General features: G+C 45.5%; 1 protein-coding gene and 1 long non-coding RNA gene across 7 annotated transcripts; both read left to right on the top strand.

Annotated features, from left to right (window-relative positions):
- Positions 1 to 62,907: 62,907 nt before the first annotated feature.
- On the top strand, positions 62,908 to 67,678 carry LOC136508974 (uncharacterized). 6 transcript variants are annotated; one of them, XR_010772166.1, is made up of 7 exons: positions 62,908 to 63,272; positions 63,544 to 63,704; positions 63,798 to 63,919; positions 64,123 to 64,183; positions 64,283 to 64,369; positions 64,595 to 64,684; positions 66,558 to 67,000. It is a non-coding gene; the product is annotated as an uncharacterized lncRNA (long non-coding RNA). The 6 variants fall into 6 exon arrangements; XR_010772165.1 differs by adding an exon at positions 67,013 to 67,678 and having other exon boundaries at positions 63,544 to 64,183; positions 66,558 to 66,781; XR_010772164.1 differs by having other exon boundaries at positions 63,798 to 64,183.
- A 1,093-nt stretch (positions 67,679 to 68,771) lies between these two features.
- On the top strand, positions 68,772 to 69,917 carry LOC136506912 (3-ketoacyl-CoA synthase 19-like). The gene is made up of 2 exons (XM_066501798.1): positions 68,772 to 68,866; positions 68,945 to 69,917. The coding sequence occupies exons 1-2, from the start codon at positions 68,772 to 68,774 to the stop codon at positions 69,915 to 69,917; spliced, it is 1,068 nt and encodes a 355-aa protein (XP_066357895.1).
- The last annotated feature ends 2,172 nt before the right edge of the window (positions 69,918 to 72,089 follow it).

Below are 72,089 nucleotides of genomic sequence, written 5' to 3'. Positions count from 1 at the left end.
CGTCTGCCGCCTCCTTCTGGGAGACCTATCGGGCCCTGCCCTATGGTCCCTTAGGAAGGTGCGGCTAGGACTTGTACCTTTCAAGCCCTGTCTCATTCAAAACTAACTACCTCACCCGATCCCATGGCGCACATCGATGCCAGGATCAATGAGCTCTGTCTCGTCCAAAACTAACTGCCTCACCCGATCCCACGGCGCACATTGACTCTAGGATCAGTGAGCTCTATCTTATCCAAAACCCTTGATTGACTCCCTCGCTCGATCCCACGGCATGCACCGACGCCGGGATCCACAAGCTCCCTCTCACCCAATCTCTCAAAATAAACTAAAAAACCGCCTCGGCTACACAACGACGCCTCGAGTGACAAAATTCCATCTCAAACTAAAAACACGCACACACGCCCACTAGAACAACACCCCCTAAACGGTTCTACCCGAACCGCCCGGGGGCTCAGGGGCTACACCCATGGGTGCGCTCGCGCGCACCCGTCGGCAAGATAAAAATCGCCCAAATGATTTGACCTCAATCGCCCAGGGGCTTGGGGGCTTCTGTCGGGTTCATAAACCCGGGGTCCCTCAGGGATCGGCTTCCACACCAAGGCTCAGCCCAAGAGTCTAAATACAACAGGCCAGAAGGATGGCCTAGTCGCCGACCGGAAGGTCTGGACCAAAAGGAGCGGCGCTCGCTCATCGACCCCTTGGGCCCACCACTCTGATCGGAGCACTCACTTCGGCCTCCAGTTGCCTCCGGACGCCCTCTCTATTTGGAAGGCCTGGCCCAAAGCGCTACTTTCGACTCCGACCCCGCGTCCCTCCGACCTAGGCTCGTAGGAACCCTGCTCACCGCTCTTCTCCGACCGGCGCACTCAGAGCCGACTGGAGCCATCCGACTGGGGACGCCCGTTCGGTAGGAACCAGAAGATGTCCGGAGAAAGGCAAGGCAAGGCTCACAAGTCAAAACCACTATACCAGGGACCATACCCTGCACGAAATAGTACTATGCAGCCACCCTAACACAAATAGTATTGTAGGCGCCGACATCTCCCTCTACAGTATTGTAGGGGCCACTAAAACTCCCATATGGTAAGGCCCCCCGCGTGTCTCTGGACATCGAAGGCCATGACAAAGGTAAGGCCAAGTGCTAGGATCAAGACGAGGGCCCCTCCACGTAGAGGGGAAAAAGAACAGAAAGGATCGCCATCGACCGGCCAGCCTCGCGTTGGTCGCCACGACTGATCATGCGGGCACGCAGCCCTAGTAGGACCCTCCGGGCCACTTCCACGAGCTCATGGAGAGCCCGTGCACCAACCACGACTACGCCATAAAACACCTCTACAAGGACTGCCAGCTCCTCAAGCGCCTGCTAAGGTAAGCTGGCAAGCCAAAGGAAGAAAAAGGTGAGGAAGCAGCGACCAAAGAAGGGGGCGCAGCGGGCAAGGATCTAGACGACTGAAGGATGAAGTGATCCGACCGGACGCCTACCAACTAAAGGACAACAACGACGACGCTCTCTCCGAGCACCTTGGAACAGCTATGTCATTTTTTTCTTTTCCTAAGTTTTAGTCTTACCTTTATTTACTTAGTATATGCTCCTACAAAAGCGCCCTGACCCGAACACTTTTTGGCCTGGGGCGCTCGGGGGCTTCACTAGGGTACACTACTATCATTATGCTTAAAGACTACCTCTCGGTTTTGTTTACATATGATGGAATTCCTTCCTACCCAACCAATGGGATAGTTCGTTCCTTAGTTTTGCTTTACGTAGCTTTGCTTTAAAAACATTCCAACCGATCGCACCCCGCCTTTCCCTACGGTTACGAGCACCCGAGCCTCACGGGCCATGCCCCGGGCTCCCAAGGTCGTGGCCTACGGGACAAACGGGCAGGTACAAGAAAGAAAGAATAAAAAACAAAATTATGCTTAGGGAAAACTAAGGAACGAAAGGGAATAGGCTCCCCCGAACGGAGCAATTCCATCACAGAAAACAAAACCGACGGTAGTCATTAAGCATACAATATTATTTACACGGGGCTCCCCCACAAACTTAAACTTTTGACGTTTACTAACTACTTATATTTTGCAAGCTGTTGACCAGCCCGACGACATCTGCTGACGGCACGACCAACGAAGGTGCAGGCTGCTCACTCCCCGATAGCATAATGTTTGGCTCGATCGAGGCCGAGGCAATGCCCCCCCCCCCCCGAACTAGGCTTCGTGCAATCCATAGGCTCCGAAGTGTCCTCCCCATGCATGCTTCGGGCCATGTCTTCACGGTGAACGTCCATTACCCACTCGGTGGAGACTTGCTTCGACACCGACCGCGTGTGCGGCATCAAGCTCTCCCCGATCGACTGGATGTCCTCCATGCTCAGGCCTTCAGCATACCCACTGCAGATAGTGGCAAAGTCCAAATTCGGGTGGTGCGTCGCCACCAAGGTTAGCACCCCCGACGCCCCATAAAACAACCCGCTCCTGACAAGGTCCTTGACCGCGTCAGGGACCTCCACCAGCTGGACCGCGGGCACGCTGGTACTTGGCGCTGACCCAAAGACTTCCAAGTCGACGAGCTGGGCAACGCTGTGAATCTGGTCAAGGTCCCCCTCGAGAGCACTCCGCGCTTCACAGGCCTTGGCCAGCTCCTCCGCATTCTAGCTAACGGTCGCCTTGGTCGTCTCTAGGTCCTACTCCAGCGTCTTCACTGTTTCACCCAGCTCTGGAAGAAGGGCGACAAGCTCAGAAACAGGTTGAGGAAACCAACACAACGACAAACAAAAAAAAGAGGTACATACCAACATGGGAGTTCTCAAGGGCGGAGAATTCCTCCGCCTATCGAGCCACCCCCGCGCACAGCCAGGCGTTCGCCTCCTCTATCTCCATCACCCGGCCCTCGAGCGCGAGCACCTCCTGGTCCACCTCCGACTGGGCCCTCTGCTCTACCTCCAGGGCCTTCCTTGCCGACTCTAGGGTGACCCACTCCGACACCAAAGCACTCCGCTCTGGCTCAAGGGCTACCAAGGCCTCTTGAAGCGCCACCTCAGTGCTCGCTAGGGATGCCCGCAACCATGCCTCAGTCTCCGCCTAGCGGGCTCTCATCACCTCGAGCCCTTGCTCGGCGGTAGTCGCCCGCTCCGCTGCACGCTGCCCCTCCGCCCACGCCACGGCCGCCTCGGCCGCCCAGTCCTAGGACTCACGGCGAGCGGACTCTACCCGACGCTTGAGCTTAGCCATCCGGGCGTATTCCGCCCAGAGGAAGTAAGACTTGCGGGACGACATCTTCCTTATATCCTATGAAAAACAAGCATGCTAAAAACAACCGACGAAAGATTCAAAGGGCAAGGACAAGTACCAGAAACTCACCTCCATGGCGAGCTGCAGGTCATGCTCAACCAACTGCCGAGCGAACTAAGCCTGCTTTCGGGCGCTTTCAGGCTTCGCGGACAGCTTGGTGAGCTCGGACACCACGGCATGCCCTTGCCCCCCAAAAATGTCCCAGAGCTGACGCTCCCAGGAATCCCAAAGGATGAACCACGCCTTCGATGGGTCCTCAGGGTAGGGCCACTCTAGGTCACCCTCCGGCGAACCACCGGAGGGCCTAGCCTCCAACTGGACCACCGCTAGCTCCCGCGGTGACACCGACGGCTCCGTCGCGACATCCGCCTCGTTGTCAGACGAGATGTCCACCACCTCATTCACGTGGAATGCCGCCAGGCGTCCCAACTTTGTCCCGGCCGCACTTCCCTCTGGCGCCTTTGGCTCCAATGGCAAGGATAAGTCGTGCGGCCCTCCAACCGGAGAGATAGGGAGCTCGCCCTCCCTCATCTCTTCCACCGTGACCCGCAGAGGAGGGGCCACGAGTGTTACCTCTGACGCAACCCCCACCATTGGCACCGGGATCGCTGCCAACACCGATGCCGCCGCTGCCGCCTTGTCAACAGCCGACCCGGGGGGGCACCACCCCCGGGAGGGAAGGCTTTGCCACCGCCACCCTGCTGCGCTCTTCGCTCACCGTGACATGCTATAGGGTGGGCCTCCAAATCTCCTGCATGGGGGTCAGAGCGACACTCAACCCTGGCATCCCCCGACCGCTAACAGAAAGTGCGGGTAAGTCACCCTCCGAAAAAGCTCAAACAACAGAAAGAAAAACATACCAGAAGGTGAGCGGCATGACTCTAAAAGCAGAGCCCAATGTCGATGGGCCCGCAGCACGAGGACCGCTCCCAGGCAGCGACCCACGCCCCCTCACTTCAGACGAAGGCAGAGTCATCTCGACCGGCTCCTGCCTAGCCTGCAGGTCACTACGACCTCTAGCTCGGGACTCCCCGATCGGAGCAGCGGGTGGAGTGTCCTCCGACTACAAGTCACGCATCGTCTGGACGCTAGTCTGCTCCTCAAACTGCTCGGACTGCTCGACTACACCCACGATAGGCAGGGCCTCCTCCGGCTATGAGCTAGGCATTGGCATCGGTCCCATCGGCGCACAAATGCTAGTCCGCTCCTCGGACCGCCTGACTAGCTCAGCCGCGTCCACCATAGGCGACGATGGAACCGGCAACGCCACCGAGGGGTGCGGGGACCACATCTGCTTCGCCACCCGTTCACCGATGACATCCGCACTTGCTGCGTGCTTCCTCAACGTAGGAACGTCCACACGCCGTGCGGCCCCCTGCTCCTCACCAGCGAACGTCACCGCAGGGTCGCGACGCTCCACCGAGGTCACAGCGACACCTGACTCTCCTCCTCATCGAAGAAGACCATGTCATCCAAATCTGTAGGATCATCCGACATGAGTTCTGACTCGATGTCGCTCCTATGTTCCTCGGCCCTCACACGCCGGGTGACCTCCTCCTTCTTCTCTTCCTTCTGTTGAACCTCCCTGGTTCTCTTCTTCTTCTAGGCGTCTGCCGCCTCCTTCTGGGAGACCTGTCGGGCCCTGCCCTATGGTCCCTTAGGAAGGTGCGGCTGGGACTTGTACCTTTCAAGCCCTGTCTCATTCAAAACTAACTGCCTCACCCGATCCCATGGCGCACATCGATGCCAGGATCAATGAGCTCTGTCTCGTCCAAAACTAACTGCCTCACCCGATCCCACGGCGCACATTGACTCTAGGATCAGTGAGCTCTATCTTATCCAAAACCCTTGATTGACTCCCTCGCTCGATCCCACGGCATGCACCGACGCCGGGATCCACAAGCTCCCTCTCACCCAATCTCTCAAAATAAACTAAAAAACCGCCTCGGCTACACAACGACGCCTCGAGTGACAAAATTCCATCTCAAACTAAAAACACGCACACACGCCCACTAGAACAACACCCCCTAGACGGTTCTACCCGAACCGCCCGGGGGCTCAGGGGCTACACCCATGGGTGCGCTCGCGCGCACCCGTCGGCAAGATAAAAATCGCCCAAATGATTTGACCTCAATCGCCCAGGGGCTTGGGGGCTTCTGTCGGGTTCATAAACCCGGGGTCCCTCAGGGATCGGCTTCCACACCAAGGCTCAGCCCAAGAGTCTAAATACAACAGGCCAGAAGGACGGCCTAGTCGCCGACCGGAAGGTCTGGACCAAAAGGAGCGGCGCTCGCTCATCGACCCCTTGGGCCCACCACTCTGATCGGAGCACTCACTTCGGCCTCCAGTCGCCTCCGGACGCCCTCTCTATTTGGAAGGCCTGGCCCAAAGCGCTACTTTCGACTCCGACCCCGCGTCCCTCCGACCTAGGCTCGTAGGAACCCTGCTCACCGCTCTTCTCCGACCGGCGCACTCAGAGCCGACTGGAGCCATCCGACTGGGGACGCCCGTTCGGTAGGAACCAGAAGATGTCCGGAGAAAGGCAAGGCAAGGCTCACAAGTCAAAACCACTATACCAGGGACCATACCCTGCACGAAATAGTACTATGCAGCCACCCTAACACAAATAGTATTGTAGGCGCCGACATCTCCCTCTACAGTATTGTAGGGGCCACTAAAACTCCCATATGGTAAGGCCCCCCGCGTGTCTCTGGAACATCGATAGCGGTATGGGCACCCGGATTTACCGTACCAGGGTGAACATAGCAAGACTCCTCACATGACTCTAGGCATCAAACAATATTTGCAGGTACCGACATCCACCATCCCTAAAAAGGCAGCACGACCTCCTGTGTGCATCTAACATTCTATAGTGATAGCAACAGTGTTGTAGGTGCCTACCACTATCTTGTACCCACCGGTGTGGGCAACAAGGCTCGGTAGGCATGGGTAACAAGGCTCGGCAGCATACATACCCTCACCCTCTCACTTGTAAAGCCATCCCCCTCATCTATAAAAGGGGGTCGCTTCCTCCAACAAAAGGAGATCCGATTCTAGTAGGCCAGAGTTCCTTAGATCGATAGCTCACAACCACAGAACCACCAGGTTTGGACCTTAAGCACCCGCTCGAACACTTAGCTCATAGCGAAGTTCCTGTCACTCTCGGCCCTTTCGACCGGAGCCCGACCGGACCTCTTGTACACCTCCATCTTTCTCCTTCTTGTTTGTAACCCCACTGCAAACTTTGAGCACCTGAGCTCAAGAATAAAGTCACCGACTGACCCCGACTGGATGTAGGGCACATTGCCTGAACCAGTATAAATCATGTGTCATTGAGTGCTAGGCCACCTCCGATCACAATCTACAGCAAAACTACAAATATTCACTAGTTGGTCACTTTCTGCACCGACACCTTGAAATTCTACCAGAAGTCCTTCTGCTTGCTAAACTGTCCACCATCGAAATATGGCTCTTTATTTTGGAGGACAAAATTCTTGTACAATGTCCCATTGAAATTCTTGAAGCATGTCTCCATGATTTCTTTTGCTTTTTTCTTGACTAACTCCCTGTCATACTCGGCCAGGAAAGTGAAATACTCTAGGATCTTGACATCCCATATGTAATCCTTCTCGCTTTCGAGAACCCTCCATCGGTCATCATCTTTCCCAATCCACTTCCTGTACTTAATCGGGATGAAGTCCCTAACAAGTAACCCAAGGATAGTCTTGTATTTGGTCAAAGCTATAGGCGGTGAGAGTGGATCCCCGAATTCATCGAACTCAGTAATGTACCAGTGTGCATTCCTACTAATAGGAATCTTTGACATGCCTCGCTTGGATCTAGCCTTCCTGCTACCTGAACCCTCTGGCTCCTCGGCCGGCGGAGGCTCCTGCTAGAGACACCAAGTAAGCTATGACCCTCTCAATTGATTAACATGTGTGGCTATATAGTGACATGATACCAAAGTTACCCGACCATCTTGGTCATTTTGATCGAGATTGAGCAGGCCAGACGGGGTCCATGACTACTCGTTCTCACCGACCTGATTGACACCGTCACCATTTGTCGGATCATGCGGCTCTCCCATCCCAGCGATATTAGCCGCTTCTTGTTGCCGATCAGTTCTTTGGCGACGGGGTAACAGGTGACGATGAGTCATGGCTATGACACGATCATGATTAGTTTTGGCCGCGGACAACTACTAATAGCATATGTTCATATATATAATATGTTTAATGCAAAGTCTAATAATAAGTCCACATACAACAAAGTCAAATAATAGCATATGTTCACCTAGAACAAATTCATTGTTTGATTGACCACATACAACAAAGCCCACCTACTGTTCTATGAAACAAAGCCTACATCAACTTCCAAATAAGAAAAGCGATGACCATAACCATAAATAAAAGCATGACATCTTTCCAAGACCAAGGAGCAATTCTCCTAATCTTCACATCTCCGACGGGTGGCTTCTCTTCGATCTCCATAGTAGGTCGGTTGCCCATGGTTTGCAAGGTAGTCTAGATGACTATAGTTGGCCCTCAAAGCTTTAGCTTCTGTGTTGTATTTTTTGTGCAAATTACCAGGGTGGCGATTGACTTGAGCATAGCAATCTTCCCAGGTTTGATAAATCTTAGGCATGTGACCAACATGCACTACATACCATGCCATGGTTGCCTATACATTTAAGTAAATTAGGCATGTAGTAAGTGGTAATGGTAACTCACTAAACAAGAGTTATTATTCAAGTTATATGGCCAAACTAAATCTATTTAATGTTCTTTATCCTTGACATTCCAAACTAAATCTATTTAAGCAAGAGCAGAAATTCTTATCTAACTCTTACACAAACAGAACACTCCCTACCATCACAAATAAGACATCCACAGTCATTAACGTGTACCTTTGACTACTAGTTTCCATTGCTTGCAATAATTACAAAGTATAGAGATATCATAACATTATGCAACTACTATTCGAGACAGATATGCTCATATCATTATCACATATTCAATCTAACTATGTCAAGAGGTGTTGATGATCAATGTTTAAATATTTAGACTGCACACAGCGTTAAAGGTCACTTAGTTATGACTCGAGGGAATAACTTGTTGTGACAACATGCAAATAACACCAATGGTTCTTAAACAGTTTAGGGCCATGATTACTAGGTCCTCAACAAATCAGTAGGTAGCATAATCTCTTCAGGGAAAAACTAACTGGTTTATGTAACAACATGTACATATAAGGATAGATAAACCAAGGAGTAACAACATGTAACTCAATCGAATAGGAATCGGCTGCTATTAGGAAGACAACAACCATGGGGCATTTCATCTAACACTTAGCGAGCAGTGAGCCACGCACTCACCGTGGGGGTGGGAAAGCAGTTGTCCGCGTGCGCTCCTAAAGGCCTCGGCGGTGCTCTAGCGTCGGGCGGTGGACGGCGTGGGGAGTGCTCCGACATGGGGCAGTGCACGGGCGTCGGCATCGAAGAAGAGGAGCGCAGGGCTAGGAACGGCGGTGCGGGGGGCGGTGGACGGTTGCTCCGACGTGGGCGGTGCAAGGGCCTCGGTGTCGAAGAATAGGAGCGCGGGGCTAAGAACGGCAGCGCGGGGGCAGTGGACGGGTGCTCCGGCATGGGGCGGTGCACGGGCGTCGGCGTCGAAGAAGAGGAGCGCGGGGAACGGTTGGCGTGGGGTTAAAAATTTGGATAATTTCAACCCACGGCGGCCTTTTATACAAGACCTCATCACTGTCGGTTCTAATTAGAAACCGACAGTGATTGTGGTACATCACTGCCGGTTGTAAGTAGGAACCGACAGTGATGGTGGTACATCACTACCGGGCCATTCTTTAAACCGGCAGTGATTTTCGTGTAGCGATTACAGCATAAGTAACTTATCTTTTCCATTTCTTTCAAATACCTCCTACTTGGCTCAATGGTTAAGACCCCGCAACTTAGCCTCCGAAACCCGTGTTCGAATCCCGGGCGGTCCAATTTTTTTGGTTTAATTTTATAATTTGTTAAGCGGTCTAAAGGCTAAAAAGATAAAATAAATAAACCTTGGCACACATCCTATACTAGCGCAGCGGTTAAGTGTCCGAACTCTGCAGCCCGAGACCCGAGCTCAAACTCGAGGGCTAGCATAATTATTTTTTTATTTTTTTATATATCACTGCCGGTTTTCAAAATAAACCTAACAGTGATAACAAGCATCGCTATCGATTTTTTCTCATCACTGCCGGTTTCTTTGAAACCGACAGTGATGTTTATATATATTAAAAAAATTCTTTAATATACTGAATAAATCGAAGCATATGTATTCCTATGTCAAAATGGCTTGAAATTTTTTTGGCAAGCTTGTACACCCAAATTAAGATCCCACACAGGATCTTAGGTTTTTCTAATTATTTTTTCATTAATTATATTTTTCTATGTGCTGAATGAGATAAAAGAGGGCGAATTTCATCTTGGACCCAATAGATTTTTTCATCCACCTCCACAAAATTCTTATCCCTAGGGCACATTAGATCCTGTGTAAAAGTTTGGCACCATTCCGGATCTTTTCATCGGTAGACTCAGTTCAACCTATAATTAAATGGTCTCGTCGCGTGGAAATTCAATTAAACCTCAGAAAGTAACAAACCATCTCCGGAAAATCCAAAACTTCGTGTTTGCTTCACACGTGGCACGTGCAAGCCTAAGAAAAAGTTTGAGACCAATACAACACCAGAATGCATATGAACCACAGAAACCTTGATAACCTATGTATATAGTCATGGTTCGATGAAAGGGCACATGTACCTCTGTGAAGCATGTATACTCCGCCTATGTCGAAATGGCTTAAAATGTTTTTGGCAAGCTTGTACACCCAAATTAAGATCCCACATAGGATCTTAGGTTTTTCTAATCATTTTTTATTAATTATATTTTTCTGTGCTGAATGAGACAAAAGAGGGTGAATTTCATCTTGGACCCAATAGATTTTTTCATCCACCTCCACAAAATTTTTATCCCTAGGGAACATTAGATCCTGACCTTAAAAACCTAGCTAAATAAACATTAATTACTATCAGAATCACTGCCGGGATCGATTGGGCCACGCACGCTAACATGCCTGTGTAGCCATATATGGTAATTGAAGTCACCAATTATGTATCCGATTATATCGATGAAGTCTATTGCCCGTATGAGTGCACTCTCTCGTGCCCCACAATACCGAAAGAATGGTCGGCCATAGATGTAACCTACTGAACGACCACTGCCCCTGTTAGTAATCCTTATGCAGTACTGGCGTCCTTCTATAGTGAGATGGCCAAGGTTTCCATTGCAGAAGTCCCAATCATACCCGAGTTGCTCCGTAGCTTGGTCTAGAATGGCCCACAAGCCATATGCAGCATAGGTAAGGTCCTATAGCGCAATCTGCATGTGGAGAAAAAGAAAAAAAATTAGAGAATATTATTACAATAATAAACAACAAATAACCACGACTCAGGTATAAGTGACCATTTTACCACATCCGCATGGTTGTAGCTTGTAAACCATTCGCTTGCTTGCGGGACGGGGATATCATCCAGCATTCAAAGCAAGTGCCTTGAAGTGCGAGAAATCAGGCACATCATAGCAAATACGTTGAAGTGCCTCTAAACATATGCGCACGACACTTAATTGGGCACTTATCACGTCCGAGCTCTGTATTCCTGTCCCAGTGGATATGGTTTCGATGATTTCAACCCCTCACAGGGATGAAAAAACTGAGTTCACACGTCCATAGCTGACCACTTGCATTAGATGCCGTGTTCTCGATGATATCCGAGATAAAGATCCAGCTAAGTGTTGTTCGCAGTCAATCTATTGGGGATATAGTCTGCGACATATATGCATGCAACAATGATATTAAACTAATTACACTTATTTGTTAGCATCAAAAAAACAAAAGGTGTTGGAAAATATTTCATACAATAGCTGGAATAGGGAACCGTGGAATGGCCACATTAGGAGCGAATGGCTCATCGCCAGGGTGGAAACATGGTTCTTATGGTGGGGGAGGTCCGTTGTTCACACCACCTGATCGATAAAATGCAAAAAAATATGAACATAAAATATATGCATAAACAAAATCTTCCAAGTAAAATATGGCAACATAATTAAATATAGATCGAATGCAAGGAATAAGAATATATATAAATATAGAATGCAAAGAAACATGAATATAAATATAGATCAAATGAATATAGATAGAATATTAGAGAAGACAACATATCAATACCATTGAAAAATACAGAAGCCATGACCAAATCACGTAGAGAGAGAGTGGATGTCTTGAGAAATGAGAGTGAAACATGAGAAATAAGACTGAGAGAGTTCGTCGGTGGGTGGGATCGATGTATGTGGCCGACAGTTTGTTTTATATAGGGGGCATAGACATCACTGCCGGTTTTTAAATAGAACCGACAATGAAGGTGGCTATCACTGCCGGTTTCTAAATAGAACCGACAGTGAAGATGCATATATGTAAAGGATATATTTATTTAGATACTATAGTGGGAAAGTTTTAACAAGAACGATATATTTATTTAGATAGTAATGAAATACATCAAAAAAATATAAAAAATTAGAAATAAGTTACATATACGATAACAAAGACCTTACATGTGTGCACCATTTTTGTGGAATACGATGCATAACGATATATATGGTTTGTTGTGAGAGGAAAATATTATATCATGGCTGATAAGGCCTGGCTGAAACCAACATGCATGGAGAGGCTAGCTCCTGGCCGAGGGCCATTTTATAGGGGCTAGCAGTCGTGGTACATTTTTATTTCTGAACTAAAGTTGTCAGGGTAGGTGGAAGCAGTGTTCCAATTGTTGTGGTCATAGGAGCACTGTTGGCATGTGAGGAGCATCTACACGTCACTGTCGGTTTTAGTTTAAAAACCAACAGTGATAGAAGCTATCACTGCCGGTTTTAAAACCGACTATGATAGAAGCTATCACCGTCGGTTTTAAAACCAAAACCGGCAGTGAAGAGCCCTGCCGCTATCTTTTAGTAAAAAAATATAAAAAAAACACTGTCAGTTTGGAGCCTGCCATCGCAGCCTTTTTATAAAAAATATAAAAGTTTGGCCCGCCTAAGATTTGAGCGTGGGTCATGGGGTCGAGAGTGCGCGGCCTTAACCGCTGAGTTAGGATAGGGAGTTCGGTTAGAATGGTTTTATTTTTTTTTCTTTTATCTCATCGTAATGCACTACTAAATAATAAATACAAAATCAAAAAAGTTTAGTCCACCTGGGATTTGAGTGAGGGTCTCAGAGTACAGAGTGCGTGGCCTTAACTGCTGAGCTAGGATAGGGAGTTTGGTTAGTTTGCTTTTCTTTCTTTATTTATTAATAGAAATAATGCGGTTAGTTTGTATTCTCAAATAACACAAAAATTTGTGTCTTGATTATTTAATTCTATGATAATTAATTAATGGTCTATAATTATCAAATAATAGTGTTTGTGAACATCATCTTAATATTTGATTACATAGTCAATAATTAAATTATAGAGATGCGCACAAAATATAAATTAAATATTCAGTGCGAATTACTGATACAACGTCTGCATAATGATTACAGAGTTAACAATAATCTAACTATCTTTAGGTGCATCAACAATGAGGGCCTCATTGTGATCAATTCATACGTAAGCAGGTTCGTCACCATCTTGAAGGATAGGTAGGGGTACGTTCGCCCCGAATGGATGCATTTCCTGATAGCCCCTGTAGTCTTCTTCGTCCGTCACTCCATCGACACCGACAATCTTCCTTTTCCCTTCTAGGACTACTTTTAGCGTTCCTTTTGTCTTGTTGTCCCTTGCATAGAAGACTTGCATAACATCTCTTGCAAGGACGAAGGAGTCATCTCTGTATGCGGTCTTAGTGAGATCAACGGATAGTGAACCCTTCAGCTGTCAGTATTGATTTCCTCGAGCCAGGACCCACTGGCAGCGAAAAAGAGCTGCCTTCAATGGACCAGTAGGCTAGCTCCCATATCTCCTCTATGAAACCATAGTATGTCGCCTGCACGTTGTCATTCTCATCGTGAGCATCAAAACAAACACCACAATTTTGGTATGTGCTCTTTCATCTTGCTTTTTTGTGTAAAATGTGAATCCATTGATCTCATACCCTTGGTACTTAAGACATGCACTCGAAGGCCCCTTGGCTAAGGCATCCAGTTGATTACCCAACTTTATTCCAAGTAAGCGACATCGCAACCAGCTGACAAATTCCTCCTTATGTTTTTTATCCAGCCAAGCCTGTGACCTGCTCGGATACAGAGTTTGCAGCGATTTCCTGTGCTCGTTAATGTACAGCATCACACCCTCAGCTTACTGGAGAACAGCGAACTATGCCTGTCTGAAAGAAATAGGGCCGTCTACTGTAACAGATTTCTCCCTGATCGTTCCTTTGCCACGTAGTCTTCCCTCATGATGAGATTCTAGAACTCTGACCCTTTTGATGTCCAGATAATATGTGCAGAACTCAATGACCTCCTCTGTTGACCATCCTTCAACCATGTCCCCTTCTGGCCTAAATCTGTTCCTAACATACCTCCTAAAAACTTTCATCAATCTTTCAAAAGGAAACATCTGATGTAGGTACATTGGGCCAAGGGCTCTAATTTGGTCAACAAGATGAATGAGTAGATGCAATGAGATATCAAAGTAAGTCGGCGGGAAATGCATCTCAAGCCTAACGAGAGTTTTAGCTATGTTCCGCTGTAGCTGCTCTAGCGTGGACACATCAATGACCTTTTTTGAGATCAGCGTTGAAGAACGAGCAAAGCTTTATGATTGGGGCGCGAACCTTTGGGGGGAGGATACCACATAGGGCAACAGGGAGCAGCTGAGTCATAATGACATGACAGTCATGGGCCTTCATAGGGCCATAGTTGAACTTGAGTTCTCTCATGTTCACTAGCCTCTTTGGGTTCGCACAGTAGCCCGTTGGGACTTTGAGTTCATTGAAGAAAGAAATAAGCGCACGCTTTTCTTCCTTCTTCAATGTCCATGACACAACTGGAAGTTCAAACTGGCCATTCTCTAGCTCCACGGGATGCATCTCCTTCCTGATTCCCAAGTGTTGCATGTCCAGGTGTGTGACTAGTGAATCCTTCGATGTCCCCCTAGTGTCCATCAAGGTGTTAAGAGTGTTAGCGCACATGTTTTTAGTGATGTGCATGGGATCAAGACAGTGGCGTACACTCAGAAATGGCCAGTAAGGTAGTTTCTAGAAAACCAATTTTTTCTTCCAAATGCTCCCATTAGGAGCTACTACTGCACTGTCCCCCTTCCCAAGGACAACCTTCAGTTTGTTGAGTTCTCGAAGTATCATAGGCCCGTCTCGATATTTTGGAGCTAAGCGTTTCTCAATAGCACCGTTGAAATCTTTTTTGTTCCTGTGGTAAGGGTGATCTTTAGGTAGGAACCTATGGTGTCCCATATAAACTATCTTTGAGTTATTTGGTAGATTTACCGCATCGGTGTCGTCCAAGTAGTCGACACATCCAGTATAGCCTTTTGTCTTCTCTCCGGACAACGAACCTTCGACCTAGTAGGTCAGGTGATTGTAGTGATAAGTACTCCCTTGATCGTGACATGTTCCTTTTTGTACTTGTCCCAAACATCTAGCTCACCTTTTTCAAACATCTCCACTAGTTCATCGATCACTGGTTCTAGAAACACATCGATGTCATTTCTAGGCTGTCTTAGCCCTTGGATCAGTAGTGGCATCTAGATGTATGACCGCTTCATACAGACCCAAGGTGGAAGGTTGTATATACAGAGCATCACTGGCCAGGTGCTATGATTGCTTCTAACCTAGTCGAAAGGATTCATCCCATCTGTGCTCAAAGCAAACCAAAGGTGCCTTACCTCTCCACCGATGTCCTTATAGAACATAGTATTGATAGTCCTCCAGTCATGCCCATCGGCGGGGTGCCTCACATCATTGTATCTTTCTTACGCTCTTCGCCATGCCAGCGCAATAGCTTGGCTGACTTTGCACATGCAAACAACCTATGTAGCCTGGGGAGCTATAGGGAAATATCAAACGACCTTTACGCGACCTCCTCTGGTCTTCGTACCCTCATATAACGACCCTTCCTTGTACTATGGAGCTTCACACTTGGGGCACTTGTCCAAGTCTTTGTATTTTTCTCCACGGTACAATATGCAATCATTGGAACACGCAGTGGATTTTTTCAACCTCGAGGCCGATGGGGCAGATCATTTGCTTAGCCAAGTATGTCTTTTCTGGCAACTTGTTTTTTTTCTGGGAGCATTTTCCTTATTATACCTAACAACTGATTGAAGCCTTTATCGCTCAATCTATTTGTCGAATTGAACTCTAACAGCATGATGTTGGCTTCCAGTTTGCTCATTGGACTATTCCTATATAATGGTGTTTTGGCATCTTGTCTCATTTTCTTTAGCTTTCTCAGCTATCTTTCACTAAGACATCCGGTCTCTACATTACGTAGCAGCTAAGAAATGCCATCGTTATCCTCGGTGTCGTCAGCTAGCGTGTTCCTAAACACATTATTAACTGTGGCCATAGGTTCCGTGTTGACACCGGGTTCCTCATCAGCATCGTGGATGGCTACGTCAGGCATGTCCACATCATCATCGTTTTCCTGCAGAACATTCACACCAACCTCGCCATACATAGTCCATATCATATAGTTTGGCATGAACCCCCTGGTAATCAAGTGCGACCATATAGACTCAATTTGATAAAAGTTCCTATCATTCTTGCAACCTTTGCATGGGCAGAAGACAGGGTTTCCATTCCCAGCAAGGGCTTTGGCATCGGTGATAAACTGGATGACACCATGCATGTACCGCTTGTCCGTTTAGGACAGATGCATCCACTCTCGATCCATCTCTGCACAAAAAAATACTGAGACAGTAATTACAAAGAATTAATAAGAAATCGAGCTTCATGAACAACAATTGTAGCTCAAAAGTACCATTTTTGGAAAACATTATTGTACACTAATTATTGGAAAATTGAAATTAGTAGCCCCGGCCCTGTAAATTGAAAATCGTAGTAAAAAACAATTATTGCACAATATTGAAGAACAACTATTCTACTCTACTTCTAAGAACTAATTATAGCATCACATACTAACAATGATGATCTTGACGACCATGGAATAATTAGCTAGGAATTTAAATGTGTTCATAGACACCAACCTTTTGGATGATGGATTCACCACAATTTGAGCCTTGCACAAATGTCTAATTGGAAAAGTGCCTTCTAGAATGGAGAAAGAACTAGAATGAGAATCAAGCAATGTAACCATCAAAACAAAGCTAAGTAAGCAACAAAATCAAAGGAGTGGATGTTTGTTACTAACCTTAAAGCAAAAAGATCAAGCCATTCTTCAAAATCCAAGCACTAGCATCGTGGTGAAGAGCAGCCGCAGCAATGGAGGGAAGGGTCAAAACGTGCGCCACTGTTCTTGGGATGGAAGAGAGGAGGAAGGAGAGGACGGCTGTAGCCTTTTTGTGTTGTAGGCTTATCACCGTTGGTTCTTGGTTAGAATCGACAGTGATAGAGCACAATCACTGTCGGCTCTTGGCTTAAACCGACAGTGATGAGTGGCCGCCAAAACACTACCGGTTCAAGCCACAAACCGACAGTGATGTGGTCCTTCACTGCCGGTTTTAGCCTAGCCCCAATCATTTTTTCATTTTCAAGCTCATAACCGGTAGTGAAGGTACATCACTGTCGATTCTCACAAATTCGGCAGTGATGATGCCGGCAGTGATGTGCAAATCTGGCGTAGTGCATGCTAGTATGAAAACCGTAGTCTTCCTTTTGTTGGATCGAGTTTAAAAAACTCAACTTGGGAGGGAGAACTTTTTTCTTCCTAAACCATGGTTTTGCATCCTCTCAGATTAAGTATAAAACTACTGTGTTTTTTATGGGAGTTGTTATATTTTAGGCGCCTGGATTTTTAGATGATTTCAAGCAGCAATTTTATACAACCAACTAGTACAATTAGAAGGGCAACTATCGATGTTTCACCACCGATAGCCTACCACGGGGGTACCCGAGGCAGTTTGTTCGGGCTTCAACGTATGCAGAACTCGACGGTAAACACAAGAGACAGTCGATTTATCCTGGTTCAGGCCCTCGACCGTGATCGAATAATAGCCCTATGTCCAGTCGGCGTTAGCCTTTGCATTGGATTGATTGTAAAGTGTTGTGTTGCGTTATCTGTTGTTTTTCCTCCAGGAACTCCGCCCTCCTTTATATAGTCAGAAGGCCAGAGTCCTAGTCGGTTTACAATGAGAGTTCCTAGTAGGATTATAGAATAATACTACTACTAGTAAGATTACATAGGGAGAATCCTAGTTAGACTAGGTCTTCTCCCTTCCTTGTGAGGTATCCCGTGGGTCCCGTATCGACAAGCCCCCGAGCACTTCATGGTTGAGCTCTGGAAGCCTCATCTTGTTCCTTCAGGTCTTGCCGAGCAGGAACAAGCGTCGTTCGAGTGTTTTCTTGAGTGAAACCAGTGTAGCGCTTCTTGAGATCTTTGAGTGGTGTGTGCTTTTTAAAGAAAAAAGTAATCCCATCTGGGTGTAGCCCCCGAGCCTCTTGCTATTTGGAACAAGGAGCTGGAGGGTCTTGTCTTGAAATTGCTCTGATTCTTCGTCGAAAGGCTTCTGAGCATACACCCGGGTTCTTTATCAAAAAGAACTCAGATATAGCTCGGTCCGGGTTCTTTTTGTCATGAGTCCTCGAAGTGGTTTGTCTTGAAGAAGTCTTCTTGGTGACGTGCGCTTTTTTCGAAGAAAAAAGTGCACTCACTATGTGTAGCCCCCGAGCCTCTTGCTATTTGGAATAAAAAGTTGGAGGGTCTTGAATCTGAGTTGTTCAAAAAACTAAAAATCTTTCCTATTGCAGCCCCCGAGCATGTATCTGGGTTCTTTTGTTCTGAAAGAACTCGGATGCAGGGTCTTGGCATATTCTCCGTTAGTCTGCTGTTGTCAGATGTAGTTGTATGGTGGTGGTTGAGTGTAAATGTTGTTTGTTCATGAGTTGTACAGTGTTGGTATATCCTTTCGAATATGCTTGTCCTTGAGTACTGTTCCTTCATGCCTGAGTCTCTTTTACTGAATTCTGTCTTTTTACTTTGTCCTTTGTTAGATTTGTTCCGTTGGTGCTCCCGGTCCATGTGCACTGCTCCTTTGGTCTATAAATACCCTCCTGGTGTGCTGTTTTGATTCATCCGGCATTTTGCTGTGTGGTCTAAAATCTTCGTAGTCATGAATATGATAGTTTCTAAAGTAGAGCAGCCCCCAGGCGTATCTTGTAGTTCTTGTATATCTTGTCGTAGCTGGAGGGAGTCTTGTGATAGAGATTAGAGGTAGACTAATCTCGCAGCGGTATTGTACCAGGAGGTACGTGGCGGTAGTTGGAGGAAGTCTTGTGATGTGGGATACGTTCCTTCATCCAGCAGTTCTGGGTTGATCCCCCTTGCCTATTCTATAACTGTCCGGTGCAGATCAATGCCTGATCCATTATCACATCGGACTTGGGTATACAGATGCCTATTGGGCTTTCCTATTCCATGTTGTCCTACCATGCTGCTGACTTCCGCCTTGGATGTACTGTGTCTGTCCTTTGAAGAAAACAGTGTAGCCGAGTGCGGTTTGTTCTACCGAGTAGCAATTTGGAACACGTAGTCGTTCCAGAGCCTAGTTGTGTCAGGGTTCCTTTTTGCTACCTTGTTCGTCGTAGTACCAAGTTCGTTGGGTCTTGTAAGACGTGTAATCTTGTATTTTTTGAAGCCATTTATATTGGAAAGAATCTTGTCTTCTGGGTTGTCATTCCTTTTTCTGCTGATATCCTGGTTGTTTGCGAGATTTCCGAGTTCTTTCTATAAGAATCGAGTTCTTGTGTTCCTTGTGAGGCAACCCTTCGTTGCTTCATTGTTGATGAGTTCTTTTTGTAGTGATATGTTAACTCTGCCTTGGTGCTGGATGGATCAGTCTGAAATCTACCCGTTGAACTGTACCGTTGTGTAGAAGTGTGCCGCCCATCATTTCAGCTTTGTCAGTTGTGTTGGGAAATGAACCGTTGCGTTCTCATGCCGTATTAAAACGGGCCTAATGGGCCATAAAAATCTATTTAAAGGCCTCCTTTCTTCTTTTTCTTTACTGCCCTGCTTTTGCCTTGAAACCCTAGTTCTTACTCCACTGTCACCATTGTCGTCGTCATCTGAGCGCCGCCACCCGACCGTCATCGTTTCTTAGTGCCTTATTGCCTTTCTAGTATATGGGTAGGAAGAAGTCCACGAGCAAGTCCTAGGCATCCTTTGTAGATGAGGAGGCATCACTTTCTGTGATAAAAAATCAAGAATTCATGGCCATGAGGGCTGCTCAGAAGGTCTGGCCAGCTCCGACTACGACTGAGGATCAGTTGCGCGAGCTGGTCAGCGATTGCCTGATCTAAGACAAGGAGATTGCTGAGTGGAGAGCTCTAGGCCAGCATCAGGTTCCAACCCTAGGCTCTGGTGAGATTGTTCTTTTTGTCTCCTTTATCCATGCTGGTCTTTGCCTTCCTGCCTCCGCTTTTCTTCATCGCTTTCTCAATTATTTTGGGATTAGCCTGAACCATCTTACTCCCAATGTAGTCCTTCATCTCTCTATTTTTGTTCATCTTTGTGAAACTTTCTTGGAATTCCTCCTTCTCTTTCTCTTTTTCGTTACTTCTTCTGTCTAAAGCCCCAACCCCGCAGTGATGACACCCATGTTCTTGGTGGCTGCGGGATTCAGTTTTGTCAGGGTCATAAGGGTAGATTCTTTGATTATGATTTGGTTGATTCTGTGAGGGATTGGCGTGCCGACTGGTTTTATGCCGCCAATATGATCCCTCCTCTTGCTATCCATTCTTCTTCTGGTCCCATGGTTAACGATCGATGGGAGAAGAATCCCAGGACGACGGATGAGCTCTAGGCGATCAAGCCATTTTTGGAGAGGATATGTGCTCTAAAACAGCAAGGCTTGATCGGCTTTGGTATAGTCTCTAGTTTTCTTCGCCGCCATGTTCAGCCTCTGAAGGAGCAAGAAAACTATGGTTTTGAATACTCTGGAGCGAAGGACCCTTCTCGTATGGTCCCTACCCTTGAGTTGACCGGTGAGGAGGTGCTCGAGCACCTCCAGAAGATGTTGAAGGGAGTGAGCGTCGTCCCACATACTGTCCCCGAGTACTATGCTAACAACCCGCCTCCTGCTGTGAGTTGTTTTTTCTTATGCTGGTACTTTTCGTATTTCCTTTGTTGTCTCCACTTTTCGCTTAATAGTTCTCGTCTGGTTGTTTTACTCTTTTATAGGAATTGGGGCGTAACTTCGTTGACTAGATCCCCCTTGATAATTGCCCTGCCATTGTGGAGCTTGGGGAGAATATTGCTGGGGCATCTTTAACCAGTAAGTTTCAAACCACCGCAATGTTTCCTGGTGTTTCTTCCGCAGTTCTTGGCACCCATGTAGAGTATGTTCCTCGTCTAGTTCCTCGAGCTCCCCATAGTGGCGGAAAAAGGGAGCGAGCGGATTGTTCTTCTTCTAGTTTGCCTTCCACCAAGAAGCCTCGCCAATTGAGTACTCATCCAGGTACTCAAGTTATAGGTAGCGTGCTCCTAGGTGAGCATATTAATATGATTTGTCTTTTTGTTGTTTGCTTTTGCCTCTGACCGAGTACTTTTCTTCTTTTTCAGATGGCGCTGCAGTTGCCATGCTTGAGAGTAAGGAAGAGGAGGATGATGATGTGGCCCTTGTTACGCGTCGGTGAGTTGTTTTCCTGTTTTTTTTGCTGTTGAACACTTCTTTTTGTTCTGACTTTGACCTTGTTCTCTTGCAGTAGGCGGCCGTTGACCTTGAGTTCTTCTGGAGCTCTGGTACCGACCATGCCACTCCAGTTGCAAGGTGGTGGCAATATTTTTGCTGCCATAGTTCCTCCTCTAAGGTCTTCTGTTGGTCTTGGGGGTTTCATGAAGAAGAAGATAGCTAAGTGAGTGAATCTTGGTTATGTTTCTCTGCTTTTGTTTTTCCTCTTCTCTGATTCATATTCTTATCATCGATTTTCTTTATCATTTTGCAGGCCTTCGCCTTCCCTCAACCCTCAGTCGACTTCTTTTCAGTCTTCTAGTGCGCCCCTACATTCTGAGTCTCTAGACTCGGAATGTGCGGTCGGTGAGGTTGCTGTGAGGGCGACAGGGTTCTCTAGTGATCCTGATTTGCTTACTCTAGAGGTGACCATGGCTACGGTGGTGGAGCCATCTAGGGAGGTAGCCAGGGCTTCCCAGGGTACGGCTCTGGTCTTCTCTTCTTTGCCTCAGCCGGCTTCTCCCTCTGCTCCTCTTCCTAGTGGCGTTCAGCGTCTGGATGATGATGTGGTGCAACAATTCGATGCCACTCATCAGTTGTCAGAGCTGACCACTGCCTGGGGGACCTTCGCGGCTTCTTTTGGTGAAAAACTCTAGGTAAGTCTTTTTGGAAGTCCTTTCTTTGGATGTTCATCGTTCTTCTGTTCTTATGTCTTATTTTTCTCTTTCTGTTTTTTGCTTAGTCTTTTTCTCGGGACCATACCGGCTTCTTTTTCTCATCTGAAGCCGAGAAAAAGTTGTCTTCTGAGGTTAGTGCCCTAAAAATAGAGCTTGATCTCTGTCAGGTCAAGATGGAGACCGAGCGTCAAACGCACCAAACGAAGGAGAAAGCTCTCCGTGCCCAGGTGGTTGAGGCAGGAAGACAAAGGGATGCAGCTGTGGAGGCCATGAAGAATGAGTGCAATGGTATTGCGGGTTCTTTTTGTTTCCTCTTGTATTCAAATTTCCCTTTCTACTGACTTGTTTTTGGTGCCTAGTTTAGCTCTCTGAGTTGAGAAGCAGAAGCTCTCGGAGGGTATTGAAGAAATGAAGACACTTGCTCGCAATAGTCACAACAGGGCTGAAGAGATAATTACTCGTGCTGAAGAAGAACTTGCGCTTGCCAAGTTGATTAGGCGTGGAGTTGACAGAGATCTTGTGCAGGCCCAAAAAATAGTTGAAGCCTTGACTGGTAAGTTGGCGATGGCTACTGAGAATTGGAATGCTTTGTGGAAATCATTTCGATCAGTAGCCGATCTTCTCTGGACTCCATCGGATGATGGTCAATCTTGGGCTTAGTTTATTCCCCAGGTTCTGACCCGTTTCTAGGAGTTCGTGAAGAGATGTGCCCAACTATGTACCAGAAATGTTCTTGCTCAGGTCCGGGTTCTTGCTCCAGAGATGCCCTGTCCAAGATTGCGAAGGAAGCCGAGAGTCAAGAATATCTTGATGCTGTTGAAAAGATGGAGCCTGAGGTCAAAGATTCGGCTAGGAGGATTGTAGACAATCTTGATATTGATATTTCTTCTCCTGATGGCGATGCTTGATGTATTTTGACTTTAGTACTCCAGCCTCTGTAATAAGGATATTATACTTCTTTTTTGAATGAAAATCCTTTATTTTATGTTGATGTCTTCTTTGCCTGGATGTCTTTGATTTAATCAAGTGTTTGTCATGCTTTTGACCGCGTTGTGTAAACAACTCGGTATTTGTAGATCATTGTCTTGACAAACTTTCTTGATTTGTTGAGTGCTTGTCTGGCTTTCATATGCACCGTGTAAACAACTCGGTTTTAGTAGATCGTTGTCTTGACAAACTTTCTTGATTTGTCGAGTGCTTGTCTGGCTTTCATATGCGCCGTGTAAACAACTCAGTATTTGTAGATCATTGTCTTGACAAACTTTCTTGACTCATCGAGTGCTTGTCTGGCTTTGTTCTGGTTATAGAAACGTCTTAGGATTGGTTCGGGAGTTAGCTAATTAGCTACCCTCATCGACGGGCTCAAGCATCTTTTCAGCTCTTTTGCTCTCAGCCGGTATGCTTAGGCGTGATTTCAGCCATTTTGCTTTTTGGATCGGGTGTCAGCTTATTAGCTACCCTCATCGGCAGGCTCAAACATCTTTTCAGCTCTTTTGCTCTCAGTCGGTATGCTCAGGCGTGATTTTAGCCATTTTGCTTTTTGGATCGAGTGTCAGCTTATTAGCTACCCTCATCGACGGGCTCAAGCATCTTTTCAGCTCTTTTGCTCTCAGCCGGTATGCTCATGCGTGATTTCAACCGTTTTGCTTTTTGGATCAGGTGTTAGCTTTTTAGCTACCCTCATCGGCGGGCTCAAGCATCTTTTCAGCTCTTTTGCTCTCAGCCGGTATTCTTAGTGAAAACAACTCGGGAAGATTCGTAATAAGATATCTATTGTCGAGGAGAACCATCTTTATTGATCATGATCGTTTACATGGTTGTTGAAAACAACTGGGGGAAATCCATAGTAATACACGTATTGTCGCGGAACACCATCTTTATTGATCATGAACGTTGATCTCTTGTGGCTTGTATGTGTATTCTTTCTTGATTTGTTTTTCACGCGTAGAATCTTCTTATTTGGCTGATGTGCCATGTATTGTTGACTTCTTTTCCATCTTCATTTATCAACTTGTACGTGTCTGGTCCGGTGACTTTTGTGACAATGAAAGGACCTTCCCATGGACTGAGTAGTTTAAGGCGTCCGTTAGTTTTTTGTATTCTTCTTAGTACTAGATCTCCGATTTGGAATGATCGAGGCTGGGTATTCTTGTTGTAGTGGCGTCTTAAACCTTGGAGGTATCTTGCTGATTGAAGGGTAGCATTTACCCTGACTTCTTCTGTACTGTCGAGTTCTAATCTTTGGGTGTGTTTTGCTTCTCCTTCGTCATATTGTTCTATTCTTGGCGACATCCAGATCAGGTCGGCAGGTAGTACGGCTTCTGATCCATAAACTAGGAAAAAAGGTGAATATCCGGTGGCTCTGCTTATTTGAGTTCGTAGCCCCCATACTACTTTGGGTAATTCTTCGATCCACTTGGATCCATAGTCCACTAGTTCTTCATACAATCTTGGTTTTAATCCAGCTAGTATGAGTCCATTAGCCCTTTCTACCTGTCTGTTGGCTTCTGGATGTGCGACTGATGCATAATCTATGCCGAAGCCGCAATCCTGCGCACAACTTTGGAATTCTGTAGCTGTAAAGGGAGAACCCAAATCTATGATGATTCGATTGGGCATGCCGAAGCGGTGCATAATGTCTTGGATGAACTCGACTGCTTTGGCTGCGCTGTATTTTGCGAGTGGTTTGTATTCAATCCACTTGGTGAACTTGTCGATTGCTACAATGATGTACTCAAAACCGCCCTTTGCTTTCTTGAGAGGTCCTACTTGATCCAGCCCCCAGCAGGAGAAAGGCCAAGCGGGAGGGATGCAGATGAGATTGTGAGCTAGTACATGAGTTTGCCTTGCGAACATTTGACAACCTTTGCATTTTCTAACAAGTTCTTCTGCGTCTTTCAAAGCGGTTGGCCAGTAGAATCTGGTGCGGAATGCTTTGCTGACTAGTGTTCTTGAAGCGGCATGATTCCCATAGCACCCTGAGTGTATTTCGACTAAGATCTCTTTGCCTTCTTCAAACTAGACACATTTTAGGAGTACTCCTGAGGATGCGGCTCTTCTGTACAGCTTGTCCCCTACTAGGACGTAGTTCTTGCTTCTGCGAACAACTCGGGTAGCTTCTGCTCTATCTGCTGGCAACTTATTCTCTTTGATATAATCGATGAAAACCTAGGGTCCATGAGGTGGTGATTACCAAGATCTGGGTGCCTTTTGCTGGGAGTTTAGGGGTTATCTCACCGGGTTGTTTGATAGAGAGAGCTGATAACTCCTCTATGAATACACCGGGTGGGACCTTTGCCCTGTCCGATCCAAGCTTGGCGAGGACATCTGCTGCAATATTAGAATCACGTAGGACATGTAGAATTTCCAATCCTTGAAAATGTTTTTCAAGTTTTTGTATCTCAGCGCAGTAAGCGCCCATATTTTCTTTGGTGCAATCCCAATCTTTGTTGACTTCGTTGATGACTACTACCGAATCGCCGTATACGAGTAATCGCTTGATTTCGAGGGTAATTGCTATTTGTAGTCCATGGATGAGGGCTTCGTATTCTGCTTCATTGTTTGTAGCTTGCCATAGTATCTGAAGGACATACTTGAGTTGTTTTCCATTTGGAGAAATGAAGAGAATGCCTGCACCGGCTCTGCCTAGCTTGAGCGATCCATCAAAGTACATCTTCCAATGGTCAAGGATGGTATTTGGCATGGGTTGTTGAATCTCTATCCACTCGGCCACAAAATTGGCAAGGGCTTGAGATTTAATTGCCTTCCGTGGGGTGAAATCGATATTGAGAGCACCAAGTTCAACTGCCCACTTAGATATGCGCCATGTTGCGTCTTTATTGTGTAGGATGTCTCCAAGTGGGAAATCTGTCACCACGGTAATCTTGTGGCTTTCAAAATAGTGGCAAAGCTTGCGTGAAGTGATCAGGAGGGCGTAGAGTAGTTTTTGCACATGCGGGTACCGGATTTTTTATTCTGATAGTACCTCGCTGATGTAGTATACAGGTCGTTGTACTTTATATCCGCCCTTCTTCTTCTCTTTCTATAGCTATCGCTGTGCTGATCACAGTAGAAGTTGCCGCAATGTACAGCATCATGTCCTCATATTTCTTTGGAGGTGTGAGAACGGGTGAGGTTGTGAGGTACGTCTTGAGTCTTTTGAAAGCTTTGTTGGCTTCTTCTGTCCACTCAAACTTGTCTGTCTTCTTTAGTAGTTTAAAGAAAGGTAACCCTTTTCGCCGAGTCTTGGTATGAAGCGATTGAGGGCCGCCATGTAGCCCGTTAGTTTCTGCACATCCTTGACACTTTGAGGAGGGCCCATCTCTGTTATGGCTCGAATTTGCTTGGCACTGGCTTTGATTCCACGATGGCTGACCAAGAAACCTAGTAGTTGTCCTGAAGGAACTCCGAATACACACTTGCTTGGGTTCAATTTCCACCTCCACCTCTTCAGGTTTTTGAAGGTTTGCCTTAAGTCTTCAATTAGTGTGTCCGGGTTCTTTGTTTTTACTACTACATCATCCACATATGCTTCTACATTTTTGCCAATCTGATCACCAAGGCACGTTTGCATAGATCTTTGGTATGTGGCACCAGCATTCTTGAGTCCAAACGACATGGTCTTGTAGCAGTAGGCACCGAACGGAGTGATGAAGGATGTCTTGCTCTGGTCTTGTTCTTTTAATGCAATCTGGTGATATCCTGAATAGCAATCAAGAAAGGATAATAGGGCAGATCCTGTTGTCGAATCAACTATCTGGTCAATGCGTGGTAGCCCGAATGGATCTTTCGGGTAGTGTTTGTTGAGATCTGTGTAGTCTACGCACATGCGCCACTCGTCTGTGTTCTTTTTTTGTACTAGAACTGGGTTTGCCAGCCAATCTGGATGAAGGATTTCTCTGATGAATCCGGCTGCCATTAGCTTTGTGATTTCCTTTTTAATTGCTGCCTTCTTGTCGGGTGAGAATCGTCGTAGCCGTTGCTTCACAGGTTTTGATCCTTCATTGACATCGATTCTGTGCTCAGCCAACTCTCTTGGGACACCTGGCATGTCGGTCGGCTTCCAAGCGAAGATATCTTTGTTGTTCCAAAGAAAGTTGGTGAGCACGAGTTCCTATTTTGCCGAGAGGTGGGCGCTGATGGTTGTTGTTTTGGAGGGATTATCGGTGCCCAGGTCGATTTGCTTGACGTCGGCTTTTTTGGTGGTGCGAGGATGATGGGCTTTTTAGCCGGTATCCCTAGTTCTTTTGGGCTCATTTCTGCGGCAATAGTGGCTATTTCTTTTCTACCATCGGCGGCTTGTGCCTTGGCTGCAATTTGAATTGCCTGAACGTCGCAGTCAAAAGCGTGCTTCAAATCACTTCAAAGGGAAAGGACACCATTAGGCCCTGCCATCTTAAGCAATAGGTACGGGTAATGCGGTATTGCCATGAATTTTGCTAGTGCTGGGCGCCTGAGGATTGCATGATATGATGAATCAAAGTCTGCAACTTCAAACTTAATGAACTATGTTCGGTAGTTTGAGGGAGTGCCAAAAGTAACTGGTAGGGTGATTTGTCCAAGTGGCATAGCCTCCTTGCCGGGTACTATTCCATAAAAAGGGGTGCTTGTTGGTGTAATCATCCCATCGAGTTGTAGTCCCATCTTCCTTAGCGTCTCTGAAAAGATAATGTTGAGTCCGGCTCCCCCAATGATTAGTACTTTAGTGACAGTCATGCCAGCGATAGTTGGATCTAGAACCAATGGATAATGGCCTGTGTTTCCTACGCTAGTCCATTGGTCTTCTTTTAAAAATTGGATTGGATACTGTGACCAATTGAGATATCTTGGAGTAGCCGGTTCTGCTGCCATGATGGTTCGTAGAGCTAGCTTTTCTTGATGTTTACTTCTAGAATCTGAAGCTCCAGCGAAGATTACTGCTACTGTCCCCCTGGATTTTTGGAATCCCTTTCCTTCATGGTTGTCTTCATCTTTTTTCTGATTAGTCTTCCTTAGTGTTTACCTTATTATCCTTTCTCGTGTATCGCTCGTTGAATGTATAGCAGTTTCCAGTGGTGTGATTTCCTTTAGGATGCAAAATGCAACGCATATTTTCAATTTCGTCATACCCTCTGGGTATAGAAAACTTTCTTGATTTATCAGCCATCGCCACAGGTGTTGTCTGGTCCACATTTTCTTTCCTGATGCACTATAACACAACATACCTTTGCCGACACTTTTTATAGTGGACAAAGCAAGTCTGTTTGCAAAACAGGGGAAATCTATCGTGCGTTCCACCTTCTTTGTATTCTGATTTGGCACCTTCTTCCTGCCAACTATCATCTTGGCGAGAGTAGTCCTGCGGAGATGTCTGAATAGGTGCTTCACTTCTGATCTTCTTTGGTTGTTCGATTCGGTAATTTTGACTATGGTCCCTTCTACTTTCTCTGTTGTGACTTCCGCCTGGCCCAGGTCTCTCGAAAGCGGACTTCTTTTGGTTTTGATCTTCCTTCCTATGAGATGTTGACCTGGCAGGTAGTCTTGAGCGGGCTCTTCCATCGAGCGTCCTTAGGGCTGCTGACTGGAGGAGGTCTCAGAGCTGTTCCTGTTTTTCACTGGGAAGTGATGTCGCTCCGAGTTCTTCTAGTGCTTCTCGGATTCTACTGTAGGGTGTATTCACCGTGCGTCTTTCTTTGACTTCTTGTTCTGATTTTCTTCTGTCATACTCAGCCAGGTCTGACTCATATTTAATCCAAGCTTCCTTGTGCTGCCTAGCACGACGTTGGCGTCCTTGTTTCAATTTGTTTCTACTTTCTCTGGCTTGCCTCTAACTCTCGGTCTCACCATCATGCCCCTAGATAAAGGGTGATATGTTGGACTCAAATTCGTCCGATGATCTGATGTTGGGTGCTTCTGGGGGGACCAGAGGTGATTGAGGACGGCGAACCATGAATACTTCTCGTGTGTGAATTGTTCTGTTATTGGTGTTGGTTTCCACATTGTCGGAGTTGTTGATGATTTTAGTAGAGGCTTCAAGGTCGCAGATCGAGTCTCCTTCTTGGTAGGGTAGAATTGTTGTAGCCGTCGTGCCGACTAGTTGGGTACCGCTGTCTTCAGGAACAGAACCTGGCTAGTGGACGATGCAGTCTTGAGATGTTATAGTTAGTACGAGGCCTTCCTGAGCTCCTTTTAGTGGCATTCTTAGCATCGGATCAAGGGATCCTTCGGGCCGTGCCTAATAAGATTTTGCCATGTTGTGGAGTCTGAACGGAAAGGGTTCTGACTTCTTGAAAGAACTCTGAGTTGTATTCTTGATAGGCCGAGGCCGCGTTCTGGAGCCCCGCCGGAAAAGAACTCGGTTTCCCGAAAGAACTCGGGTAAGACTCCATCTCGGATGCGGAGCCTGAGTTCGAGTCGGATACGCAAAGCCATGAAATTTGAGTTGGATCGGACATCACGAGCTGCGCGAATCTTCCAGTGAGTTGATCTATCGTAGTCACCGAAATAAAAAGGTCTTCATGGTGATCCGAATCTTTGAGGAGACGGCTTTGGAGCCTGCCATCGTCGCCTGCCTCGCAGATCCATGAACCGAAAATGAAGGTTGATCCCGTTGAGAAGATCATGTTGTCGGGGTCCGTCAAGCTCTCGGATGCAATTTCACCGAAAGCCCCTACCTGGCGCTCCAGCTGTCAATGTTTCACCACCGATAGCCTACCACGGGGGTACCTGGGGCAGTTTGTTCGGGCTTCAACATATGCAGAACTCGACGATAAACGCAAGAGACAGTCGATTTATCCTGGTTCGGGCCCTCGACCGTGATCGAGTAATAGCCCTACGTCCAGTCGGCGTTAGCCTTTGTGTTGGATTGATTGTAAAGTGTTGTGTTGCGTTATCTGCTGTTTTTCCTCCAGGAACTCCGCCCTCCTTTATATAGTCAGAAGGCCAAAGTCCTAGTCGGTTTACAATGAGAGTTCCTAGTAGGATTACAGAATAATACTACTACTAGTAAGATTACATAGGAAGAATCCTAGTTAGACTAGGTCTTCTCCCTTCCTTGTGAGGTATCCCGTAGATCCCGTATCGACAGCAACTCACAAGAGAAAAATTACAATTTTTGTGTAGTCAAATAATTGCAAAGTTACCTATTGCCTGAATAGCAACAACAACAACAACAACAACAAAATCAGGTACTTTAAGTATAGGATAAGTGGTTTCTTATACATTATACACTACCAAAAAGAAGATTTTAGAAGGCAGACAATTTTGATTAACAGTGTCTGTCAAAAAGTAATACAGTCTCCTAAAATATGCAATGATTTCCAAAGGCAGACATACTATTTTCGGAGACACCCCATCTCGGCAAATCATATTAACAGAGGCGGGCCTCTTAAGAGGCTAGCCTCCAAAATTAGCCCAACCAGAGCAAGGATCATATAACAAACCCGGGCCTCTTCACTCCCGCAGCCCCAGGCGCCACTTTGCTATTCTCTGTTCTTCTTTCTTCCACAATCCACATCCTGTTGACACCATACGCCGCCCACCTCTCCTCTTCCCACGGATGCCACCCGCTGCCCACCTCTCCTCTCTACACCGCGAACGAACTAGACCCCTCCTCATTGTGGATCCATCCATGCGCCTTCTTGTCACAAATCTGGACGGGCTTGTGCTCGTGGTCGCGGCGGTGGCTATTGGCCGCCCACCTCTTCCTTTGCCCATGGAGAATAAAGATCCAGTCAGGCCCCTCCTCCTTGACACAAATCCTTCTAGGCCCCTCCTCGTCATGGATCTAGCTAGGCCTGTTCATGGTCTGTCGGCGGCAATGGCAGTCGGGCCCCTGCTCATGGTCGGTGGTGGCAACAGGTGCACTCCCTCGATCTCTCTCCTCTCCTCCTCTATCTATTTCTCCACTGCTTGATATCTTCTCTCCTAATCGTCCTCCATTGTTTTGTCAAGGTATGGCGCTAGGTCAAAGGTTGGGCACGGGTTCGGTGCTAGATGCAATGGCGGCCTTCGAGGAGGAGGGACATGGGGTCATGAGGAAGAGGACGTGCCATGGCTGGTGGATAAGAGGTGGATCAGTGGATGGGCTAGCGTTCTCGAGGAAGTGTCGTCCTCACCGGCAGCGGCGACAACTCCTGTGGATACAACACAGTGGCGGTGGCCTGTGGTGCGGCCTAGGCAGAGCTGATTTTTTTATTTTCAGAGGCAGGCACACAACCTGTCTTTGTTGTTTTTCATTAACAGTGACTTTGTGACAAAGGCGGGTTGTATATATGTCCGCTTCTAAAAATCCAATTTGACTATCTATGTACAATGTGTATTGTAGTAGTGATACTAGCGCTAGTTTTCTAAAACCAGTTGGACATCCAAAGTTTGTACTCTGTCCATTCCAAAATGTATAGTAGAACATTGTAGTTTTGTCATAATTCAAAACTATTCTCTAACTAACTTTGACCAATGAAGTTTATACAAAGATATATATGATGCGCCAATTAAACATCTATAACATTGAGTGTTAGTTTAGTGAAATCCACCATGAAACATGCCAATCTATTACATTATTGTAAGACGTACCATATATAATGCTTGTTAACATGTCTTTCATGCATGCATGCATGTGTGGACCGCATGACAAAACCATTGATGGGATCTTCACCTGTCTCTGCCCCTTCAAAAGTCTACTCCTTTTGTCCTTTCCCCTTCAAGTTGGTACCACTACTGCTAGATCTATGCAACAACAGGCCAGTTGCTCGACCAATGAGATTGATTGATTAAAAACTTGCTTGCATTGTTTGTTTTCAGAATTGTGGCATACATGCATGCATGAAGCTGGATTGCAAGCGTGCACATGTCTTTTCCCCTTTCTTCGCGTCGTTTGCCGGCTTCTGCAGATGCATGGTAGCAGCACGACGACTAGTACTACTACATGCTGTGTCTCCATGCCTGCTTGCCGATGGATCGATGGAGAGAATCTTTACAGTGATCCAACGTCCCATCAATTCGCTACCTCTCCTTCATTCCGGCCTGTCTGATTGATATGATCATGCATATGCATACGAGTATTTTATTACCGATATGTCTCTGATGCATGCGTCTGTCTCCGGCCAGGAGTCCAGGTGCATGCATGCAGTGGCCGCCAATGCAACGACTAGTGCAAGAAATGGAGGCACAGATCGAGACGGACACAGACAGACACACGGTGGTAGTGAACTCATCACTTGCTCCATCGTGCTCCCATTATCGTCATCTATAGCTCCTCTCTCTTTGTAACGTGTAGTGTGTGTGGACTTTAGAAAACAGGAGCGCATGGCACATATGCCTCTTTTGTTCAAGCATGGCAAAGGAATAACCGTAACGGAAATAAAAGTAGCTAGCCAGAAGACCCGCGCCCTCATCACTTTCGTGTTCATGTCCATGCGGGAACAGTTATAGGCCCTGTTTGGTTGCCTCTCCTAAAAGTTTTAGGAGCTAAAATCTAGATAGAATTTGCCTAAAGAACCAAACACCTTCTCCTAAAAGCTTCTAAAAACTTTAGGAGGGACCAAAAACTTTAGGAGCTCCACCCCCTCCTAAATGCTCCTAAAGTCCATCATGGACCCCCACTACCCCTCTATTGCTCTGTCCACTAAAACCTCCTAAAGAGGAGGGCTGCATGGTCTATTTGCTAATGTATTTATTACTTTTAGTCAGTTTTAGGAGATGGAACCAAACACTCTTTTAGGAGATTTTGGTAGCCTCATAAAAACTTCTAAAACTTTTAGCTCCTAAAAATTTTAGGAGTTTAGAACCAAACAGGGCCATATTATATCCAGCTCGCTGTCCTTTGGTTTGGCACATGTTTTGAAGCCTGCTAGCTGCTTTGACCCCGACCCTGAGCCACCGTGGGTCTGATTGGTTGCTTGTATATTAGTCTATATCCATGTTTGTATACAGACCAATGCACCATTATGACGTAATTATAAGGTGACTATATGCGATAAAATGTAAACAAATAAATACAATTTTATCAAACGTGTGGCTTGTCTACGCAGAACATCCAACACACCGCATATGTTTATGTTGTCTTAGATTGTGTTGCGTAATATAGGGACCTGCTATATATATATGCATGGGCCTAGCTATAGTTTCTTGCAAGAACACCAACAGTACACATGCACGCGTGTCGAGTACCCAATGCAAGTACACACATGTTGTATAGTTTCATGGGAATGGGAGTCTGCAGTGCACAACAATCGGACCATATGCATGCATACCAAGCTGCAGTCGATTTGCAGTGCTAGCTTTCATTTCGAGCATCCAGTGGAGACCTGTGCTTGCTTCTTTAATTAAGATTGGCAGAGAGCAAGCATACACAGACTACTCTCATGTCATGTACCGTACCCGTACGTGTACCGTATCGGCCACGTATACGGTGTCGATCATGAATTCATCATGTGCTAGCTTACCTCATGTATGTAAGTACTTATATACATACATACATACATACACGTCGTCTTCGTACGGTGTAGAGCTGAGTAGTGTTGTAGTTATATGAGGAATCTTTAATTTATTTATTTTCTCTCCCGGTGCTAGTGTACTGTCTAGCTCAGGATGAGTTTACTGTCAGGGACTCATCAGCAGAGCTTGGTTTATTTGGTTCATTATGGCAGTCGATCCTGGATTATATTGCAGTTGTAAATGATTATTATGATATGCATATATACTCCTATCTTGTATGCCAAAATAAAAAAACCTATCTGCTTCAGGGGAAAAAAAAGGTACAAATCTTTCTTCAGGTGGCATATGTACACTCGTGATGATGGTCATGCGTTTTTTCTGCAGTAAAGCTGCTAACCTCGCAGGTCTGCCCGATTAACGAACCAATAATTCGGGGCAGAGCTGCAGGCAGGCAGGCCCTCCTGCGCTGAGACTGATTGCCAGCCAGCCTCATGCATGGCTGCTGCATGCAACTGCAAAGAAGAGCACCAGGCGGGGGCACTGGCAGCTGGAGGAACCAAGGAGGTGTCACATCAAGACAGGCCATGACTTTTCCTTTCCCTTCCTTGCAAATCCAGCGCGTGTTCAGTTCCAAAAATACTTCCAAAAAAATGCTACAGTATCCATCACATCAAATCTTGCGATACGTGCATGGAGCAGTAAATGTAGACGAAAAAAAAATTAATTGCACAGTTTGGTTGAAAATCACGAGACGAACGTTTTGAGCCTAATTAGTCCACGATTGAACACTATTTGCCAAATAAAAACGAAAATACTACAGTACCTAAATTCCAACTTTCCCTCCAACTAAACACAGCCCCACTTACTAGCTTGCGCCTTGCTTTGCTGATGACTGAAGAGAGGCTCTTTTTTCATTCGTCCCTGCCTTTTCTATGTCAGCATCAGCACTGATCGCCCTCCACCTGCTGCCACGCCGCGCCGCTCGGTCCTCTGCAACATGGAACAGTGCACGCTGCGTGCCTGCTCCTTTCGATATTTAGGCGCCATACGCTTGTAGGAGCAGCAAAGCTCCATGCTTAGTAGCTAGTAATGCTACCTAATTGATGAGCTCGAGAAGACGATAATGGAAGAGAGGCCCATGTCCACTCTGAGCAGGTCCGAGGCAACTGAAACTCCAACTTATTGAAACACAAAAAAAAACCATTTAATTGCAAAATATTATGTAACTCGCCCATCTCGCTAGCGATGGTGATGGGGGCATACGTCCTCATGGGCCACTGCTCAAGAAAAGGTCATGTTCGCCGTGTGAAGACACCAAGGGAACGAGGGACGTCCAGGTTGTGCTGGCTCACGCGCTTCTACACACAAAATGCTACATGTGAGCTGATCAATGGCCACCAAATTGGTTTCCTTTTTTGCATGGCCACCTTGCTGTGGACAACGAGGAGGCCATGGTTTCGTCTTCCTTGCATTTTATCTCAACGAACGAGCCGGAGTACGTGCGACGCGATGAAGCGTGACGACGCTGCGACTAGCACCTCAACATGTGCCCCTGTCACCTATGACTGTGAGGTGATGTGACTAAGCTACTAAATAGTAGCTACGTACTACACGCTTCGACACTACACCGTCTGGTTTTCGCATGGAGGAGATGGAACCGGCGGCCGTGAGCCCTGAAGAAAAGCTCTTGATATGGGTGGCGGCGGCCTCCATGGTCTTCCTCATGGCCGGCCTCGGTGCCTTCGAGAGGCGAGGCGGCTGAAGAGAGGACGCAACACATAAACTCCACCACATCGGGATCATCAGTCATACGTGAGTATGATGAGTAATTTATTACTTTCTTCGGATCGATCGGTTTGGTTTGAGTAATGAGTAACGAGGATGCACAAGATTCAGTCAGTATATCGTCAAAATTCCCACGTAGGCTCACTAACACAAAAATAGATAGGGGCGGATGTAGAGTCGTTGAAGTCTAGGGGAAGGACTATTTCCCTTCTTCTTCCTCTCCTTAGTACCTCCCTACCTCTTTACTCCCGGTAGGGGTGCTTGAGCGTGCCCCACCGTACCCCCACCAGCTAGGACCCATGCTTTATCCGACCCTGACACCGGATGAGAGCAAACTCGAAGTCATATTTTTGTGTGTTTCATCCACGCGAACAAGATTGATGCTATTACATAAATTAAAATTAGAACAATTATGCTATGAGGCTTTGACGAGCATTACATGCTAGCTTTGTTTATGAAATACCTTTGGAGCCTCAAATGTCACGCTACATTTTCCTTCTTTCTTAATTATGCCATTTCTTTGGAGTCTCGATCAAATGTCACGTTGCATTCTTATTTCTGTAGATATCTCATCTCCACCATCTATAAAAACAACTAATCTTATCGTCTGCGCGTTAACCCTGCCCCGCCGTCCAGGATCCCCGTTTCCTAATAAACAAACTCCCGAAAAGTATCGTCTATCGGCTACCGCCCCGCCGCCCCGGTTAACCCCGCCCACAAACGCCAGATTGTTAAAACTACGAGTCTACGTACGAGTGCCCGATCCGCTTGTCATCAAAACTCGGAGTCTGATACGAGTACGAGTACTCCAATCCCCCATCAAAACCCCGAGCTCCGACCGAGTCTCATACGAAGGCTCAGTACCCAATCCGTCATCGGTCCAAGAAGTCAAGGAGACAAATTTTCAGCTGTGCGGGCCACATCACCGTCGGGACCGGCACCGTCGCCGCCAAGCCGGAGATCAAGCGCCTCCAGTCCGGCATCCGGGAGCGCGCGGGCCCCAAGATCGCCGGCGGCCGTGGAGTCAAGGTGGAAGCCCACCCGATCCTGGAGCACCCATGCCCGCGCCGCGTCATGGGGCGCATGGACTTGGTCGGTGAAATTTTTGCAATTTGGTCCCTTTTGAAAATATTTTTTACAAAAAGACCTATGTCAAAACGTTTGCTGAAAATAGACCATTTTTAGGCGTCTTAGAACATGACGCCAAGGTATGATGGTCGGCGTCGACTGACACGACGCCGAGGTCTTGCCACGTCACGGACGACCCCGGTCGATGGCGACACGGTGGCGCATGGGGTCCGACACGTCGGCGTTGTGTCAGCCAACGCCACAGGCCCAACCTCGGCGCGGTGGGACTACACGCCGAGCTTTTGGCACCATCCGGCGCGCGGCCCAGGTGGCCCAACAACGCTTCATGGCCCAATAGCTCGGCGCGGGGTCACTTAACGCCGAGCCACCAGACTCGGCGCTGCCCGACTCAACGCCGAGGTCTGGACTCTTGAAGCCGCGCCGCAACCCCTTCTTCTTCCTCCCTCCATTCTGAAAGTCGGTGCTCTGATCTCTCTTCGTCTCCCCCATGCCCCCACAAAACCCTAACCCCCAAATGCGACCCTAGGTGCCTGGATCTCGTCTCCCGAAGCTTCCTCGAGGTAATGGTCCCTCCCCTCCTCCAATCTATCCGCGTAGATGTGCTTGCATTGTCTCTAATCATGTGGAATCATGGGTGTATGGTGTTTTGGTATATGTGTATTTGCATTTGCAAAATGTATGGCTTAGGTTGATTGAGTGCATTGTTGTTTAACTGTTTTATGTGCTGAACATGTTAGGTTAGTTTGGTTTCTAGTTATTTTGGTCATTAGGGTTCTTTGTTTATTATAGGTGTCATTAGGGTTAGTTATTTGTTGGTCATTAGGGTTAGTATGTATTTTAGTTATTTGTTGGTCATTAGATTTCAATTTTTTATGACTAGAAATGATTATGTTGTTGGGGTTGAAAAAGATGAAATGGTATATTTTAGTTTCTACTTATTGGATTGAAACTCGCATGATATATTGATATGTGACACTACTTATTGTGTGATGGCTGTAGATGGATAAATTAGTGAGGTTGCATCATGGAGGTCGTATTGTTAGGACAAGAGATGATAGTTTGGAATTTCTAGACATGTGTGAGAAGTTGTTGATTTTTTCTGAAACACCATCTTTGACCCAGTTAGTGGAGTGAGTGAAGGTTAAGTTAGGCTGGAATGAAGGAGACGTGCATGTTCAGTTTGAAGGTGTCATAGATGTTGGGTCATCGAAGGATCCTCGGATCAAGCGGTTGCTCAAAATTACAAGCGAGTCTGAATGGAATGATTACAAGGCAGTTGTATTGGCCTCAGAAGTGCAATCTTTGGATTTAGTAGTAAGTAAGGAGTCCGGCTTAGGAAATGATAACTTCGAAGCATGCCCATCTTCCCCCGCTCACATAGGTTATGGTCCTTTGTCTGAAGAAGAAATACTTGTCACACAACTAGGCTACGGTGGAGATGAGGAGGAGAATGCGGTTGCCGATGGTGAGGGCAATCATGATAGTGATGAAGAGGATGATGATTATGTAATTGGTGATGCAGAAGAAGGGTTGGACGACGCTAGCGGAGACTTTTCTATTGAGGATGAGCTTAGCGACGAAGATGATCTTAGTGGTGAAGAAGACTTTGGTGATGCTAGGGCTACGAACCATTTTGACATGGAGATAGTTGGAGATGATGAATCCTTCGTAGAGGAGATAGCCGAAGACTCTGATGACGATCGCCCTGTTGGTCGTCTCAATTTTAGGGAAATAGAGATATTGTCTAGGGTCTTGCCTTGGAGAGATCCACTAGTTGGTGATTTCGAGGACCTTAGCCATGGTCACAGGGCAGTAGCTGATGGTGGGCCAAGTGATACAACAGTGCCTGATGTTAGCGGTTGCCTCATCATACGGAAGGGCATATTGTTTGCTACCATGGATGAGTTGAAAACATGGTTGCAAGAGTACTCCATTGTACACAACCGACCTTTTAGGGTCATCAATTCATTCAAGGAGAAGAGGTACATTGTTGCTTGTGAAGAACAATAGTGTGGTTGGAGAGTATGTGCTAGGAAGACGAAGGCAGGCAAATGGAAGATTACCTCAGTGAAGCAACCACATGTTTGTGCCACTGCTGAGGCAGAAGAGAACCATCTGCAGCTCAATTCTAGGTTCATTGCAAGGCAGTTATGCCCCGTGGTGAAGCATATGCCAACCATTACGGTGTCCGCGTTGGTTGAGATCATCTTCCAATGGTACAATTACTATGTCAAGTATGGAAAAGCATAGAGGGCAAAGCAGCGTGCACTGGAAATAATATTTGGAAATTGGGAAGAAGCTTATGAGCGCCTCCCTGTAATGTTGAACGCAATGAGGGCTGTAAATCCTGGGATGCACTTCGAGTATTTACCTAAGGAGGGTGAAACAAGGAATGGTAGCTAGGTATTTGGAAGGGCCTTTTGGGTGTTCGGGCAGGGCATCGAAGCATTCAAGCATTGTAGGCCCGTCGTCTTAATTGACGGGACCTTTCTTACAGGGAAATTTGAAGGCACAATGCTTGTTTATATTGGGACAGATGCAGAAGACCAGCTTGTGCCATTGGCCTTTGCGATTGTTCGGAAGGAGGACATGGGTAGTTGGTGTTGGTTTCTTAGGCTAGTAAGACAAGTGGTAATTGGTCTGGGACGTGATGTTTGTGTGATATCCCATAGGCATGCTGGCATTCTGAATGTCGTAGAACAAGAGATTCCTGGTTACGGCCAAATACATCACCGGTGGTGCACCAAACACCTTGCTCAGAATCTTATAAGGCGTGATCACACAAAGGACAACTTCAAATTATTTGAGGAGGTTTGCAGGCAGAAAGAGGTTCAATTATTCAAAGACAAGCTAGATGCCCTGAAGTTAGCCACAAATGTTGATGGCAGGCAATTCTTGAGCGAGTTGATGGCATCAAAGGATAAGTGGTCACTTGCATATGACACCGGAGGTTGGAGATGGGGCTTCATGACTAGTAACATGGCAGAGATGTTCAATAGCCTTCTAAGAGGTCGTCGTGGTCTGCCTGTGACTGCTATTGCCTCATTCACCTTCTACAAGTTGAATGCTTGGTTCGTTTCGAGGAAGAAGCATGCGAGGTCTCTATGGACAGCAGGCAAAGCTTGGCCACTTTTAGCATCTCAGGAACTAGCTTTCTCAAAAAAAAAGTCTAAACGACAGAAGGGTTCATGTTTTGATCCGATCAACCATGGATATGAGATTCTAGAGGGTGGTGGAACTAACATTGGTGGTGAAGACTGGGGTGCTCAAAAACATAAAGTAGTGATCAATGAGAACAAGTGTATGTGTGGAAAACCGACCATATACCATAGGCCTTGCTCCCACATAATTACAGCCTGTCGCCTTAGACGTGTTGAAGCTGAGGTCCCTCCCCGTATGGCCACGGAGTTCTCTTTGAGGAACCTAATGAGCACCTGGAATCCTCAGTTCGAGCCATTTCTTGACGAGAGTCAATGGCCTACTTATGATGGCCCCAAGTATGTGGCTGATCTTGGTTTACTCTGGAAGAGTAGAGGACCTAGGCGGTGGAAGCGGTTCAGGATGGACATGGACCGAGCCACAAAAGGTAGATCAACCACGAGTAAGGTTGGGACACATTTTGTAGAGGACACCCAAAAGAGCCATTGCTCTGGTTGCCATAAGACGGGCCACAATAAGAGAAAATGCCCTGAACTACTTAGACAACAGGTATCCACCAAGCTAGCTACTTGAATTGCTTTGTGTAATAGTGCATTGGTTTACTTTTGTTTTTTTATTATTATGTTACTTCGTACCACATATACATGCTTTAACTTATACTAATGCTTTGGCATTCCTTATGTTGCAGGATGGATCGATTCCCCCTTCTTGATCCAAGGTTCGATGAGCACCACCGGGCTCGGAGGATAGAGAATGGAGAGGTATATTCAATAATTCGTATGAAACAGTGCATTGCTCTATAGTCCATGCTCTTTATAAAGTGACATGAACTAATACTTTTTCATGCTTGTCTTTTTTTGCAGGTTTTGAATGTGCTGAGGCCAATGACACATGAGCCCTCTACGACCATGGTCTATGACGAGAGGTACATGCCCCTCCTGAAGCTAGTGAACCTTGCTACCGTTGCTCGTGTTTGTCGTCGAGGCACGCCACCTTTCAACCCAGCGGCGCTAACGGCGTTGATAGAACGGTGGCGTTCGGAGACACATAGCTTTCACCTACCATGCGGGGAGATGACGGTCACTCTCGAGGATGTTTCCATGATCCTTGGAGTCAAAATCCGAGGATTCCAAGTGACAGGAGACACGGAGTCTGAAGGATGGCAGCAGCGGGTTGAGCACTTCTTGGGACGTCCCCTAGCGGCAGTTGAGGCTGGCAAGAAACGGCACAGCAGTGGGGTGTCCCTGAGGTGGCTTCGTCAGTAGTTTTAGGAGTGCCCACCCAACGTAGACACCCAGACCATGACATACTACTGTCGGGCCTATGTCCTGCACATGTTTGGTACGGTTCTCTTCCCTGATGGCACTGGAGACACGGCGTCCTAGATGTACATCCCGTGCCTTTGGAACTGGGAGGATGCCGGCAATAGGAGTTGGGGCTCGGCTATACTTGCCTTCCTGTACCATCAGCTTTGTGAGGCTTGCCGCCGTCCTGGAGGCGCGCACGCTACAATGTCAGGGTGCATCACACTGTTGCAGGTAATAAAGCAAAGTTGTACAGGTTTGCACTACAATTCAATGTTTTTTCTTAACAAAAGTGATTAACATGCAAGTTTCCACTCTTTTTTGCAGATTTGGATGTGGGAGAGGCTTCCAGTTGGGAGACCACATCAGCTTGATCCCCCACAACCTTAGTTTCCTCAAGGAGACGCAGTTGTCGCCCCTACCATGGCACACCTCTACGAGCGAGCCCACAGAACTTACCACATGTCACGCCATGCGTACATCAGCTTCACCAAGGAGTTGGACACCCTTTTACCACAGCATGTAAGTTTCCCACCCTTTTGGCCTAATCAAGGATATGTGCACAAATTGAGTGTGGACTAGTTGATGACGACGTTGTGTACAGGTTCAATGGCGCCCATATCGGCGAAGGCAAGTCACAGATCTCAACTTGAGCTCCTTGTGCACGGCAGACGAGGACGTTTGGACGATGAGGACCCCCCTTATTTGTTTCTATGTAGTGGAGTACCATCTCCCTCACCATGTAGCATGGCAGTTTGGTAGGCTACAGCCTTCTCTGCCCGAGGATTTCTCCACCGGTTGGCAGCTCCACAAGTACATAACATGTAATATGTTATTCGTTTCACATGAATGAATCATTGAGTAGGCCTTCATATTGCCGCTATGGTGTAAAATTTGCAGGTTCAGCAGACAAAAAATAAGAAGATCACCAACTGGCAGCTGGAGCACCAGCGCTACATTGATGAGTGGATGTTGATGGAGCAGAACAACATGGGCATCCACGCCATCCATCGTGACAAGGCATTCGATGATTACCTTGTTTGGCTTGGTCAACGAATAAGGCTTCAATTGAGACCTGCTTGGACGGAGCAAGACATTGCTGACATTGCGAGCGAGGATGAGGGCAACAACCCATATGACCAAGCTACCCGAGAAGGCAGGCAAGTTGAGATCGCCCCTGCGTTAGCCAGAGCTGTAAGTGATACAACTATTTCCACCTCTGAGGTCTTTACTGTGATGGAGACTTAAATTCTTGTTTTTGTTGCATAGAGCACGGAGATAATGAGGACAGTGGCCGAGCAAGGAAGGGCATTGATGATTCTCGTGGGCAATCCTGATGAGGCCTCCATGTTACGACAACACATTCAGGTAGTCTCCTGTCATTCAGTTGATGTTACATCTTTATATAGTTTTGCGACCAACCCCACTTACTAATAGTGCTTTCAAAATGCAGCGTGCCATGCATCGCCTCCAAAAGGTAGCTGCACACCTTGGATGTAGACGTGCCCCGGATGTGGCAGTCCTACAACAGCTTGGTGCTGGACCTTCTACTACACATGTTGGAGGGACTTCATCTTCACATGGTGCACATGTTGGCGAGACTTCTTCTTCACATGGTGCAACAACTAGTGCAGAGGGTGGTCAAGGACATGGTCCTTATGATGATGAAGATGATGAAGGACAGGGAGAGTACTATGAGCATGAGTATGATGAGATTGGCATGTCCCAGCTTGAATATGCACCCTAAGGAACTCAAGGCCCCTCTGGTTCTGGACGTCCACAGAGGACGCTCAGACCAGTGGACAGGTACACTCCAGGTACCTATCCGTTTGGGAGGGGAAAGTGTTACGCTCGCCGTCCACGTTAAGGTACATCTTTTGATATGGTAATCATGATACTTGGCTCAGATTTTAGCAAACACCAAATAGCTATGTGAAGGTAGTCTCATTAATGGTTTCTAACTTAGCTCAATATCCGCTAAAAGTTGTGAAAATGGACTACTATAGGAAAAAAGAGAGACAAGGAAAAAATGATGGAGCATTAGACAAGGAGCGAGCTAAAAGATCCAAAGACTTCATATGCTATATTTTGTGCATGGACTATGTATGCATTGGACCTTATGTAATGCACTATGTATGGACCTTGTACTATGTTTGGACTATGTTGGATGATTGATGAAGCATATGTATGGACTATGTATGGATGTTGAATGTGTTGGACCTTATGTATGTATGGATGTTGAATGAATGTGTATGTCGGTGTGGTCATTTGTTATGTGAAATTATGTATGCTCATGTATTCTTTCATGTATTCTATGTATTATGTGTTATGTGTATGCTCCGTTCATTGTTTTTTGGTGAACCTAGGAGCTCGGCGTCAATTGAACACACGCCGAGGGTGGACACCTCGGTGTTTAGTCAATTGACGCCGACCCCTGGTGCATACTAGAATCCTTTGCCTCGAAGAGACGAGGTGCCCAAGCTCGGCGTTCTGTGAATATTAAATGCCGAGGTAGGCGTGTGGGCTGACCCGACGACGCCCGTGGCCCAAACGTCAGCGTGGGTCGACTCGGCGCCTAGCTGTCCGATCTCGGCGTGGGCCGACTCAGCGCCGAGGTTCGGCCCAAACCTGGTGTGGGCCATGGTGATCCAAACCCTAGGGTTGGCGTGGGCCGACTCGACACCGAGCCTCAGCCCAACACTTCACGTAAACGGCCGAGCCAAACCCTAGGGTTGGTGTGGGCCGAATCAACGCCATGGTCATCTACCTCGGCGTCATCCGACTTGACGCCGAGCCTATAAATCATAAAAAAAGAATAAAGTATTAAAGACAGAGGTCTTCTAAACCTTTGGTATAGGTTGAAATCCTATTTGCATGATTCAAATGAAAAATCTTTCTCAACGATTCCTCTTGTACTAACACGAGTTATACTAATAAGAGTAGACATGCTATATTTATGTTTGTTCCTGCAGGAAAAAATGAAGGTTGGTTCGATTTCAATCACCTAATTTTAGAGAGAGTCAAATCTTTTTTCAGTTTGGGAATCAACCATAGTACATGAAACTTAGAGATAGGTAAACTGCAATTTATGAAATAGAGAATGCACAACGATTACACTCACATCAAAACTAACAATGGTATGTCACAAACTAAACCTAGCATGCCTTAAGGGATTGAAAGAAACAAGTGATACAGACGTTGCAAAGGTACTACGATTACACACTCACATGAAAACTAACAATGGCATGTTGCAAACTAAACCTAGCATGCCTTAGGAGATTGAAAAGAACAACTCATACAAGCATTCCACATTCGGATTGACTAACAAAGGTTGGTCCTAATAATGCTCCCACATATTGAACTGAGTTGCGCCTTCCCCATAGTATCCTCCAGTTGACGACGGCGGTGGCGGTGGCGGTGGAGAAGGAGGCCCGTGCTTCTTATGGTACAGGCACTGGCAGTATAGATTATTGCATAGTGCCTCCTCTGCATCATTGCTGTTGTCGTCGTCTGACTTGTCCCTGTTACCACTTCCAGGGCCATACTCTAGGTTAAAGATACGTCCTTGTAGATATGTGATGTACTATTGATGGGGATAGATAGGAGGAGGGTCGACCCATCTAGTGAAGCCACAGTTATCTGGACAGCTTGAATCCTGAAAACCCATCTACCAATAAGTACTACTACAAACCAAATGCAAATCTAAAAAAGGAGAGAGTTCAAAGGAAATACAAATCCTCGCGGGCATCTGAAGAAACGACGGCCTCCACCGTCACAGTCGTTGTACATCTGCACAACGCAATCCAAACCATGGCAGCATTTTGGCCAATCTTCAATGCGCTTGTCGTATGATCTAAGAGGTCTCTCACGGGTGAAGTCACTCTTCCTCTCCAAAGGAAATTCCTCTATTGGTTCTTCAAAAGAATCAGGACCCAGAGAACCCTCCCACACAATCGGAGGTCCCTTCCTTACCCCCTTTCCTCTCCCTCCGCGGAAACCCTTTCCACTCGAGGAACCTCCGCTCGACATTTGCTAAAACTAAACCAGAAAACAAGTTGTGTGGATGTGGAGCAAGACATGGAGCACTATATATAGAGATGAAGGCAGGTTCACCATGAATGCTACTTGACAAAAAACTTATGTGCGTACTCATTTATTGAATCTGCAAAGGCTAGATGCTTCATCTAAAAAGCCTACAACCATGACTGGTCATTTCATTTGAAAAGGCTACACCTGTGTTTTGTCACTTCATCTAAATGCAGTACATCACTCTGATATTAATTCATTGCATATACGGATACAACAGTAAACGAATCTAGGCTTTTCAATGAGTTTTCAAATAGACTTTTCATTGACTGCAACAGTACTTGTAGCCCTTTCAGTGACTGCAACAGCACAAGTAGCCTTTTCAGTGATACAAACAGTAGCACTACAGTCCTAGGATAGTCAACGAAGTACAGGGCATAAGACCATCTGAAATAAAAGCATAGTGCATTGCAACATAATAAAAAAAGTCCAGGGAATAAGTTCATCTGAAATAAAAGCAGAGTGCATTACAACATAGTAAAAAAAGTCCAGGGCTACACGACATCGCTCATGAATAAACCAAATACCTACTGAGTGCAACGAGGCCACTTTCCCTTCCTCTGGGCATCGGGATTCTCCTCCATCGCTGCCTTCGCTCGGCGCACACGCTCAAGCTTCTTCTCCCTCTCTGCCCTGTACGCAGCAACACGCCTCCTTTCATCCTCTTCCTTATGCTCCTTTTCTATAGCCTCCTGTTTGTGTCTCTGCTCAAATCTCTCCTTAACCTCCGCATCCCACTCCTTCAGGCCTTCTAGATGCTGCTTGTCCAACTCCTTGATCTCAGTGTCAATCCACTGCTCAAAGTCACACAGTGGTGGAACGGTCTGCAAGAAAAACAAATTGTTACAAAGCAAATAAATAAGCAATACTTAATATCACAAGAAAATTAATTAACACACAATAAAAATTCCTCACAATCGATGCACGGCGTTGTTGCTTTATAGGTTCCCATGCATAATTGGGACACATCCAGTACCTCTGTCTATATGTTTCCTCATCTTCAGAGATGTCTACCTTGCAAGGATCACCACAAAAGCACATGGGTCGAGGAACACCTTCAGGGAGAGGCTTTAGGTCGTAGGGATTTGCCCTCTGGCGACCATAGCTACAATTGAAAGAATTTAGTCATATTAACGGAGAACCAAACCTAAACCTAGGGTTTTCTATTTGTTGCACAAATAATGAATAAACATTGGGATTACCTTGGAATATGAGCTTTACCACGCCTTGGCATCCTAACATTATATAAAAAAAAATCAATCCAAAGTACCTTGCAACGAATGTAAAGCTACTAACACTAAATCACCATACCTCCCAAATAAACTTTTCATTACAAACCCTAAGCAAATTTGAATCCCAACAGACACAAAATTTAACTCAATGATTATAAACCAGAACATATACAACAACAACAACAACCATACATTTGGGTCATTCAATCATTTGAACCACCATACATTGCACGAATGACATGAACATGAACCAAACCTATAATGCCAAGTTCAAAAAATAAAAGAGGAGAAAGAGGAGTACCTTGGCAAAACGTTTAAGTCATAAAAAATTGAAATCTAATGACCAACAAATAACTAAAATACATACTAACCCTAATGACCAACAAATAACTAACCCTAATGACACCTACAATAAACAAAGAACCTTAATGAACAAAATAACTAGAAACCAAACTAACCTAACATGTTCAGCACATAAAACAGTTAAACAACAATGCACTCAATCAACCTAAGCCATACATTTTGCAAATGCAAATACACATATACCAAAATACCATACACCCATGATTCCACATGATTAGAGACAATGCAAGCACATCTACACGGATAGATTGGAGGAGGGGAGGGACCATTACCTCGAGGAAGCTTCGGGAGACGAGATCCAGGCACCTAGGGTCGCATTTGGGGGCTAGGGCTTCGTGGGGGCCGTGGGGGGAGAAGAAGGGAGCCTGCCGGCGCTTTCAGAATGGAGGGAGGAAGAAGAAGGGGGCCGCGGCGCGGCTTCAAGAGTCCAGACCTCGGTGTTGAGTCGGGCAGCGCCAAGTCTGGTGGCTTGGCGTTAAGTGACCCCGCGCTGAGCTATTGGGCCACGAAGCGTTGTTGGGCCACCTGGGCCACGCGCCGGATGGTGCCAAAAGCTCGGCGTGTAGTCCCACCGCGCCGAGGTTGGGTCTGTGGCGTTGGCTGACACAACGCCGATATGTCGAACCCCATGCGCCACCGTGTCGTCGTCGACCGGGGTCGTCCGTGACGTGGCAAGACCTCGGCGTCGTGTCAGTCGACGCCGACCCTCATACCTTGGCGTCATGTTCTAAGACGCCTAAAAATGGTCTATTTTCAGCAAACGTTTTGGCATAAGTTTTTTTGTAAAAAATATTTTCAAAAGGGACCAAATTGCAAAAATTTCACACTTGGTCGGCAACGCGGCGGGGTACGTCACGCGGTGCTCCGGCGAGGCCATCGACTTCGCGGCAAAGTTGGGGAGGCTGTGCGGGCAGGCCATGGCGGACGAGTGAACGCGCACGGGCGTCGTGACGGAGGGCCGGGCTGAAGCACGGCTACCAGCGGCATTGGGATGACGAGTTCCTGCTCATGTTCCGGTTCCTTGAGCCCTTGACCTGTTGCAGCGCGTGTTCTACGCCGGCCGCGAGGCGCTGGTGAAGATGTGCGCCGATGAGTACGTGCAGCGGCGCCGCGCGTCTCTAGCGGTGTGCTGAACTGCTGATTAGTGTTGCCTTTGCTGAATAAAAAAATACAACCTGTGTCATTGTTTTCTGAATGCGTTTTATACCCTTTATCAAAGATATTGGTGATCAGTCAAGCAGTCAAGAAGAAGCTGGTATGCAAAAAATTTGATTGGCAATCAAAGATCTTATTATAAAGTTCGTATTACAATCTCTCTCTGCGTTAAAATTATCAGGCAACTGTTCTTACGTGTTGCAGTTGGTCTTTACGCTTACTACTTGTTGGTTTTGTTACTAAGTTATATTTTAATCCCATTCTAAGTTAAATGTATCAATTTCCTTTGGTTCCTGGGCCCTTTCGTCAGTTTGATGGACAACAATGTTAAGTTATACGTAAAATGACCCTTTTACCCCTGGCTTGAAAAATAATTATTGAAAAATAAAAAAATAATGATTCCATGCTTGAAAAAATAGTGTACCTTATTTTAGGAAATTATTAATAGAGGCAGCCTGAAAGACCACACTGTTAGCCCATCAAACACTGGTAGAGAACAGAGCTTTACTCCCGGTGGGGAACCCCCTCTAGTCCCGGTTCCCCACCCGAGAGCAAGCATCCGGGACTAAAGGGGGTCCTTTAGTCCCGGGTCAGGAACCGGAACTAAAGGGGGACTTTTAGTCTCGGTGGGTAACACCAACCGGGACTAAAGGTGCCTCCTGACATGCCACGATGACCGGCACCCTTTAGTCCCGGTTGGTAATACGAACCGGGACTAAAGGTTTTTTTTCTTTTTTCTTTTCTTTTCATTTTTTGTTTTCTTTTCAAAATAGGTTTTCGAAGTCATATTGTACGCTGCTAATTATACATTTATACGCGCGTATAGTATGTTTCGGTTCAAGCACAATGAACGTATGAAATCACACAATTCAAGCATAGAAATATATATATATATATATATATATATATATATATATATATATGCATGCATCATATATATATTTACATGCATGCATGCATATGTGTATTTTACATTATATTATTTCATGTGCATATATTACAAAAGATTGCATTACAGTTGTTGTGATATAACAAGTTTCCTCTCATCCTCTAGCTTGGCTTCCCTGACAGCGTTGGGTCGAAGTAGAACTCGCCCTTGGAATTGATGACCTGCTCATTAAAAAATCCGGCTATAGACTCTTGAATTGCTTTGATTTGGTCTTGCCGTATGACCTTTTCCTCCAACCATCGAGCCTACAGGTTTGAATTAAAGGAAAATAAATTAATATATGTACATACATATATATATATATAAGACATAGTAACATAATCAATAATAATAATTAAATGAATATATAGTGTATTTTTAACGTACTTTGAGTTTCTTTGTAGGAGTTCTTTGGGAGACCACCTTGATAAACTTGCAAACATAGTAACCACAGTAGTTGTTCCCCTGTTCCTGCCTCATACACCACTTTACGAAAAAAAGATTTGTCATCCAATCTGGTGATCCGGTGAAAGCTATATGTTTAATTAATAAAGATGATGCGATTTAGGGGACTTACTTTTAAAGGGATTACATTCAGTGGCGATTTGCATTTTCCCATGTGTTGCTTCTCAATAAAGGTTTTCCAAACACTGCCCAATAAAAAATTTGCCACGTCATCAGATATAGTTAATCATCATGTTTGTGTGTATATATAGTTGCTAGAGATACCAAAATTACCTCTGGATAATATCTATCATATCTTGGTAGTCTTGTTGTGGTTTTCTCATCGAGTCATAGATTATCAAGTGACTTTTTACCAGATCGATGTCCATCAATATCCAGTGATTGCTGCATGTGTTTATAGGATATAACGCATAACACTCATTAATTAACTAGAATCTACATATGAGCCATTAAGGATGATCGACATTATTAACACTCACTTGAAGTTGTAGGGAAAGAGTATATCCTTCTTGTGGCGTTGGTTCACTAAGAAGTTAATGAGGTTACTCTCTGACTCAGACTTTCAATTAGTCTTTGGAGTAACTGGGTCTTTGAATACTATATGGGGATCAACAAAACCAATTTCATTGCAGCCTTCCTTTCTGAGCTCTGTCATTGTAAATCTGCATATATATAGTACTTGTTAGGATAATTTATATGCATATACACACATATGATGAGTTTAATAATAGATCGAAAGAATTATTACTTACAGGCAATAGCAGCTAATGATAACTTCGTCCAGAGAGGTCAGGTGGCATAGTTGATGAAATTCTGCAAAGTCAACATACATAACATCATCTCCACGGAACCAATGTTCGTCTCTAATTCTGACACCAATGTAGAAGTCTCCACCGGTAGACACCAGCATGTACCACTTGTTTAGCAGGTACATTTGCGTCCCCAGATCACATAAGGCTTGAGGGTTGTATAGACTCTAGCCTAGTACAAATTTTTTCTTTCAAATATCAACATCCGCCGCACTCTCAATGTTTCCATCACCAAACATCTGGTAAAGGTCGAGACCAGTCTCATCAATAAATTCACCAAGGTGATCCAAATCAACATCTGGAGGTATGTTTGCCTGATGCATTAATCCTAAATTCGAACCATATTCATTACCAACAACTAGCGGGGGGACTGATTGGTGTGATTGTTGTCTGAGTTGTGCAACTCCTTTCCCTACCTGCTTCTTTTTCTATGCCGCCTCAATTGACTTGGTGAGAGTATGGTCATAGTCCATTAACGTTGATTTGGATGGCTTACGAGATTCCCGCTGTTGTTGCTGGTAAGAAGCCACCTTTTTTCTTAGAATATATGGAGCTATGAAGAAGTACGGTTTTTCCAGGTTTCTCCTTGCTTCTTGATTCTTTTTAAGTTTGTCATAGAATCTGGACATATCTTTTTTATATGCATCAGTTACTTCTTCCTTCTCTTCAGATATTATTTTGGGAATAGCCCTTGGTTTCACGGTGGCTTTCTTTACCGGCGGAGACTGGTTCTTCGTTTGTGGGGCTGGCCTCTTGCTAGTACTTGTCTTTTTGGTAGGCGGGGGTGGGGGAAGCGTTGGAGACCTCCTTGGAGGTGGTGGCAGCGGCGTTGGAGACCTCCTTGGAGGAGGCGGCTGCGGTGTTGGAGACCTCCTTGGAGATGGTGTGGATGCAGCCTCGCCTTCCAACACATTGTCATCGTACAGAGCATTATGATGATCTGGCTATTGAACAATTGGATTTAGGTTGGGGGAGGATCTGCTACAAAAAAAGGAATGACATATTATTATGAGCAGATTGTTAATTATTTAAGCCAATATAAATTAATGATGTAGTGTTTTCATCCGCACCTATGGTGAGGTAGTTCAGGAGGAGGTGGAGGCGACATCCCGAGAATGATGATGTAGCGCTTGTGCCATAGAATGAATGTCTTCTCTGCTTCTCCTAGAGTCTTCTCGCCATCACCTCCAGAAATGTCAAGAGGCAAATCATTAAAGCCTTTTTCAGCTTTATCTACCGAGATGGTAGCATATCCTTCTTGGATTATATTCCCATGAATCCTTGGTGTCTTGGTTCGGTCGATAGGATTTACAAGACCGATAGCCACCTTGATTGTGGAATTCCCCTTCGGAATGTGTAGCTCACACGATGTACAAGGTTCAGTGACGTCATCCATAGGGAAACGCAGTCCTGTGTCCCCTTGATTTGGTATCTCTATGGAAGCGCAGCTGCTTTTCAACTGAACAGATTAGTTAATGTTGATTCCTGGCTCTGATGTCTGCTTGCTTGCACTCACTGCTATTTGCACTTGCCTTCTGATTTCCTCCTGCATTCTCGCTTCAAGGTTTTTTTCCTGCTCCTGTGCTTCACGCACCGCTTCTTCCAACCTCTGGAGCCGCTGTGCCTCTTCTTCCTTCTTTCTCTGATGGCTTCTGTAGGAAGGTCTGTCCTGAGGGAATCCATGCTCCCATGAGACACTTCCTTTGCCTCTAGTTCGGCCACCGTGTTCAATAGTCCTGATGGCATATGTTAGTTCATCCTTCTCTCTGTTGGGCCTGAACGCACCACTAGCAGTAGCTCTCTGAGTATAAAACAATCTTTCTGCTGCTTCTTGCAGTCTTGCGCCATAAACACACTTCCTTGTCTCCTGGTCCAGTGTTCCCCCATGAGCGAAAAACCAATTCTTTGCACGCTCTCCCCACTCGAGTGATTCTGGTGTGATACCCTTGGTAAGAAGGTCTGCTTCCATTTTGTTCCACTTCTTAATGGCAGTCGGGTAGCCACCTGATCCCAAGTTATGGTGGTATGTCTTCTATTGGGCATTACGTTGGTTCTTTATCACCCGACTCACACCCTCTTCTGACGTCTTGTATTGTACAAACTCATCCCAATAGGGCCTCTGCTTTGAGATCGGGCCTGGGACAGTAAAATCTGGTGCTATGTTCTTCTTGACATACGTCATGTATAGGTGTTTCTTCCAAGTCTGAAACTGGGTGGCCACCTTCTTCATTGCCCAATCCCTAACTCGCTCCTTCAATTCATCACCATCTATTATATCATCATAACCATCTGTTTGGAGCGTGAAATGTTCCAAGACATCATTCCAAATTAATGTCTTGTCACGATCGGAGACAAAATTGATATGAGGAGCATTGGTCTTCTTCTTCCATTCGTGGGTACTGATCGGGAGCCGGTCTCGTACAAGGTAACCACAATGGTGCACGAATTTCATTTTATTTGCCCCCCCCGGTTCGCCTGTATCCACATTGAACTCCGAGATGATGAAGCGGCCCTCCAATGGCTTTTTGGGACCTCGAACATTTTTACTCTTCGTTGTAGTTGTTGATGTCGATCCAGAGGGCTACAAAACATAAACATTATTTTTAATGTCATGAGCACACATAAGACATATGATAATATATATAGCTAATAATAAAAAATATATACTTGGCCAACATGTTGTTGCTCATTTTGTTCAAGAGCTAAGTACTGACTCCCGTCATCTGCATCCTCTTGCACGTTATTTTTAGCACCATCATCGCCGGCAACTTGAGTGCCAGTGTTGGTCAAATTCATCATCAACTCCTCCTCATCCATGTTTCTCGGGTCGGCCATCTAGCTTCAAAAAACAAAACCAATATATAGTACGTCAAATCTTTGCTTACATGCGTAAAATCTACGAACAATATGCATTATTAAATCTTGCCCCTCGGTCACGGACGCAATTCGCCACACTAGGGCGAACTATGTCGGTACTAGGGTGAATTAGGGCTATACATAAACGGCCGAGGGCAAATTGCGTCGGTGACTAGGGCGAACCATGTCGGTGACATCAACAACGCGGTTCGCCCTAGTCACCGATGCAATTCGCCCTAGTGTGATTGTTTAGCGTTAACGATAACGATAATATGAATGTTGATCGACTAGGCCGCGAGAGAGGGCGGTGTGACAAGAGTGGCGGTGCTCCACTCCGCCGTATATATGTTTGTACACATGGGTGAACAAGGGCGGCGGTGCTCCGCCGTATACATAGAAATGCATGGGCGAACAAGGGCGGCGGTGCTCCACGACGTATATATACATGCATATGAATACAAATGACGTATATATACATGTCGGCGCGGTGGCCGGTGTGCTGACGACGACAACGTGAGGCGGGCCGACATGCTGACGACGACGATGTGAGGCGGGCCGAGGCGGTGTCGATGCATGATGGTGTGATCCTATGTACCATGTGAACCATGTAGTCATTCATCATATATCTTAAACTAAACATAGTCACTTTATTAACTACAATATATCTTATGCCGACATGTAATATGAATGTTGATCGACTAGGCCACGAGAGAGGGCGGTGTGACGAGAGTGGTGGTGCTCCACTCCGTCGTATATATGTTTGTACACATGGGTGAACGAGGGCGGCGGTGCTCCGCCGTATACATAGAAACGCATGGGCGAACGAGGGCGGCGGTGCTCCGCGACGTATATATACATGCATATGAATACAAATGACGTATATATACGTGTTGGCGTGGTGGCAGGTGTGCTGACGACGATGACATGAGGCGGGCCGGTGTGCTAACGACGACGACGTGAGGCAGGCTGGGGCGATGTCGGTGCGTGATGTCGTGATGTTGCAAGTTTCAGATAACTAAGCTTCAGATAGCGTCTAGCTCCCATTCCGGCCAGCCGGTGCTCTGATCCGTTGTCTCCTCCCTGATGCCGTTGCCCCATGTGGAGAAGGAGCCAAGACGACGGCAGCAGCTGATGGCTCCTCCGCTATGGACGATAAGCAGCAAAAGACCCCAACCATGCACGGGCCCTCACTGACGCCATTTCACCATGCACGAGGTCATCGGCGGTGGAGGGCCGCACGAGGCGAGGCGCGGGCTCCGGTGTCATGGGGGCGGGCTAATGCGCAGGGGAAGACGAATCGGCGGTGGCGCGAGGAAGAAGAGAGAAAGGGCGGCGGTGTTCGACGAGGAAGAAGAGGAGGGGATCGATCTGCGCCAGGCACTGGTGGTTATATACCAGGGAGATTTACTCTCGGTGCCAGCCACCAGCCGAGAGTAAAGGTCCTTTACTCCCGGTGCGTATTACCAACCGGGAGTAAAGGTCCCTTTACTCCTGGTGCGTGTTACCAACCGGGAGTAAAGGTATACCTTTACTCCCGGTTGGTAACACGCACCGGGAGTAAAGGGTTTTTTTTTTGCGGGCCACGAAACTACAGCCCACCTTTACTCCCGAGTGGGCTGCAGTTTCATTTCCCGCCTGTTTTGAGCAATTTTTTTAATAGAAATATGGATTTTCTTGTTAAATACATAGTAAATTAAATAAAAGGCATAAAATTATTTTATTAAAAATATGGATTTTATTTTTCTTTATTGCACATAGGAAAAATCTATAACCTAACTTTTTTATTTTTTGTTATAATTATAAAACATAATGTAACTAATATTTATTATTTTGTTAATGCAAAAGTGTAGTGTTTAATTAAAATTATTAAAACTATTGGTTTTGGACAGGAAATTTGTTTTCACATCATTTTAACGTTAATATTTTAATTTTTCATCACTCAATATCCTAATTTAACTTTTCGAGAGAGAAATCCCACCAAATCAAACATTGATTTAATTTGAAACACGACATAATAAACATCTAAATTCACAATTATTACATAATATCTCAAACACACACTACATTAAATCACTATATCATCAAGTGAGCACAGCAGTGAACTTCTTCTTTATGTATGTCCCTTGGTTATGATCGCGTCGTAACCATGGAGTGTCCTCATCATTTACCAAGATGCTAGGGTCTTTGTTCACTTTGAAGGGCGGAATTCGGTCATACTTTTCATAATCTTCTGACATGTCCGACTTGTCCTCAATTCCCACGATGACTCTTTTCCCTGAAAGAACTATGTGTCGCTTTGGCTCTTTAGTTGAGTCATTATCGTTTTTCCCTCTTTTTGGTTTGGTAGACATATCATTGACATAGAACACCTGATTCACATCCTTGGCAAGGACAAATGGTTCGTCTTTGTACCCAATATTACTAAGGTCTACTGTTGTCATTCCATACTCGTTGTCTACTGTTACCCCGCCTCCGGTCACCTTGATCCATTGGCACTTGAACAATGGGATCTTCAAAGTAGGTGCATATTCTAGTTCTCATATTTCATCTATGCGGCCATAATATATCTGCTTATTCCCATTCGGGTCTGTGGCATCTATGTGGACACCACTGTTTTGGTTGGTACTCCTTTTATCTTGGGCTACTGTGTAGAATATGTTCCCATTTATCTCGTACCCTTTGTATGTTACGATATGCCATGATGGTTGCATAGCCAATAAATACAGTTGCTCATGGATGCACTCATCACCTTGACATTTTTTTTGCAACCAACCGCCGAAAGTTTCCATGTGCTTACGCGTAATCCAAGCTTCAGTCTTCCCTGGAAACTCGGATCGTAAGAGATCCTTGTGTGTCTCAATATACGGATCTACCAAAGAGGAGTTCTGTAGAACTGTGTAGTGCAATTTATTGAAATAATCATCCTCCGTACCAATATATGTTTTCCTCCCTAGTGTCCCCTTTCCACTTAGTCTCCCCTCATGTCTCGATTCAGGAACACCAATCGAGTCAAGGTCGGGAATAAAGTAAACACAAAACTCAATGACCTCTTCTGTTCCATAGCCCTTGGTGATGCTTCCTTCTGGGCGAGCACGGTTGTGAACATATTTCTTCAGGACTCCCATGAATCTCTCTAAGGGGAACATGTTGTATAGGAATACAGGACCGAGAATGAAAATCTCCTTGACTAGGTGAACTAGGAGGTGTGTCATGATATCAAAGAAGGAAGGAGGGAACACCAACTCAAAGCTGACGAGACATTGAACCACATCATTCTGTAGTTTAGCTAGATCAGTTGGATCAATTGCCTTCTGAGAAATTGCATTGAGGAATGCACATAGCTTCACGGTGGTTAGACGTACATTTGGAGGTAGAATTCCTCTTAATGCAACTGGAAGTAATTGCGTCATGAGAACGTGACAGTCATGGGACTTTAAGTTACAGAATTTCTTCTCTGGCACATTTATAATACCCTTTATATTCGAGGAGAATCCAGATGGTACCTTGATGTTGTTTAAGCATTCAAACATGATTTCCTTCTCCTCTTTGCTTAGAGTGTAGCTGGCAGGACGTAAGTAATGGCGTCCATCATCTGTCTTCTCTGGATGCAGGTTGTCTCTTTCTCTCAAACAACGCAGGTCCTATCGTGCTTCAAATGTGTCCTTAGGCTTTCCATACACACCCATGAGCCTAGCAGGTTCACATAAAGATTCTTCGTCAGGTGCATCACGTTGATCGAGCTGCGGACCTCTAGGACTTGCCAATAGGGTAGGTCCCAAAATATGGACTTCTTCTTCCACATGGGTGCGTGACCGTTAGCGTCGTTCGGAACAGGTTGGCTGCCATGTTCTTTTCCAAAGACGACTTTCACATCATTGACCATATCGAGTACATCCTCACTGGTTTGGTTGCGAGGCTTGGTCAGGTGGTCTGCCTTCCCTTTAAAATGCTTGCCTTTCTTTCTTACGGGGTGATTTGTAGGAAGAAATCGACGATGGCCAAGGTACACGACCTTTCGACATTTTTTCAAGAATACACCTCTAATATCACCGAAGCAGTGTGTGCATGCATTATATCCCTTGTTTGACTGTCCTGAAAGATTACTTAGAGCAGGCCAATCATTGATTGTTACGAACAACAATGCTCGCAGATCAAAGTGTTCCTGTTTGTACTCATCCCACACACGTACACCTTCTTTATTCCACAAAATGAGAAGTTCGTCAATAAGTGGTCTCAGGTACACATCGATGTCATTGCCAGGTTGCTTCGGGCCTTGGATGAGCACAGGCATCATAATGAACTTCCGCTTCATGCATAACCAAGGAGGAAGATTGTAGATACTTAGAGTAACAGGCCAAGTGCTATGACTACTGTTCTGCCCTCCAAAAGGATTGATACCATCTGTACTTAAAGCAAACCTTAAGTTTCTTGCGTCATTTGCAAACTCCAGGAATTCTCTGTCGATTGCTCTCCACTGGGACCCATCAGCAGGGTGTCTCAACATATTGTCTACCTTACGGTCTTCTTTGTGCCATCACAACAATTTTGCATGTTCTTTGTTTCTGAATAGATGTTTCAAGCGTGGTATTATAGGAGCATACCACATAACTTTGGCAGGGATTTTCTTCCGCGGACGTTCGCCCTCAACATCACCAGGGTCATCTCGCCTGATCTTATACTGCGATGCATGGCATACCGGGCATGCATCCAATTTCTCGTACTCTTTGCCATGGTACAGGATGCAGTCATTAGGACATACATGTATCTTCTCGATTCTAGCCCCATAGGATAGACAACTTGTTTTGCTTCGTAGGTAGTGGCGGGCAATTCATTGTCCTTCGGAAGCATCTTCTTTTGGATTTTTAGTAACTCTCCAAATCCCTTGTCAGATACACCATTCTTTGCCTTCCATTACAACAATTCTAGTGTGATTCCTAACTTTTTCTGCCCTGCATCACAAGTTGGGTACAACAATTTCTTGTGATCTTCTAGCATCCGCTCGAACTTGATCTTCTCCTTTTCACTTTTACATTCTCTTTGTGCGTCACGAATAACCTGACAAAGATCATCAGCAGGCTCATCTTCTGTGGCTACCTCTTCTTCAGCTTCTCCCATTGCAGTATCATTGAAGCACGCACCATCGGGAATAATATTATTGTCGTCCCATTGTTCTTCTTCACCTTCTTCCATTACAACGCCGGTTTCTCCGTGCTTCGTCCAACAAATATAGTTTGGCATGAAACCCGACTTGAACAAGTGTGAATGAAGAGTCCTTGAGCAAGGATATTCCACCGTATTCTTACATATGGCACATGGGCAGCACATGAAACCGTCGCGTTTGTTTGCCTCGGCCGCACGTAACAAAGAATGCACGCCGTCAATGAACTCTTGGGAGCGGCGATCAGCATTGTACATCCAATGCCGGCTCATCTGCATTACATGACATAAATACCATATTAAAACCTAGATCATAATTAATTATTTATACAACATGTGTGCCACCACAAAAGGTATAAATTTATGAAAGCATCGCTACAATGTAGACAATCCCAACTACCACTAAAAGAACTAAAGCTAAAATACATTTTAGGAGCACAAGGATTTTGCGACCAATCTCAACTAAAACAGACAGATCCCCCGATTGTGCAACATCTTTGGGCTTCTTCGGCTGGATCACTGCCTCATTAGCCGCCGTATCTGCTTGTTGTGCAAGATATTTTTGCACGAGTTCAACATACTCTTCCTCCCAGTAGAAGCCTGAACATCGTCCACTGCCATCCCACTAAAATTAAAACAAAAAATTAGAACTTTAATCACAACCATCATGAAAATAGGTATAAACTAACCATAATCATTAAATACGATAAAATAACTCACATTACGATCCGTACACTTGTAGAAGATGCGATCCTTGTTGGGACCCTCCTTCTTCACTCGGTACTCCATCATAATATTTGTCTCATCACGACACTTGCCGCATGGAATAAGAGGGAGGCCCGGCCTAAGTCACTTTAGAAACCCATGAGAGGCCGAGGACCCGGAAGCAGTTGCCATCTACTCTCTATACTCATTTTTTAATACACTATAAATTTCTCATTTTATAAACAAATAAAATTAAGAAACTATAAAATTATCTATATCTCTAAACAATGATATTTTTAATGGTCATTGTGTTCTCGTCTTTTACTACGGCAGGTAAGTAATTCACATGATATTTCCGCAAATTAATAGAAGAATGGGAGTGTACACACATAACAATCGATTATCGTTTATATTTATATATATACTACGTTTGGGTACGGTGATTGATAGACTACTACGACGATATCGGGATGTGTGAATAAATAACCATCCGTACTAGTTGACCTTGCTTACATGATCATCTTGGCGAGCATTTCTCCACCGGACGGCACCGTACTTGGCCACGGAAGAGCTCCGATTCTACGAGGAAGGGAACACGGTCTTCCATGACCGTTGCCGCTCTCCCTCGTAGAATCAAAGCTCCTCCTTGACATCCATTACCGCTCGGCAGAGAACATGCTCGCCGAAATGAACACGGTCCGCTAGTTCAACTAGCTACTTTAACCTTCCTTCATGTAAATATGCAAGCTTGAAGTGATTTTGAGCTCAAATTACTTACAAATGAAAAAAAACCACAATAAAGAACCATATATATATAGTGAACAAAATGGGATAAGACAATGATGAAACATGAGAGTATGAAGTTGGTAACCTTTAGAACCGAAGAATCGACGGAGGAATCGAAGAAATCAATGGAGGAATCGAAGAAATCGATGGAGGAATCGAAGAATGGATGGAGAAAGAGCAAGAACACTGCTTAAATTTGAACTTAAGCTCTCGGGCGAGCTCGGGGAGGAAGAAGACGGCCAGCAGGATTTATAGCTCAAAAACATGTTTTAATAAATAACCATCCATACTAGTTGACCTTGCTTACGTGATCATCTCGGCGAGCATTTCTCCACCGGACGGCACCGTACTTGGTCAAGGAAGAGCTCCGATTCTACGAGAAAGGGAACACGGTCTTCCACGACTGTTGTCGCTCTCCCTCGTAGAATCAAAGCTCCTCCTTGATGTCCGTTACCGCTCGGCAGAGAACATGCTCGCCGAGCTGAACACGGTCCGCAAGTTCAACTAGTATGGATTTTCTATAATTTTCTAACTATTTTCTAAGTTTTTCATTTCATAAAAAGTTAAAATAAAATGTTTAGTCGCGAAGTCCATAGAAATGACCATATTTTGACCTAGCAACGCATTGTCAATTGTCATTGCGTTGCATTGCACCCCGGACCGGACTCCAGACAATAAAATACTATGGTCGATCGATGCCGTTCTTTGTCGTACAGTCGCATGGCGACGGCCAACGGACCCGTTCAACCACCAAATCTGTCAGGCCCAGCTGTTCGGGCGTATCGTCAAAAGAGAACGGATTTGCTTTCTATTGCACGGCCTTGCATTGCATCTGTCATACCAGTCGGAGGCACTAGTCCCTATACTCATTTTTTAATACACTATAAATTTCTCATTTTATAAACAAATAAAATTAAAAAACTCTAAAATTCTCTATATCTCTAAACAATGAAGTGTGCTATGCATGCTACAAATGAACGGTGAATACTAGTTTTTAATAGCTACTTTAACCTTCCTTCATGTAAATATGCAAGCTTGAAGTGATTTTGAGCTCAAATTGCTTACAAATGAAAAAAACCACAATAAAGAACCATATATATAGTGAACAAAATGAGATAAGACAATGGTGAAAAATGAGAGTATGAGATTGGTAACCTTTATAACTGAAGAATCGACGGAGGAATCGAAGAAATCGACGGAGGAATCGAAGAATGGATGGAGGAACAATGGAGGGAGGAAGCAAGAACACTAGTGCAGTGAGCTTCAAAATGTGCTGAGCTCGGGCTCGGGGAGGAAGAAGGAGACGGCCGATATATAAAGGGGGACCTTTAGTCCCGGTTGGTGGCTCCAACCGAGACTAAAGGTCCCTCCCAACGGCTCCTGCGCCAGACAGAGGTGGCAGAGACCTTTAGTCCCGGTTGGAGCCACCAACCGGGAGTAAAAGTCTACCTTTAGTCCCGGTTGGTGGATCCAACCGGGACTAAAGGTCCCTGCCACCTCTGTCTGGCGCAGTAGCCGTTGGGAGGGACCTTTAGTCCCGGTTGGAGCCACCAACCGGGACTAAAGGTATCTCTAGTCCCGGGCGCAAAAAATGCCGGGACTAGAGCCTATTTTGGCCGAGGATCAAAGGTCTGTTCTCTACTAGTGAAACTAACGGAAGGGCCCCCGAAAGGAAATTCGTTTTAGGGCCAAATAAGCAAGTTCGAGAAAAAGGGCCAAGAAACTAAGCAACACTTTTTTTAGGGCTAAGAAAATAATTTTCTCTATTAATTTCCTTGATAATAATATCACCTTATATATTCATGCTCTAATTGCTTATGCAGATCATGCAACAACGACGCTGTGAAAGAGGGGGTGTTGACATAGGTACGAGGTTCATGTGAGCCGATCGACAGCCACCAAATTGATTTCTTTTTCTTGCATGGCAACCTTTCCATTTACATGCATGAACAGTCTCATTTCACTAACACAAAAATAGATAGCGACGGATGTAAGGTCGTTGGAGTAAGGGAAGAGCTCATCTTCCTTCTTCTTTCTCTCCTTATTTTCCTAGTACTCCCTACCTCAAACTGGAAGTCATATTTTTGTGTGTTTTATCCACGCGAACAAGATTGATGCTATTTCAAAAATTAAAATAAAAACTATTATGTTATGAGGCTTTGACGAGGATTACATGCTAGCTTCGTTTATGAAATATCTTTGGAGCCTCAAATGAAGCGCTGCATTTTCCTTCTTTCTTAATTATGCCATTTCTTTGGAGTCTCAAATGTCATGTTGCATTCTTTATTTCTGCAGATATCTCATGTAGAAAAAAAATGTTTGCAGGGAGCTAACATAATCATAACCAGTCCTCTAGAACACATGTAACAACATCATGGTTTTTAGAAACATTTAAAATTAATTAAAGGTTTGAACTTTTAGTTTATGGATTTATTTTTCACAAATTATAAGTTCAAGCTAACGAGAACGAACATTTGGACAGTGACCCATGTCAGCATGTCCGAACAATTTCCAAAGTAGTGTAAACTAGCTGGGCTAGTTTTGCAGCTGACAGATAACCCACCAATCCAATAACACGCATGCTAGATACGCATAAGGAAAAAACCATTTTATCTCTCCAAACTATCATCGTGGTTTAATTTCCTTCTAGAGCTCTGAAAGTAAACACCTTACCTCTCAACTCGCAAATTTATTTCAATTATTTCCCTAGCCTATTTAGGAATGGTTTTCAATGCGGTTTCATTATTTCATTTCAAAAATCCATTAAACTATAAAAATATCTCCAAACTTCTAAAAACTTCAAAAAAAATCGAGTTGGGACACGACAAACCCAAATAAAACATTTATAGCTTGTGAAAAAAATCTATATTTGCTTCCAAAAAATAGATTATGTCCAGAAAAATGGAAAACAAATATCTTAAAAAAACAAAAAAAAAAGTCCCCAAACCATTCTAACCGATGTCTAAATGTGTTCTAAAAACTTTGTACAACAAAAAATATGAGATGCAATAGGCATGAATTCAACATACATTAATGGTGAATGCACTCATGCTAGATCCATCTCGTGTTTTTATTTTCCATTTTTTTTGAAAATGTATTTGGTATCAATTGAACTTTTTTGAAAAATTCTAGATATTTTGGATACTTTCCCATTTTTCTAGAGTGAAATCTAATTTTTTAAAGCGTTTAGAGATACTTTCATGAGCTATAAATATTTTATTTGGGTTTATGTATCCTCTCCTCGTGTTTTGGACTCATAGTGACCACAGGCTCCTCTGAGTTGACGGGAACGTCGCCTGCTACCTACCACTAAAAGTACAGCACCGTTAAATCCTAGAATATTCGCTCTTACGGAAAGTTGAACCCAGAACCGAGCAGCTACTGAGAATCTTGTAACCAGTAGCTACAGGCCCCTTTGCATTATGCATAGGATTAGGATTAGTATAAATTAGGATTATCTCTATCCCTAGTAATACACCGGTTGTAAACTTTCCTACGGCTACTGCAACAACTGTCCCGCACACTCCTGAACTCTTGTAAATTAAAAATGTACCGCAAAACATGCACCGGTAAACCTTTAAAACGGAAAGTCGAGATCCACTCTAATCTCGCGTTTCTCTTACTCACTCAGAATCCAACGGCCCACGGTGTTTGGATCAGTCGGCTCATCACTCACGCTCACCCCGTCCCGCGACTCCCCCACATCAACCCGGGTTCGATCCCGTCGTCCTCCTCCTTTTCACCGGTTGTTTTCATTTTCAAAAAAATTCCTCAGGCACAGGTCCGGACCTCCGCCGCCTCGTGCTGCTGCTCGCCGTTGTCGCCGCAGCCCGCCCGGCCGCAGTTCTCGGCGCGCACGGGCCGGCTACGGCGCCCGGCCGCGGGGCTAGGGTTCCGTGGGGCGGCGGCGTTGGCGCCGGAAGCGGGCTCGGCACGCTGCGAGTGTTGGCGCGAGGGTGGGATTGGATGGGGATAGCGGGGAAGGGCGCGCCTCCAGGGAACACCAGGGCGCTTGAACCCAATCCGTGCCCTAGCCGGGCCAGCCGCGAGGAAGGAGGCGGCCAGCCGCCTCGCCCGCCACGTCGGTCGACCTTCTCACGGCGTGCTGCTCCAAATTCCTGGTGAGTGTCGGAATTTCTGCTCTCGCGGCCACCTTTGCAGATTCTTTGTGCGTTTCTGATTTCGATGTGGATTTGGGGACAGTGATCGCTCTAAAGCTGTGGCACGTTGAAAAAATTGGGTTGAGGGAAGAACGGACCTGAGATTCGGTTCTTGCTGTCACGGTAGATTTCGCTTCTGCGGAGTTGTTAGGAATTTTTCAGTTACCAGTCTCTCTGTTTCCTTCCCCTGTTTCGTGATCCCGCATGTTCTTCCACTGTTCTGTTTTCTAAGGTCGCCATGGAATTTAACATGCCTGGAAAAGTGTAGACTGAAGCCATGTCTCCAATCGCGACAATGCACATGCTCATCGTCACTGGGAGCGCAAATGTTCAGGTCCGTCTGTGTGACATTGCTTCTGGAGCCTTTATGTTGTCCGGTCAGCTTCGATCGTGGTTAGTTTCTTTGAGCTAATGCAGTGATAAAAATATGATTGTTTTTCTTGTATGGCACCTTCTTATCTCCGCATGAGTGGATTTTCATGAAAGGTGGCTGTGACATGGAAATACGTTTCTGGGACATCAGATGAACTGGATGCTTTCGTGATCTTGATCAATCACGGTCTCAACTTCCAAAGAGGCCTCATCTTCTTATAAGTGTTGTAGAGAATGTATGTTTACTCTCCCTATTATTATCATTTGTTTTTATATTTGTAATTATATTTCTCAAGAGTATTTGGTCAAAGAAAGCTACTGTACAGCTGCTTACAGCCTGTTTTGCCTCCATCATCTGTGTTTGTAGTATTCCACCTGTTTTGTATGAACTCGATTTTCCCTGTATTTGTTGTATTTCTGTTTCTCTACCCCTCTATAGCTAGGTTGGAACAGTACAAAAACTACAAAACTTCCCTGAATCTGGAGAGCTCATGGATAAGGTGTCTTCGCTAACATCCATGCTTATCTATCAAAGCTTATTTTTATTATTTCAGTTGTTCAAGCCTAATTATTTGAAATTGAAAAAACAATTTTTTTAGTTGTGCAAGCAAGTAGAGCCGAGCAGCAAGTGTTATGAGTTTCAGCACAACAATAGATCGGTGAAGCCATCGATTCTCCATTTTCAGGTGGTTTATGACTTTCAATAGATGAATTGTTAAGATAGAGTCTTCAAGTAATTAATCTAACAATTTTTTTGGCTTTTCCAGTCATCGTAACTATAACAAGGTAGACTTTTAATTAATGATGAGTTTACTGCTCTGCATACAAGATCTGCAGTCATACTTCAATTACTGTCAGCACATTTGCCATTTGATCATTCTTTCATGTAATCCGTGACCTCTATTTTTCAGCTCAGGTCAAAGAAAAGGTTAGTGCCCAAGATCGGTGGAAAATGATAGTTGGAGAGCCTCGTCAAACATGACGCATCAGTTGGAATTTCGGTATGCTTAATTAATATAAATTTTACTTTCCGCTCCTTTATGAATAAATTTTTAAGGATAAATAAATTGTGCTACTCTTGGTTGCAAAGTCCAAAACGTGATCACGGCTCTGTCACGTGGAAAAAACAAAAGGTCTAAGACCTACGAGGATGGTGAGTTTCAGGGTTGGTTCGATAGCAAATCAGTTTCCTTTTTTATCTACCAGGATGCTTATAAGATCAGTATACCATGGTACCATTTTTGACAACCTAATTTGTTTTTAGATTATATTGTTTTTTTACCTTTGTTCTTCCGCATAGATCTTGTTCGCTGATGATGTAGTGTCAGTGGACGAAAGCTAGGCGGGAGTAAATAGGAAACTAAAGTTATGGCGGCAGACCCTTAAAGTCTAAAGGTTTTAGATTGAGCAGAACTAAAACCGAATACATGAGATGCGACTTTGACGGAGTTGTACAGCAGGAGGGAGATGTGAGTTTGGAAGGTCAAGCAGTGCCTAAGAAGGATACCTTTCGGTATCTGGGATCGATGCTACAGAGGGATAGAGATATTGATGCGGACGTTAGCCATAGAATCAAAGCAGGATGGATCAAGTGGTGACAAGCTTCTGGCATTCTCTGTGACAAGAGGGTACCGCAAAAGCTAAAAGGTAAGCTCTATAGAACGACGATTAGACCGGCTATATTGTATGGAATAGAATATTGGCCTACAAAGATTCGACATGTTCAACAACTGAGTGTTGCAGAAATGCATATGTTGCGATGGATTTGCGGTCATACAAGAATGGACCGAGTTCGGAACGATGATATACTTGATCGCCTAGAGGTAGCATCAATTGAAAAAAAGCTTGTCCAACATCGGTTGAGGTGGTTTGGCCATGTCCAAAGAAGACCTTTAGAGGCACCAGTGCATTGTGGAGTCCTAAGCCAAGCTAATAATATGAGGAGAGATAAAGGAAGACCGAAATTGACCTGAGGTGAGACAATAAAAAGATATTTAAAAGCTTGGCATATACCTATAGATCTATGTTTAAATATGAGTACTTAGAAAGCGGCTATTGAAGTGCTTGAATCGTGACTTGGGGCTCTTGGTGGGTTTCAACTCTAGCCTACCCCAACTTGCTTAGGACTGAAAGGCTATGTTGTTGTTGTTGTTCCGCGTAGATCTTGATCGATTTGGCCTTGCTTGGAACATGCTTAATATCACTGGTACCTTTCGAAGGTATGCTTTATCAAATGGAACTCCTGTCACTCCACATTTAGGGAGGTCAGTATGCTTTATAATATTCATCTTTGTCTCCAGAGGCAATGTGCATGTGCGGAGCAAATATAAAAACACATGATCAAAGAATTAGGAATTTTGATATGCTTTTACTGTTAATCCAAGCAATAAATATCAATTGTGCTCTCTGGTTTACATATAGAGTTTGACCTGTCGACAGTGCCTGTGTAATGTCTGGCTTGCTAAGAGTAGCTTTCCACCTCCTGTTAAATACAAGCACATGTATTGCTTCCCCTAAATAGCTCTGACTATAGGCATTTAATATTTGGTTGGTTGGCCCTGCCGGCACCGCTATATTTTGCTAAATTGTATGCACTTCAATGCTTCACTATTGTTGCTATGAAAATGGAATATGACGTTATTCTAATTATTGGATTATGTGTGGAGCTCTGTGGTTTTTAATATGAAGGCGGCTAACCAGAACTTTTCAGCTCTATGTTTCTTTTTCAGTTTTTACATGCCATCAGTTTGGGTTATGCTACTATTACACTTTTGAAGCTTCTTGTAATTTGCCATTTTACTAAATATAGCTCATTGATGTCATTTTGTGGTTTTGAACATTTTGCTCATCGATATCTTCTTTGGTTCTCATTAGTGATGATTGGGCTGAATGGACATGCCAAGAGGGAGTAGAATTTCTTCATGCACTGCAGCAAGTAAGAAAAGTAAGAGGCATATATTCCGAACCTTGGAGCGGAGAAGTAGCTATGTCTTGCTCCATCATCCAAGAAGCAGCGCTGCCCTTCTCTATCCAACATGCAGCAAATTGAGCTGACCCTCTGTAGCCTACTGTATGAAGAGCCGCCACCCCTTTACAAGGTAAAATCACTAATCGGTCTGTCCTTTGTGATGTTCTTGCTTGTGTGATGATGATCTGTTTTGTTTGGTCGTCTAGCGACTGATTCTGTTAAACCGCCTATCGAAAGATCATACTTGTCAATTTGATTTTTGATTTTTTAAATTCCCTGTGCATCATTCAAAGTGAAAACCTGTAAACTATGTATCAAGATTGTTTTCTAAATCATACTTTTTGGTCATTTCCTTTGGAAGGCTACAAGCAACAATACACAGGTTGTTATTAGACCCTCAAGAGAATTTGAAGGTAAGTACAAACTACAAAGAGACCAGCCCCAGCAAAACTGCAAAATGTATCTATGAATATACACTACACTTATATCTTTGAATATATAGATATAGAAGTAATGTTATTGGATAACTAACAATAAAATAAAAAAAGGGCGTACCCAGTGTAGAGAGCTCCCGCTCTTTACGGGGTCTGGGGAAGGGTGTTAGTGGCGAGCCTTACCCTCGCCTGTGTAATACGAGGAGACCGCGACTCGAACCTGGGACCTTTTGGTCACAGACGGTAAAATTCTACCGCTTGCACCAGGCCCACCCTTCCACCGAGCAATAAAATAGTATGTTCAAAATGTATATAAGTGCTGGTTCTTACAAGTTCCATTTGTTTCAGTTCTGCGATCCATTTGTGAGTAAATATTAGTTTGCTACCACATGGTCATATACAATTGCGTGAGACTAAAACTATAGAAAAATATGGTTATTTGATTGTTTTCATGTGCATCTTTGATATAAAACCGTGGCGTTAGCACGACACTATACTAGTGGATTATAATAATCATAGTGTTTTGGCCCTAGATTTCTATCTTCGCCCTGTTCGCTTGACTTATAAGCCGTACTTTTTCAGTCAACGAACAATATTTTTCTCTCACAACAAATCAGCCAACAGTACTTTCAACTATGGCTTATCAGCCAAGCGGACATGTCACTTGTGCTTTTATAGTTTTGCAAGTTGAACAATCGATTGGGGGTAAGTTGGAGCATAGTCTCCTATAACTTGCTCTCAACTTGATTATCAGATTATGGTAATTAAGATTTTTGATTATAAAATCCATCCTATAATTAATTCTGTTTAGACCAAAATTTGATTATATAATTTAATTATTTATAATCGTAGGTTTATACAGGGCCTCTAGCTTTCGCTCTTTGCTTCCCTGTTTCGGTCGGGCTTGGGCCTGAGCTGTTAGTTGTCGGGTTTGATCGTGTTGGATGTTTAGTTTTTGCTGGTAGTAAGTGGTGTCAGTAAATGTTCGTAGTTGGTAGAGTCGTTTAGCTTTCTGTAGGAGTTCAGTTTGCTAGATGTCAGGAGCTTTTCCTTTGTATACAAACTGGTAAACCCATATATGGATTTACAACCTGTTCGTTTGGTCGTAAACGATCGTGGATTATTTACTGCTGGCTGGTTTGGTGTGAGAGAAAAATATTGTTCCAGCTTATAATCCACGATCGTATACGAGCAAACGAACAGGCCGTTAACGATGTAATCTTTCTAATTAGATCGGACTAAGCCTTTGATAAAAAAAGTAGGGCCTATATATCCTGGCTGGAAATCCCAATATTTTTTTTTGAGATATATGCATCGTAGGCCCTTGAACTTGTCTCAGGGTGCCACTTAGGTCCATAAACTCTCAAATCGTACTTCTGGCCTCCTAATGTTGTTTAAGTATGTCATTTAGGCCCATAACTTATCGGATCAAGGTTTTGGCCGACGTGGCATGGACAGAGCGCACGTGAGCCGCGCGTGATCATGGTTTGGGGCATGTAAATAAGCAGAGGGGCCCCAATTCTTTTCATATTCTCCATTTCCCCTCCTCTTACTAGAGCTGTCGGCATACTTAAACACAGTGCGGCGCGGTACACGGACGGCGCCAGGCGCGTGATCACCGTGCCAGAGTCGATGAGCACGTTGGTGGCGCCGAGCTATCCCTGGTCTCCCAGACCGTGTCCCGGTATGGCGGCGTCCCGGTACGATGGCTCGAGGGCAGCGGCGCGGGCGAGCTCCTGCGGCGGCGCGAACCAGCGGAGGCGCGCGGGGAGACCTCCAGCGTAGGCAAGCTCATGCAGCGCTGCGAGCGCGGCGGCGTAGGCGAGCTCCAGCGGCCGCGCGGGCTAGCGTGCTAACAGAGCCTGCGGAGCTGCTGCTACTGATGCGGCGCAGCAGCTTTCGGCACGCCACGACGTCAGCACGTTCCACCCGGCATCGTCGCTCGCGTCCCGGATCGTGCGCGCACACGGCATGCGCGACGATGTCGCGGCCTACAACCTCTCCGGGATGGGATCCGCCGCCGTGCTCATCGACGTGGACCTCGCCCGGAGCACCATGCATGCGCGGTCCCGGTCCCAGTCCCCGCGGCGCCCGACGCTGACGCTCGTCGTCTCTGCGGAGTGCATCACGCCCAACTGCTACGCGGGCGTCGACAGGTCGATGATGCTGGGCCACTGCCTCTTCCGCTGCGGCGGCTCGGCCGTGCTGCTCACCATCGACCCGGCGCTCCGTGGGCGCGCCAAGATGGAGCTTCGCGTCGTGGAGAGCACCACCATCGCCGCCGCCGACGATGCGCACTCGGCCATCGTGCAGCACGAGGACGACGACGGCCTCGTCGGCATCAGCCTCAGCAAGTTGCTCCCCAAGGTCGCCGTCCAAGCCTTCGCCGCCAACATGACGCGCCTCGCGCCGCGCATCCTCCCCGTTAGGGAGCTTGCCCTGTTCGCAGCCGTCGTGGCGTGCCGAAAGCTGCTGCGCCGGCTCCCACAGTCACGACGCCCCGTGGGCTACACCCGCATGATTGCCGACCCGACGCAGCCGCCCTTCTACTTCCTCAACATCACCGGCGCGCCCGTCGGCGGCACCATCCTCGCGGCGCAGGGGCTCACCCACGCCGCTGCCCTCGAGCCATCGTACCAGGACGCGGTCTGGGAGACCAGGGACAGCTCGGTGCGGCCGAAGCCCATGAGCCCCGCCGTGCCGCCGAACAGGCCGCGGTTGCTGAGCCCGCGCCCGAACACGAACCCATCTAGGCTGGTGCCACCGAGTGCGCCCGTATCCGTGACGAGCACGTCGCGGCTGAAGGACCCGTCGCCGTATGCCAGCGCATAGTAGCACCTCTCGTTGCCTCCCCCGCCGTCGGTGGTACTGCAGGATCCCAGCGTGCCAGTGGCCGCCTTAAGGGAGGCCGCGCACGCGGAGGCGTTGCACCGGACCGCGGCGTAGGTGGCGGAGCCCGTGGGGTCAAAGAGCGGGTCGCGCTGCGCGTAGCACGCGGAGTAGGCTTGCACTGCACCCAGGTGAGGTCGCTTCCCGTGTCCACGATGACGGTGAGGGTCGCGGCAGGGGAGCCGAAGCCATAGCTGCCGCTGCTGAGCGCGATGGTGGTGACGTAGTTGAGCGTCTGGAACCGGATGCCGGAGGTCAGCGGGACCTCTGCCGAGCCGGACCACGTGGCTGCTGCCGCTGCCCTGTCGTTGTCGTCGCGGAGCTGGAATGAGTTGGCACGCGATTCGTCGGCTGCGAGGAGACGGCGGAGGTAGCGGTCGCAGGGGGCCTCTCTGCTTATTTGCACGCCTCAGACCAGGCTCACGCGCGGTTCACGTGCGTTCTGTCCACGCCACGTCGGTCAAAACCTTGATCCGATGAGTTATGGACCTAAGTGGCATACTTAAACAACATTAGAGTGCTAAAAGTACGATTTGAGAGTTTGTGGACCTAAGTGACTCTCCGGGACAAATTCAAAGGCCTACCATGCATATACCTCTTTTTTTTTTATTGAGACCACAAGCTGAGCTCACGAGCACATTGAGCTCACCACGGTGAGGCCTATATTGTTGCAGTACTAACAAGTGCTCTGCACGCATTGGACTGTTACAAAGGCTCGAAGGACCTGGGCCGGGAGCACGACTGTGGTCGTCCGCTGGGCCTCAAGCCCGTTGGATGCGCACATGGGCTTACAGTTGTTGGGCCCGAGGACAATATTATGTCCAAAACTGCAAACCGCTAGTGCCCGCTGTTCCGCCGAGTGGAAAGGGAAAGGAAAAAATCCACATTACCTCCTTAATTTTTTGTCAAAGTCTATTTTTTCTTCTTGAACTCTAAAACCGAGTAAACCACCTCCCTGAACTTTTAAAACCGTTCGTTTTACCTCCCTGATCGGTTATAAGCGGTTTTCAAAGGCGGATTTGTCTTTTTCCTTTTTATTTATTTTGGCTGAGTCTTTGAAAAATCATAGTAAATCACAGAAAAATCATAAAATAAAAAATCCAATTTTGTTGGACTCCACATGAGTAGATCTACACAGTGAATATATAATATGGTATGCTTTAGTATAAATTTTTTGTTGTAACTTTAGGTCTATACTTTTCTATAATTAATTCATAACTGCAGTTTCTATGGTCCAATTGTGGTGAAATTTTTATGGTGGACTAACTATTGTATACTTAAACTATAGTAAAAATTTCATACTCATTGAATCATGTATAATTTATTTATAGATTCATTTATGTGTATGCTTATGAAAAAAGTATTTATAAATCTATAACTAAGTTATACGTGATCTAATAACTATGAATTTTTTTATTATAGTTCAAGTATACAATAATTAGCCCACTATAAAAATTTCACCATAATTAAACCATAGAAATTGCAGCTATGAATTAATTACAGAAAAACATATATCTAAAGCTACGTCAGAAAATTTGTACTAAAGCATACTATATTATATATTTACTGTGTAGATCTACTCACGTGGAGTCCAACAAAACTAGATTTTTTTCATTTTATAATTTTTCTATGATTTACTATGATTTTCAAAGATTTAGCCGAAATAAATAAAAAGGAAAAAGACAAAACCGTCTTTGAAAACTGCTTATAACTGGCCAGGGAGGTAAAACGAACGGTTTTAAAAGTTCAGGTAGGCGGTTTACCCGTTTTTAGAGTTCAGAGAGGAAAAGTAGACTTTTGTAAAAGTTAAGGGAGGTAATGTAGACTTTTTTCAAAGGGAAATCGACAATCAACTTGGCCTGCCAATAGCCTTCAGAGTCGAGATCGACTGTGAAACCATTTTTATATTATTTTATTTATTTTTACATAATAGCTGGAACAAATCTTATTACATAAATGCACTTGAATCACCAACTGATAGCGAGATTAAGTGTCAACATTTCGAAATGTAATTTAAGTGTCAACATTTCGAAATGTGATTTAAGTCTCACCATTTCGAAAAGAGTATATTTTGGCAATTATTTTATTTAAATGAAATATAAATACAAAAAATCA

This window comes from Miscanthus floridulus, chromosome 15 (assembly GCF_019320115.1).
Source record: "Miscanthus floridulus cultivar M001 chromosome 15, ASM1932011v1, whole genome shotgun sequence".
Taxonomy (NCBI): Eukaryota; Viridiplantae; Streptophyta; class Magnoliopsida; order Poales; family Poaceae; genus Miscanthus; species Miscanthus floridulus.
This window is presented reverse-complemented; position numbering and strand designations above follow the sequence as displayed.

Excerpts from the sequence above, each read along its gene's own strand:
- LOC136506912 (XM_066501798.1), top strand. The coding sequence starts at position 68,772 with ATGGCGGCGTCCCGGTACGATGGCTCGAGGGCAGCGGCGCGGGCGAGC. Across the intron at positions 68,867-68,944 it reads CGCGCGGGGAGACCTCCAGC|AGCCTGCGGAGCTGCTGCTA; the intron begins GTAGGCAAGCTC and ends GCGTGCTAACAG.